General features: G+C 46.9%; 1 protein-coding gene across 1 annotated transcript; it reads left to right on the top strand.

The window, feature by feature from the left end:
- Positions 1–4,975: 4,975 nt before the first annotated feature.
- LOC140722187 (uncharacterized) lies at positions 4,976–45,657 on the top strand. The gene is made up of 9 exons (XM_073036979.1): positions 4,976–5,327; positions 19,004–19,093; positions 27,452–27,568; positions 29,146–29,412; positions 30,053–30,195; positions 30,553–30,617; positions 36,073–36,127; positions 45,117–45,305; positions 45,613–45,657. Exons 1-9 carry the CDS (start codon positions 5,201–5,203, stop codon positions 45,655–45,657), a joined length of 1,098 nt encoding a protein of 365 aa, XP_072893080.1. The 5' UTR covers positions 4,976–5,200.
- Positions 45,658–64,241: the final 18,584 nt, after the last annotated feature.

Below are 64,241 nucleotides of genomic sequence, written 5' to 3'. Positions count from 1 at the left end.
CCTATACTTGTCATACATCTTTCTCTTCTTCTTTATCAGAATTGCAATATCCCTAAAGAACCAAGTCCCCAGATTCTTATTCACTTTTCCTTTAAAGTGACAGGAACACACAAGCTCTGTGCTCTCAATATTTCTCCTTATAAGTCCCCCCACGTACCAACAACATTCTTTCTGCCTCTCTGTATCACAGGCAATTGTGGGGAAGTATGAGGGAGTGATGACGTCTAGTATTACACCTCGCTCCTTCTACTGGATATCTGTGCACAGGATCTGAACTTCTCAACAGCTCTGTATTCACAGGCCGGTCGTGTGGTTCCACACCACTTGCTTCAGCATCTGCAATCTTAACACCCTTTTCGTGGCCTCTTCTCGCCTCGCCTTCTTTGCTCTTCTGTCCTTTCCTGCCTTGCTCTTATCGCAGCGCATTATCCGGTGCACATTATCTGCAACACACACACACCATCTCCGAGAGGCACACTTGCCAACCCATCCTTCTTCCCCACATCCTGGCCGTTAATAAAAATCACGAGTAATAGAGGTCCCAGAACCGATCACTGTGGGACACCACTAGTCACAACCCTCTAATCCGAATGTACTCCGAACGTAAGAGGAATGTAATCCGAATGATTAACACTCCCTGGCTTTTATCATTAGCATGGAAAAGGATAGAATCAGAGAGGACAGGAACATGTTTAATTGGGAAAGAACAAATTATGAAGCCATAAGGATAGAAATTGCGGGTGTGAATTGGGATGACTTTTTGCAGGGAAATGTGCTATGGACATGTGTTCGATGTTTAAGGATCTTTTGCAGGATGGTAGGGATAAATTTGTCCCGGTGAGGAAGATAAAGAATGGTAGGGTGAAGAAACCATGGGTGACAAGTGAAGTAGAAAATCTAGTCAGGTGGAAGAAGGCAGCATACATGGGATTTAGGAAACAAGTATTAGATGGTCCTTTTGAGGAACATCGGGTCGCAAGAATGAAGCTGACGAAGTGGCTGTGCAGAGCAAGAAGGGGGTATGAGAAGGCCTTGGCGAGCAGGGTAAAGGAAAACGCCAAGGCATTCTTCAATTATATGAAGGACAAAAAGATGACAGGAGGTGAACGTAGAACCGATTAGAGATAAAAGTGGGAAGATGTGCCTGGAGGCTGTGGAAGTCAGTGAGGCCCTCAATGAATACTTCTTTTCGGTATTCACCAATGAGAGGGGACTTGATGACGGTGAGGACAATATGAGTGAGGTTGATGTTCTAGAGCATATTGATATTAAGGGAGAGGAGGTGTTGGAGTTGTAAAAATATATTAGGATAAATAGGTCCTAATGGAGTATTCCACAGGCTTGCTCAGGAGGCGAGGGAAGAGATGGCAGAGCCTCGGGCTAGGATCTTTAAGTCCTCGTTGTCCACAGGAATGGTACCGAAGTATTGCATTGAGGCGAATGTTGTCCCTTGTTCAAAAAAGTTAGTAGGGATAGTCCGGGGTAATTATAGACCAGTGAGCCTCACGTCTGCGGTGGGAAAGCTGTTGGAAGATATTCATAGAGATGGGATCTATGAGCATTTAGAGAATCATGGTCTGATCAGGGACAGTCAGCATGGCTTTGTGAAGGGCAAATCGTGCCTAACAAGCCTGATAGAGTTCTTTGAGGAGGTGACCAGGCATACAGATGAGGGTAGTGCAGTGATGTGATCTACATGTCTACATCTACATGTTAGTAAGGCTTTTGACAACGTTCCACACGGTAGGTTTATTCAGAAAATCAGAAGGCATGGGATCCAGGGAAATTTAGCCAGGTTGATTCCGAACTGGCTTGCCTGCAGAAGGCAGAGAGTTGTGGTGGAAGCAGTACATACAGATTGGAGGGCTGACTAGTGGAGTCCCACAAGAATCTGTTCTAGGAGCTCTACTTTCCGTGATTTTTATTAACGACCTAGATGTGGGGGTATAAGGGTGGATTAGCAATTTTGCAGATGACACAAAGCTTGGTGGTGTTGTGGACAGTGTCGAGGATTGTCAGAATTTGCAGAGAGACATTCATAGGAAGCAGAGGTGGGCTGAGAAGTGGCAGATGGAGTTTAATGCGGAGATGTGTGAGGTGGTACACTTCGAAGGACAGACCCCAAGGCAGAGTACAAAGTTATTGGCAGGATAATTGATCGTGCGGAGGAGCAGAGGGATCTGGGTGTACATGTCCACAGATCCCTGAAAGTTACCTCACAGGTAGATAGGGTAGTTAAGAAAGCTTATGGGGTGTTAGCTTTCATAAGTCGAAGAATAGAGTTTAAGAGACCGATGTAATGATGCATCTCTATAAAACTCTAGTTAGGCCACACTTGGAGTACTACGTACAGTTCTGGTGGCCTCATTATAGGAAGTATGTGGATGCATTGGAAAGGGTACAAGGAGATTTACCAGGATGCTGCCTGGTGTAGAGAGTGTGGATTATGATGAGAGATTAAGGGAGCTGCGGGTTTACTCTTTGGAGAGAAGGAGGATGAGAGGAGACATGATCGTGGTCTACAAGTTATTAAGAGGAATAGACAGAGTGGAAAGCCAGCGCCTCTTCCCAGGGCACAACTGCTCAGTGCAAGTGGACATAGCTTTAAGGTAAGGGGATGGAAGTTCAAGGGGGATATTAGAGGAAGGTGTTTTTACTTAGAGAGTTGTTGGTGCGTGAATGCACTGCCTGAGTCGGTGGTGAAGGCAGATAAACTAAAGAAGTTTAAGGAACTACTAGACAGGTATATGGAGGTTTATGGCAGGCAGGGTTTGAGGGTTATCACAACATTGTGGACCGATGGGCCTGTGCTATTCTATGTTCTATGTTCTAAGTACTCCCTCCAAGGACTTTTCAGGACCCCTTCTTATTCATCTCAGTCCCTGCTTAAGCTCCTTTCTTGCTACCTCATATTCCTCATAGACCCATCTGATCCTTGCTTCGTAAACATCATGTATGCTGCATTCTTCTACCTGTCCAGATTTTCCACCTCACTTGTAACCTATGGTTCCATCACCATGCCATTCTTTATCTTCCTCACCAGGACAAATTTATCCCGAACATCCTGCAAGATATCCCTAGACATCCACCATATGTCCAGAGTACATTTCCCTGCAAAACCATCATCCCAATTCACACCCGCAAATTCAGACTTATAACCTGATAATTTGCCCCTCCCCAATTAAAAGTGTTCCTGTCCTCTCTGATTCTATCCTTCTCCATGTTATTGTTAAAGGTCAGGGAGCATTGATCACTGTCCCCAGATGCTCACTCACTGGGAGATCTGTGACCTGACCCGGTTCGTTACCTAAAACTAGATCTAGTTTGGCATTCCCCCTAGTCGGCCTGTCAACATATTGTGACAGGAATCCATCCTGGACACACTTAACAAACTCTGCCCCCATCTAAGCCCTTGCAACTAAACACGTGCCGATCAATATTAGGGAAGTTAAAGTCACTCATGATTTAAACGCTGTTATTTTTGCACCTTTTCAATCTGCCTTCTAATCTGTTCCTCTGTACCTCTGCTGCTACCAGTAGAATAACCCCAGTACAGTAACTGCTCCCTTCCTGTTCCTGACTTCCACCCATACTGACTCAAAGTGGATCCTGCTACATTCCCCACCCTTTTTGTAGCTGAAATAGTATCCTTGACCAGTAATGCCACCCCTCCACCGCTTTCCACCCCGCCCTATACCTTTTAAAGCACTGAAATGCAGGAATATTGAGAATCCATTCCCGCCCTGGTGCCAGACAAGTCTCTGTAATGGCCACAACATCTTAACTCCATGTATGTATCCAAGCTCTCAGTTCATCTCCTTTGTTCCTGATGCTTCTTGCATTGAAGTACACGCACTTTAGCCCTTCTACCTTACTACCTTTATACCCTTTATTCTGCTTCTCTTTCCTCAAAGCCTCTCTATATGTTAGATCTGGCTTTACTCCATGCACTTCTTTCATTGCTCTATCGTGCCGGATCCCACCCCCCTTGCAAATTAGTTTAACCATCCCGAACCATGCTAGCAAACCTACCAGCAAGGATATTGCTCCCACTCGAGTTCAAGTGCAACCCATCCAATATGTAAAGGTTTCAACTGTCCCAGAAGGTATCCCAAGGAACCATAATCTAGAACCCTGCCCCCTGACCAGCTCCTCAGCTACATATTCAACTGCCATCTTATCCAATTCTTACCATCGCTATCACGTAGCACTGGCAGCAATCCTGAGAACGGTACCCTTGTGGTCCTGATCTTTCAGCCTTCTGCCTAGTTCCGGAAACTCACACTTCATGACCTCATCCCTCGCCCTGCCGATGTCGTTGGACCCAACATGTATCACGACTTCTGGTTGTTTTCCATCTCGTACCAGGATGTCATGCACCCGGTCAGAGACATCCCGGACCCTGGCACCCGGGAGGCAACAAACCATGCGGATCTCCTTCTCACGTCCACAAAATCTCCTGTCTGCTCCTCTGACTATAGAGTCTCTAATGACGGCAGTTCTCCTCTTCCCCGTCCCATCCCTCTGCACCACAAGGTCAGAATCAGTGCCAGAGGCCCTTCCACCGTGGCTCACACCTGTTCGGTTATCCTCGCCAACAGTATCCAGGACGGTAAACTTATTACTCAGGGAAATGGCTGCAGGGTTGCTCTGGGCTACCTGTCTACTCACATTCGCTTTCCCCCCTCTCACTGCCACCTAACGACCTGCTTCCGGCAGCCTCGGTGTGATTACCTCCCTGTAGCTCTCATCTATGACTGCCTCATTTTCCCTTATAAGTCGAAGGTCATCCAGCTGCTGCTGCAGATTAGTCACATCCTAAAAAATTCAATCCGGCTTGTACAGCACAACCTGCCCTTAACAAAGCCATTCTGACTTATTCCTAATCATATCATACCTCTCAAAAAGTTCATAAATCCTGCCTCCCAGGATCTTCTCCATCAACTTACCAACCAGCCTTGGGGCTTTCCTTAATCTTGCCCGCCAAGGGCTTCACATGGCCCCTTCTGGCTCTCCTAATTTCCCTCTTAAGCTCCTTCCTGTTCGCCTTATAATCTTCTAGATCTCCAACATTACCAAGCTCTATGAACTTTTCGTAAGCTTTTCTTTCTTCTTGACCGAGATTCGTCATTCGACCGAGACTGGCAGATCCTTTGGGAACAATATCAGGAGATGCAGGAACCGGTGCTAATATCGACTAATGGTCCAGGAGTTGTATTCGTCCCTTGAACGTGACTTCCCGTCTGGACCTCTACCAGACCGCCTGTCTCAAGAATTCTCAAACCATCAACAAAATTCTCTCTGCCAGCTGTTGACCAGCAGGAAAGGTGAGGCAAAATCCCGGGGAAGTTGTAATGAAACGGCGTGGATGGAGCTGCACTCTGTGTCTGACCCCGTCCTTGTGTGACGGGATGGTGTGGAGCGAGATTCTCTCTGTGTCTGACCCCGGGTGTGTGTGATGGGTCGGTGTGGAGCGAGATTCTCTCTGTGTCTGACCCCGGGTGTGTGTGATGGGTCGGTGTGGAGGGAGTTTCACACTGTGTCTGAACCCGGTCGTGTTTGTTCAGACGATCCAGGGGTAATTGATCTGTCTGTGTCTCTCTTTCTCGTTCACTTACACTCTCTTTGTCTACCCCCAACTCTCTGTGTCTCTCTCACCCTTTCCCTCTCTCCCTTTCTACGCAGACTCTCTTCTCGTTTACTCTACCGCCTCCATTTTCACCTCACTCTCTCTGCGCACTCCGACATCCTGTACGTTCGCCCCCCGCTCTCCTACTGCCTCCCTTTCTGTGTCACAGTCAATTGTGGGGAGTATAAGGGAGAGATGACGTCTAGTATTACACCTCGCCCCTTCCGCTGGATATCTATCACCAGGATCTGAGCCTCTCCAGAGCTCTGCATGCAGAAGCCGGTCGTGTGGTTCCACACCACTTGCATCAGTATCTGCAATGTTAACAAGCCTGCCCTCGCTTCCTCTCTCCTCCCTTCCTTACTCTTTCCGAAGCACATTATCTGGTCAAACACACACACATACCATCTCCGAGAGGCACACTCAATTCGAGACTACGGGAACACCGAAAGGCTGGGTATTGGTGAGTGCGGAGATCGGAGGAGGGAGAGGGCTGCGCAGTGTTTCTGACTCCATTAGAGTGTGCTGCGATGGTGCGGGAGCAACTTTACGTGTTTGACCCGGGAGTGCGATGGGATAATATTTAGGGAGATTCGCTGGTTATCTGACCCTGGAACTGTATGGCTGGAGAATCACTCTGTGCCTGATACCGGGAGTGTGTGAGACGGGGCGCTGTAGAGGGAGTTTCGCTCAGCGTCTGATCCTTGGAATGTGTGATGGACAATGTGGAAGGAGCTTCCATCTGTGTCTGACTCCAGGAATGTGTGATGGGAACGACTGGAGGGAGCTGCACACCGTTTCGTACCCCGGCATCCAGGGATTATTGCTCTCTCTCTCTCTCTCTCTCTCTCTCTCTCTCTCTCTCTCTCTCTCTCTCTCTCTCTCTCTCTCTCTCTCTCTCTCTCTCTCTCTCTCTCTCTCTCTCTCTCTCTCTCACACACACACACACACACACACTCGACGCCCACACACAAACTCTCCGTCTAGCCCTAACTCTCTGTGTCTCTCGCCACCCTTTCCCACTCTCTCTTCCCTTTTGTCCTACCCCCTCCATTTCACACAATCTTTGTACCCCTTCTCACATCCTGTACTTTCCCTACGCCGATCTCCATCTCCGTGATATACTCCATCTGCTGAACGCTCCCCATCTACGTCGCCCCAATCGCTCCCTACTTCCCCCCTCTCTGTGTCACAGGCAATTGTGGGGAGTAAAGAGAGAGATGACGTCTAGTACTACACCTCGGCCTTCCACTGGATATCTATCACCAGGATCTGATCTTCTTCACAGCTCTATATGCACAAGCCGGTCGTGTGGTTCCACACCACTTGCATCAGTATCAGCAATCTTAACACGCCTGCCCTCGCTTCCTCTCTCCTCCCCTTCCTATCTCTTCCCGAAGCACATTATCTGGTCTCTCTCACACACACGCACACACCGTCTCCGAGAGGCACACTCAATTCGGCACTGGAACGCCGAAAGTCTGGGTATTGGTGAGTGGGGAGAACGGAGGAGGGAGAGTGTTGTGCAGTTTTTTCTGACTGCATTAGAGTGTGCTGTGATGGTGCCAGAGCTACTTTACATATTAGACCCAGGGAGTGCGATGAGATAATATTTCGGGAGGTTCGCTGTTTATCTGACCCTGGAACTGTGTGATGGGACGGTGTGGAGGGAGTTTCACACTGTGTTTGACCCCGGGTGTGTTTGTTCGGAAGATCCAGGGGTTACTGTTCTGTCTGTCTCTCTTTCTCTCTCGCGTTCACTCTTCACCCACACATACACTCTCTGTCCACCCCCAACTGTTTAAGTCTCTACCTCCCTCTCCCTCTTTCTGTCTTTCTACTCGGACTCTCTTCACCCGTTCTGTGGCTATCCAGTCATCTCCCCTTCCTTGATCTATCGCCTCCATTTCACACAATCTCTCCACCCATTCTCAGATCCTGTAAGCTCCCTACGCCCATCTCCGTTCATGTGGCTCCACAGTACTTGCTTCAGTATCTGTAAACTTAACACCCTTTCTCTCACCTCTTCTCTCCTCCCCATTCTTGCTCCACCCACAGCGCACAATCCGGTCACACACACACACACGACACACACACACACACACACACACACACACACACACACACACACACACATACCATCTCCGAGAGGCACATTCAATTCGAGACTGCGGGAACGCCGAAAGGCTGGGTATTGGTGAGTGGGGAGATCGGAGGAGGGAGAGGGTTGCGCAGTGTTTTTGACTCCACTAGAGTGTGCTGCGATGGTGCCGGAGCTACTTCACATGTCTCACCAAGAGGGTGCGATGGGATAATATTTAGGTAGCTTCGCTGGTTCTCTGACCCAAGGAGTGTGTGATGGGACGTTGTCGATGGACCCAACCTCTGTGTATGATCCCGGAAGTATGAGATGTGACGGTGTGGAGTGAGCATCACTCTGTTTCTGATCTCGGGAGTGTGTGATGGATCATTGCGGAGGGAGCGTTACTCAGTGTACGTGTCCTAGAGTGTGTGATGGGATTGCATTTAGGGAGCCTCGATCTGTCTTAGTCATGGGTCAGTGGTTCGGTGTATTGACAGTCTCCAGTCAGAGATAGGGGTATTAAAATGGTAACTCAAAAGTTTTGCTCCAAAGGCTGCAATCAGAACACCCATTCTGTGGCTTTTCAGTCATCTCCCCTTCTTTCCTCATCCCTCAGCACACTATTCCTCCCCTATGATTCATGAGAGGGTGAGTGAGCAGCCGGAAGGCCTGGTCCATATAGGTACCAATGACATCGGGATGAATATCATTGAAAATAGAGCATAGAATAATACAGCAAAGTACAGACCCTTCGGCCCACAACGTTGTGCCGACTCTCAAACCCTGCTTCCCATATAACCCCCACCTTAAATTCCACCATATACCTGTCTTTTTGTCTCTTCAAATTCACCAGTGTGAATCTAACACCCTATAAGCTTTCGTATCTGCCCTATCTACCTGTGAGGCAACTTTCAGGGATCTGTGGACAAGTACCCCCAGATCCCTCTGCTCTTCCACACTACCATGTATCCTGCCATTTATTTGTTCTCTGCTTTGGAGTTTGTCCTTCCAAAGTGTTCATGAAATTCCTCCATCTGCATTCTTTTTGTCTCTTAAACTTCAACAGTGTATTTGCCTCCACCACGGACTCAGGCAGTGCATTCTACGCACCAACTATTCTCTGTTTAAAAACCCTTTCTCTAGTATCGTCCTTGAAATTCCCACCCCTTACCGTAAAGGCATGTCCTCTTGTATTGAGCAGTGGTGTCCTGGGGAAGAGGGCACGTCCATTCTTCCTATTCCTCTTAATATATTCTGTACCTCTATCATGTCTCCTCTCAACCTCCTTCTATTCAGAGAGTAAAGCCCTAGCTCCCTTAATCTCTGATCCTACACTCTAAACCAGTCAGCATCCTTGCGAATCTCCTCTGTACCTTTTCGAAAGCCTCCACATCCATCCTATAATGAGGCGACCAGAACTGGACACAGTACTTCAAGTGTGTCCTAACCAGAATTTTATAGAGCTGCATCATTACTCCGCGTCTCCTTAAACTGTATCCCTCGACTTCTGAAAGCTAACACCCCATAAACTTTCTTAACAAAGCTATCTACCTGTGGGGCAAATTTCAGCGATTTGGAGACATCTAACCCCAGAACCCTCTTCTCTACCATACTACCAAGTATCCTGCTATATTCTTTGTACTCTGCCTTGGATTCCGTCCTGTCAAAGTGCACCACCTCACACCTCTCATGGTTGAACTCAAACTGCCTCTTCTCAGCCCATTTCTGCATCCTATCAATGTATCTCCGCAATCTTCGACAATCCTCTACAATATCCACAACATCACCAACTTTTGTGTTGTCTGCAGACTTGCCAACCCACCCTTCTTCCCCCACATCCAAGCCGTTAATAAAAATCACTAATATAGGTCCCAGAACCGATCCTTGTGGGATACAACTAGTCACAACCCACTAATCTGAATGTACTCCCTCCACCACACCCTCTGCTCCTTACAATCCTTCCAATTCGAAATTCAACTGACCTAACTTCCACGAGTTCTGACTTTCTGTATACGCCCACAGTGTGGAACGTTGTCAAATGCCTCATGAAAACCAAGTGGATTGCATCCACTGCACCACCCTCGTCTATATGCCTGGTCGTCTCCTCAAATAATTATATCAGGCATGTTTGGCACGATCTGACTTCATAAAACCATGCTGACTGTCCCTGATCAGACCATAATTGTCTAAATGCCCGTAGATCCTATCTCTAAGAATCTTTTCCAACAACATTCCCACCACTGACGTGATGGTCACCGGTCTATAATTAACCGGGCTATCCCTACTAACTTTTTTGAACAAGTGGCCAGCACTCACCTCCCTCCGATCCTCTTGTACCTTTCCCATGGACGACGGGGACTTAATGATCCTAGCCTGATGCTCATCAATCTCTTCCCTCGCTTCGTGGTGCAGCCTGGGGAATATTCCGTCAGGCTCTGTGGACCTATCGGTCCTAATGCATTTTAACAACTCCAGCACCTCCTTACCCTTATTATCAACGTGCTCCAGAACATCAACCTCACTCATATTGTCCTCACCGTCATCAAGTTCCCTCTCATTGGTGAATACCGAAGAACAGTAATGATTGAGGACATCGCTCACTTCCACAGCGTCCGGGCACACCTTCCTTCGTTATCTCTAAGCAGTCCTACCTTCACTCCTGTCATCCTTTTGTTCTTCACATAATTAAATAATGCCTTGGGGTTTTTCTTTGCCCTGCCCTTCCTGCTCTTCTCAGCCCCTTCTTAAGCTCCTTTCTTCCTACCCTATATTCCTCAATAGACCCATCTAATCCGTGCTTCCGAAATATTAGCTATGCTGCCTTCTTCCACCTGACAAGATTTTCTACCTCAGTAGTCAATAGACAACAGACAATAGACAGTAGGTGCAGGAGTAGGCCATTCGGCCCTTCTAGCCAGCACCGCCATTCACTGTGATCATGGCTGATCATAGACAATCAGTGCCCCATTCCTGCCCTCTACCTATATCCCTTGACCCCGCTATCTATAAGAGCTATATCTAACTCGAATGCATCCAGAGACTTGGCCTCCACTGCCTTCTGGGGCAGAGCATTCCACATATCCACCACTCTGGGTGAACAAGTTTTTCCCCATTTCTTTTCTAAATGGCCTACCCCTTATTCTTAAACTGTGGCCTCTTGTTCTGGACTCACCCATCAGCGGGAACATGCTTCCTGCCTCCAGTGTGTCCAATCACGTAATAATCTTATATGTTTCAATCAGATCCCCTCTCATCCTTCTAAATTCCAGTGTATACAAGCCCAGTCGCTCCAATCGTTCAACATATGACAGTCCTGCCATTCCGGGAATTAACCTTGTGAACCTACGCTGCACTCCCTCAATAGCAAGAATGTTCTTCCTCAAATTTAGAGACCAAAACTGCGCACAGTATTCCAGGTGTGGTCTCACCAGGGTCCTGTGCAGCTGCAGAAGGACCTCTTTACTCCTATACTCAATTCCTCTTGTTATAAAACTCAGCATGCCATTTACTGTCTTCACTGCCTGCTGTACCTGCATGCTTGCTTTCATTGACTGATGTGCAAGAACACCTAGATCTCGTTGTACTTCCCCTTTTCCTAACTTGACTCCATTTAGATAGTAATCTGCCTTCCTGTTCTTGCCAACAAAGTGGATAACCACACCTTTATCCACATTAAACTGCATCTGCCAAACATTTGCCCACTCACCCAACCTGTCCAAGTCACCATGCATTCTCATAACATCCTCCTGACATTTTACCCTGCCGCCCAGCTTTTTGTCATCAGCAAATTTGCTAATGTTACTTTTAATCCCTTCATCTAAATCATTAATGTATATTGTAAACTGCTGCGGTCCCAGCACCGAAACTTGCGGTACCCCACTGGTCACAGCCTACCATTCCGAAAGGGTCCCGTTAATCACTACTATTTGTTTCCTGTCACTGGCCAATTTTCAATCCATGTCAGTTCTCTTCCCCCAATACAATGTGCCCTAATTTTGCCCACTAATCTCTTATGTGGGACTTTATCAAAAGCTTTCTGGAAGTCCAGGTACACAACATCCACTGGCTGTCTGTTTTCCATTTTCATAGTTACATCCTCAAAAAACTCCAGAAGGTTAATCAAGCATGATTTCCCCTTCATAAATCCATGCTGACTCGGACTGATCCTTCTACTGCTATCCAAATGTGTCGTAATTTACTCTTTTATAATTGACTCCAGCATCATTCCCACCTCTGACGTCAGACTATCCGGTCTATAATTCCCTGTTTTCTCTCTCCCTCCTTTCTTGAAAAGTGGGATAACATCAGCCACCCTCCAATGAACAGGACCTGTTCCTGAATCTATAGAACATTGGAAAACGATGAGCAATGCGTCCGCGATTTCTAGAGCCACCACCTTAAGTACCCTGGGATGCAGACCATCAGGTCCCGGGGACTTATCAGACTTCAGACTCAACAGTCTATCCAACACCGTTTCTTACCTAATATAAATTTCCTTCAGTTCATCCTTTACCCTAGTTCCTTTAGTCACTATTACATCTGGGAGATTGTTTGTATCTGCCCTAGTGAAGACGGATCCAAAGTACCTGTTCAACTCATCTGCAATTTCCTTATTCCCCATAATAAATTCACCAGTTTCTGTCTTCAATGGCCCAATTTTTGTCTGAATTTCTTTTTGCTATTCACATAGCTAAAGAAATTTACTATCCTCCTTTATGTTCTTGGCTAGTTTACCTTCGAACCTCATTTTTCCTTGGCGTATTGCCTTTTGTGTTATCTTCTGTTGCTCTTTAAAAGCTTCCCAGCCCTCCGGTTTCCCGCTCATCATTGCGATGTTGTACTTCTTCTCTTTTATTTTTATACTGCCCTTTACTTCCCTCGTCAGCCACGGCCGCCCCTTACTACCCTTAGGATCTTTCTTCCGCTTTGGAATGAACCGATCCTGCATCTTCTGCATTATTCCCAGAAATACCTGCCATTGTTGTTCCACTGTCTTCCCTGCTAAGGTATTGTTCCATTGAACTTTGGCCAGCTCCTCCCTCATAGCTCCGTAGTTCCCTTTGTTCAACTGTAATACTGACAACAATTGTGACAAGTCAATACTGACAAGTCAACAATTGTTCCTTCACCCTACCATTCATATCTTCCTCACCGGAACAAATGTATCCCTAACATCCTGCAAGAGATCAGTTAAAATCGACCAACTGTGCATAGTACATTTCCCTGCAAAAACGTCATCACAAGTCACACCCGCAAGTTCTAGTCTCATAGTCTTTTAATTAGCCCTTCCCCAGTTAAAAATGTTCCTATCCTCTCTGATTCTATCCTTTTCCATGACAGTGCTAAATGCCAGGGAGCGGTGGTCACTGTCCTTCAGTTGCTCACCCTCTGAGCGATCTATGACCTGACCCGATTCGTTACGTAATACTAGATCTAGTACGGCATTCCTCCCTAGTTGGCCTGATAACATAATGTGACAGAAATCCGTCCTGGATTCATGTAACAAACTCTAGCCCGCCCATGATCTAATGCTAATGCAAATGCTAATGCTAATGCTAATGCTACATGTTTTAATCATGTAGCAATCAATATTAGGGAAGTTAAAGTCACCCGTGATAAAAAAAAAACTGTTATTTTTACACCTTTCCAAATCTGCATTCCAGTCTACTCCACGGTATCTCTACTGCTACCAGGTTGCCTATAGAATACTCCCAATAGAGTAACTGCTCCCTTCCTGTTCTTGACTTCCACCCATACTGACTCAAAAGAGGATCCTGTGACATTACCTACCCATTCTGTAGCTGTAATAGTATCCCTGACAGTAATGCCACCCCTCCTCCCCTTGCCCCACTCCGTCCCTTTTAAACACTGAAATCCAGGAATATTGAGAATCCATTCCTCCCCTGGTGCCAGCCAAGTCTCTGTCATGGCCTCTACATCATAATTCCATGTATGTATCGAAGCTCTCACTTCGTCATCTTTCTTGCTGATGCTTCTTACATTGAAGTACACGCACTTTAGACCTTCTACCTTACTACCTTTACACCATTTATTCTGCTATTCTTTCCTCAAAGACTCTCGATATGTTAGATCTGACTTTCGTCCATGCACTTCTTCCACTGCTGTATCGCTCCGGATCCCATTCCCTTTGTGATTTAGGTTAAACCCTCCAGGAACATGCTAGCTAACATACCTGCAAGAATATTGCATCCAATCTGTACAGGTCCCACATTCCTCAGAAGAGATCCAAAGGAACCAAAAATCTAAAACCCTGCCCATTGCACCAACTCCACAGCAACGCATTCAACTGGCATCTCCTCCAATTCTTACCATCACTCTCACGTAGCACTTTCTACAATTCTGAGAACGTCACCTCTGAGGTCCTGATCTTCCTGAAAGGTCGTTGGCACCAACATGTTACACGACTTCTGGTTGCTTTGCCGTTCGTACCAGAATGTCGTGCACCCGGTCAGAGACAACCCGGACCCTGGCACCCGGGAATCAACAAAGCATGCGGGTGTTCTTCTCACGTCCACAAAATCTCCTGCCTGCTCCCCTGAGTATAGAGGCTCCAATGACGACAGCTGTCCTCTTCTCCGTCACACAGTTCTTCACCATAGGTTAAGAGTCAGTGTCGGAGGCCCTGCCACCATTGCTCACCCTTGTTTGGGCGTCCTCGCCAACAGTATCCAGGACGGTGCATTTTTCCTCAGGGGAATGGTGACAGGGGTGCTCTGCACCAGCTGTCAGCTCACTGTCGCTTTCTCTCCTCTGACTGTCACACAACGACCGGCTCCGGCAGCCTTGGTATGACTACCTCCCTGTAGCTCTCATCTATGACTGCCTCATTCTCCCTCATGAGCCGAAGGTCATCCAGCTATTGGTCCAGATTCCTTCCACTGTCTTCCATATCGGCCAGCCGCAAGCACTTCTGGCAGATGTGACTGCGGGAGAGGGGAGATCCCCCAATACTGCCACATATCATATGAGAGGCACATCACCGTCTCAGGAAGCATTATCAAGCTTAACTGGGAGCAAGCTCGTCTTCAACTCTTCTCGCCAAAACCTCTGGTGTCAGAGACTCAAACCTCCACTCCTTCACTGCCCTACTGACTCACTGGCCGCTCCGTTTGAGCAACCCCTCTATTTATTTAGAACCATAGAACCATAGAACATTACAGCACAGAAAAAGACCTTTCGGCCCTTCTTGGCTAGCCGAACTATTTGTCTGCCTAGTCCCACTGACCTGTACCTGGACCGAATTCCTCCATAAACCTCTCATTCATTTACCAGACCGAGTGTTTTCTTAAATATTAAAAGCGAGCCCGCATTCACCACTTCATCTGGAAGCTAATTTCACAATCCAACCACTCTCCGTGTGCAAAGGCCCTCCCCTCCCAATGTTCCCTTTAAAATTTCCCCCCATCAACCTTAACCCATGTCTTCTGTTTGTATTTTTTTTCTGCCCTAGGCTCAATGGAAAACGCCCGCTTGCATTCACTTTACCAACACCTATCGTAATTTTATATAGCTCTGTCAAATATCCCCTCATTCTTCTACGCTGCAGCGAATAAAGTCCTAAACTATTCGACTTTTCACTGTAACTCAGTTTCTCAAAGCTAGGCAACATCCTATTCAAACTTCTCTGCATTTTTTCAACCTTATTATTATCCTTCTTGTAATTCCGTGACCAAAACTGCAAACAGTACTCCAAAATCGGTCTCACCAATGTCTTATGCAACCTCATCATAACATTCCAACTTTTACACTCAATACTTTGATTTATAAAGGCCAATGTACCAAAAGCTCTCTTTACGAGCCTGCGTACCTATGAAGCCACGTTAACGGAATATTTTTCTTTTTTTTTATTCCCTGATCCCTCTGTTCTACTGCTCAGTGCCATACCATTTACCTTGTATGTTCTACCTTGACGTTTCCTTCCAAAGAGCAATAGCTCACACTTGTGTGTATTAAACTCTATCTGCCAACGTACAGCCCATTTCTTCAGCTTGTCCAAATCCCCCCGCAAGCTTAGAAAAACGTCCTCACTGTCCACTAAACATCCAATCTTTATATCATCAACAAATTTGCTGATCCAATTTACCACATTATCATCCAGATCATTGATATAGATGACAAATAACGATGGACCCCTCACTGATCCCTGTGGCACACCCCTTGTCACAGAACTCCACTCAGAGATGCCATCTTCCACTATCACTCTCTGACTGCTGCCATTGAGCCAATGTCTAATCGAATTTACTACCTTACCATGTACACCTAGCGACTGAATTTTCCTAACTAAACTCCCATGCTAGACATTGTCAAAGGCCTTACCGAAATTCATGTAGACAACATCCACTGCCTTCCCTTCATGCACTTTCTTGTAACCTCCCCGAGAAAACTCTAATAGATTTGTTAAGCATGATGTACCACGCACAAAGACGTGTTGACCCACCCTAATAAGTCCCTGTCTATCTAAATACCTATAGATCCTATCTCTTAGTACTCCTTCCAATAATTTACATACTACCGACTTCGAACCTACCGACCTGTAATTTCCCGGATGACTTTTAGTGCCTTCTTTAAACAATGGAACAACAAGAGTTATCCACAAATCTTCCGGCACCTCAGCCGTAGATGCCGATATTTTCAATATATCTGCCAGAGCCCTTGCAATTTCAACACACGTCTCCTTCAACGTCCGAGGAAATGCCCTGTCAGGTCCTGGGGTTTTATCTACTCTGATTTGCCTAAACATAGCAAGCAGCTCCACCTCTTCAATCTTCATAGTTTCCATGACCACATTACTTGTTTGTCTTATTTCCATTGACTCCATTCCAGTTTCCTTAGTAAATACAGATGCAAAAAAAAACATTTAATATCACTCCCATTTCTTTTGTTTCCATACACAGCCGACCACTCTGATCTTCAAAAGGACAAATTTTATCCCTTACTATCCTTTTGCTCTTAATATACCTGTAGAATCTCTTTGGATTATCCTTCACCTTGACTGCCAAAGCTACCTCATGTCTTCTTTTAGCCCTCCTGTATTCTTTCTTAAGTTGTTTTCTTTTTCACTTTTATAGTCCTCAAGTAACTTCCTCCCTGTTTCCTATACTTGTCATACATCTTTCTCATCTTCTTTATGAGTTCCAATATCCCTAAAGAACCAAGTTTCCATATTCTAATTCATTTTCTCTTTAATCCTGGCTCGAACATGCAAATCTGTTCTCTCAAAATTTCTCCGTGGAAGGCCTCCCACCTACAAACATTCTTGCTGGAGAACAACCTGTCCCAATCCACGCTTTTTAGTTTTTTTTTCCTCATGTCTTCAAGTTAGCCCTTTTTCCAGTTTAGAACCTCAACCCGAAGACCTGATCTATCTTTATCCATGACCGTTGAAAATAATGGTGTTATGATCACTACACCCAAAGTGTTCCCCTACACACACTCCCGTCACTTGTCATAACTCGTTTCCTGATTGGAGATCTAATATTCCTTAATCTCCAGTCGATACTTCTATATATTGATGTAGAAAACTTTCATGAACATATTTTACAAATTCAGACGTGTCTAGACATTGAACAGTATGGGAGTCCCAATCAATATGTGGAAAATTAAATCCCCTGCGATCACAACTTTATGTTTCCTGCAATTGTTTGCTGTCTCTCTTCAGATTTGCTCCTCCAATGCTCGCTGACTGTTGGTTGGTCTATAATACAACCCTACTGAAAGAGGGAGTGAGTGTGGCAGACGAAAGTAGGAGGGAGAGGGCAAAAAGAAATGAGGAACGATGTGCTGCAAGGGAAGGTGGAGGGTTCGGTGGAATAGTAAGGAAGGGAGGGATGGATAGAGGGCGACAGAGGTTGGAGGGCGGGTAAATGGAAGAAGGGAGAGATTCTGACAGACGGCTAGAAGTCCCGGGCTGAACGCTACCAAATTCCAAAACACCAACTCCACTCCTCGAAAAAGCGGAATGGAGGGGGATAATGCTCGGGTGCTCGGGGGGCAAACTGTGGATGGGCGGGTAGGGGTATCTCCAGTTTGGAGTGACACGGGTGTTGGAGAAAGAGAGCGCGGCAGACAAATGAGGGAGTAGGTTGAAATAATGGGGAAGAATTGAGAGTGGGGGAAGGTGGGACAGAAGGGAAGAATGGTGGAGGCAAAGGGGGTGAGAGAGAAGGGACGGAGAGGCAAAAAGAGAGAGAGAGGAGATAGAGAGTGTGGGCATGTATGTGTGTGTGTGTGAGAGAGAGAGAGAGAGAGAGAGAGAGAGAGAGAGAGAGAGAGAGAGAGAGAGAGAGAGAGAGAGAGAGAGAGAGAGAGAGAGAGAGAGAGAGAGAGAGAGCCATTGGATAAAGAATGGAATATCCATATCCGCAACTGGAAGAGAGAGACGAGTAAACAATGTGAAGGACACGAGTGGAAGGGAGCTGTTCACGTTAATCCGTGGGAGGGGGAGCTCACTAACCTCGGTGGTGTTTGGCTGTTTGTCCTGGGGCCGTGGTTTCTCGCAGACAGAGCGTCTGAAGCCCCGGCGATCAGCAGGAGTAGTGGGAACGTCCTTCGCGCAAACCAGGTAGAAACTGCGGGATGAAAATCCCCAAAACAACAGGGACACTGTTTGAGGGAAACAAATCACTCAGGCATTCCTTCCACCCGCCCTCCTTCTCTACCTCCATCCTTCCATTCCTTTCGTCTCTCTCCCCATTCGACTACTCTCTCTGTCATCGTCGACATTCCTTTTTCCACATCCCTCCCTTTCCTGAACACTTTCTTCTCTGTAACGCTCTCTCTCTCCTTCCTTTCTTCTTCCCCACTCCTCTCATTCTATCTCTCTCCTTCTCTCCCTCCCGTTTACACGCCCCACATTTCTCCCCCTCTCTCCCAAACGCCTCTCCCTCTATTTCTCTCCCGATCTACTTCCGTTTTCTCATGTCCATCGCTCTTATCTTCCCTTCACTCCCACCTCTCTCCCATCACTTCGCTCTACTGCTCCATCCACTCAATCCACTGTCACCCACATTTCTCTCCGCCGACACCCTATCTCCCTCTCTCTCCCTCTCCCCTTTCTCCTCACTCTCACTAATCTGTGCACAAATCTCTCACTATATCTGTGGGCCACCCTCTCGCACACTCTCAGTCCCTCTCCACGGCAGCCCCCCACCCACCCCCTGCTCTTGGTTCCTCTTTAACAGCCGCTTATCTCGTTTTTCTTGGCGTCGGTCTGACTCTCTTGTCAAAACAGGCTTCCTCTGACAACGGTCGCTTCTCCTTCCTGAGCTCAGAGACGCAGAGGATCCTCGACAGGATGGACGACAGCGAGATTTACGTGAATGTCAAATTCACAAAAACGGGCTCCGAGACTCCTTCCCGAGGTGAGTGGGGCAGAGAAATGGAGGGGGGCGGGAGTTTCACTTTGTGTCTGACCCCGGGAGTGTGTGATGGGACGATGCGGAGGGAGCCCACTAAAATATATTTTTAATCCCCTCTCGCCCCTTCGCTCTCCTCTCCCTCCTCTCACTCTACACAAACCTTATCACTTCTCCCTTCTCTCTCCCTTTCCCTCTCACGCTCATTCTTCTGTTTCCCCTCTGTCCTCCCCTCTATCCCTCTTTTCCCATCTCATCCATTCTCCCCTCTCTTGTCCTCACTCTGCCCCTTGTCACTCATCACCCTCTTTCTTTTTCTTTTCCCCATGCTGTTCTCTTACTCTCGCTCCCCTCTAACGCCCCCTCCACTCTTTCTCTCCTTCAACCACAGACTCCTCCCTACCCCCTTTCCCCCTGCCGTCTCTCACGCTATCTCTCCCTCTATTCCCTCTCTCCCACACTCTCTCCCTTTCCCTCCCACATTTCTTCCTCTCTTTCCTCCCTCGCGCGCGCCCCATCTGCCCGCTAGCTAACTATCACCCAGACTCTCTCTACTCCTTCTACACCGAGCTTAACATTAGGAAAGTCGAACGCCTCATCAATACAGAAACAGGTCAGTGATGCAACAAAAACGTCATTCTAGAGGGCTCTCATGTCATACTCCCAAATGTCCAAGTGTATAATGCATTCCTGTCCACCAATTCCGTCAGGTCGTTCCACAGACTGACCACCATCTGGGTAACAAAGGGTTGTCAATCGGCTCAACAGTTGAATCTTTTTCTCCTCTTGCCTTCTCCTGCACCTATTGTCCATCGTCTATTAAATGTTTTTTTATGTATATGAAGGGTAAAAGAGAGTCAAGGGTAGATATTGGACCAATAGAACATGACGCTGGGGATATTGTAATGAGAGACGCAGAGATGGCAGAGGAACTGAATGCATATCTTGTATCAGACCTCACAGTGGAAGACGTCTACAGTATGCCCGACATTTCAATGTGACAGGGAAGTGATGCTAGTGCAGTGAAAATTATGAATGAGAAGCTGCTCAGGAAGCTTCATGGTCGGAGGGTGGATAAATCTCCTGAACATGATGGAATGCACTCCCAGGTTATAAAGGAATTAGCTGGAGAGATTACGGAGGCATTAACAATAATCTGTCAAAAATTGATTGATTCTGGCATTGCACCGGATGACTGGAAAATTGCAAATGATATTCCGCTATTTAGGAAGGGTGAACGTAGCAGAAAGGAAACCACAGACCAGCAGAGGTTGGTAAGTTGTTAGAATCCATTGTTATAGATGATATTACGGAATACCTGGAGGCAAATGATAAGATAAGCGAAAGTCAGCATGGTTTTCTGAAAGGAAAATCCTGCCTGAACAACCTATTGCAATCTTTTGAGGAAACTACAAGCAGGGTAGTCTAACAGGGTGCAGTAGAGATGGTGAACTTGGATATTCAGTAGGCCTTTGGCAAGGTGCCGCACATGAGGTTGCTTAGGAAGATAAGAGACCAGAAAAGTATGCGGGGGGAGGATACTAGAGTGTGTGGAGCATTGACTGATCGGCCGGAAAGGGAGACTGGGAATAAAGGGATCCTATTCTGCCTGACTACCGGTTACCAATGGAGTTCCACAGGGTTCGGTGCTGGAATCGCTGCTTGTTGCGATGGATGCCAATGATTTCCTGATGACACAAATATAGGTGGAGTTGCGAGTCGTGTTGAGGAAACAGAGTTCCTGCAGAAAGACTTAGATAGTTTAAGGGAATGGACAACGAAGTGGCAAATGAAATACATTGTTGGTCATGCATCTTATGGATGAAATAAACGGGCAGACTGTTACTTAGATGGGGAGGGAATTCAAAATGTAGAGATGCAAGAGGACTTGGGAATGCTTGAGCAGGATACATTGAAGGTTAACCTCAGGTTGAGTCGTTGATGAAGAGGGCGAGTGCAATGTTGACATTCATTTCTAGAGATATAGATTATAAGAGCAGAGATGTGATGTTGAGGTGCCATAAGACACTCGCGAGACTACACTTGGAGTATTTTGTGCAGTTTTGGGCTTCGTATTTTAGAAAATGTATACCGACATTGGAGATGATTCAGAGAAGATTCACGAGAATGATTCCAGGAATGAAACGGTTACCGTATGAGGAACTTCCGGCAACTCTTGGACTATATTCCCTATATACAGGAAAATAAGGGTGAATCTCATGGAAAAATTCCGAATGTTAAAAGGCCTGAGAGAATTACATATGGCAAAGTTATTTTCCATGGTAGGGGAGTCTAGTACAAGAGTGCACTTGTCAGGATTGAAGGACGGACTTTTAGAACTGAGATACGGAGTAAGTAGTTTAGTCAAGAGGGTGTATAATCTGTGGTATTCGTTGCCATCAACGGCTGCGGAGGCCAAGTCATTGGGTGCATCTAAGGCAGAAATAGAGAGGTTCTTATTTAGCCAAGTTATCAAAGGGTATGGGGAGAAGGAAGGGGAGTGGGGATTGCTGGAGAATTGGATCACCCAATGATTAAATGGCGAAGCAGACTCGATGAGCCAAATGGCCTACTTTGTTCCTGTATCTTATGGTCTTATGATTTTAGCAGCCACCAATCTCCATCTTCATTCAGATCAATCATTCACATCACAAAAATACGAACACATTTATATGTAAATGATAATCAAACTTGAGAATCATCGTTTTTAAAAATATTGAGATCTGTTTAACTCGGGGTTCCAGTGCTATGAACCACTACGTTACCTACCGCTCTTCCTCTTACAATCAGTCAGGAAAGAAAGGAGCACAATGGAGCGCGAGAAGCCCCACAAAATGTTAATCCCCACAAGCCCGTCATATTTCCAATGTGTGAAAAAATAACAGCGGTTGCAAACAATAATACAACTACGACTAAAATAATAAAACCTTAACCCTCTCTTTCCCCCCTCTCTCTCGCCCATTGTCTCTCCCTCCTTCTGTCCCTCTCTCTCCCTCTGCCACTTTTTTCTCCCCTCGCTCTACCCCTCTCTCCCTGACTCTTTCGATAAAGCTCTCACACTTCTCACTCCCACTTCACTCACAACCTCGCTCCCTCTTCTCCATTCCCACTGTCTGTCGAATTTCACTCTTCGTTCTGTCTCCCATTCTCTCCAATTTTCCCGGCCATCGCCTTCATCTCTCACCCTATTTCCATTCTCCATTCATCCCTCTATCTGCTGCTCAATCTACACGTCTCTCTACACTCACTTCCTCATCTCCATCATATTGTCTCCCTGTCTCTCACTCTGCCCGCCCCACCATCCTCTACCTGTCCCTTGCCCTTCTATTTGTCTCTCTCTCACATTCTCCTCCATTCTCTCCCAGATGATCTGGACCCCATATTCTCACAGGTGAACCTTCGCCGAAATGAACTTCTCATCTCATCTATTGCGTCGGGACCAGTAGACCGGTAGGAATGCCAGTGACTGCACGGGCAGGTCAAAGTTCACATTGATGATGGCATCATGAATAAGACACGTGACATACGCTCACGTGTACAACTGCTACTTCATCGGCATCCACCATTTCCTCTGTAGTTTGTTCCATAGGCGGAGCACCGTCTGCTTAAAAAAAATGTCATTCTGGTCCTCAACTAGATCTCTTTCTGCTATCACCTCAGAACTGTGCGCTCTGATCCTCGGTTCTCCAAGTCTATCGAAAATGACTCTGTGCATTCACCTTGTCTTGTCCCATGTGGTTTTATAAACCTCTGTAAGGTCACCCATGAACTCCAAGGTATAAAATCCTAACCTGCTTGACTTACCTCCATAACTCCGTCCCTCGAGTCTCGGCAGTATCCCCGTAAAGCTCCCTCTGCAATATTTGCTGCTCAGTAGCATTTCTCCTGGAGCAGGTGGACAAAAACTGAACACTATACTCCAGGGTCGGCCTACCCTACATCCGGTACAACCGCAAAGTGACCTGTCGACTCCTGTACTCAGTGCCTTGATTGATGAAGATGCAATCTTCACTGCACTATCTACCCTTAGCCTCAGTTTCTGGGAAACGTTTTCCTATAGCCCTGAGTCCATCATTGCTACACTACCAGGAAGTGATCCGTATCTCTGGATTAATTCGCACCTCTCCTGTCTGTAATGGATGTGAATGGCCCGGATGACAGTTTAGGTGAGTGGTTTGGTACGTTTGCAGATGATACGAGGATGGGTGGTGTTGTGAATCGTGTAGGAGAAGAATCCAGTGGGATATGAATCAGTTACAGGTATGGGTTGGAAAATTGACAGATGGAGTTTCACACGGACTAATGTGACACGTTGCACCTTGTTAGGTCAAATGTCAAGGGACAGCGCACCCTTAAATCCAAGACCCGAAAGAGTATTGATTTGCAGAGGAAGATTGGGGTCCAATGTCATTATCCGTGGTTAAGCGGTCATATACACACTTGACTTTATCACTAGGGGCACTGGCTTCAAACGCCAGGAAGTTATGTTCCAACTTAATAAAAAATTCTGATTAGGCTGCATCCGGCGTATTGTATACAATTCTGGTCACCACATCATAGGAAGGATTAGAAGGCCTTGACCAGCCTCCGGAGATGTTGAACGGGAGATCCGACAGATACTTCAAATATCACAAGAGACACAGACTGAGTAGAAAGACAGTACTTTTTTTTAATCAAAGTTGAAATATCTAATACCCGAGGGAATGCATTGTGGACAACATTATAGGCCTGTTTCTGTACTCCGCTGGGTGGTCTCTGTTCCTCAGGGTCCCTCTCTTCTGCAACACTCTCCACCGTTCCTGACTACCCGTGACTTCAGTTTCAGGGAACCGTGTACCTGTAGCCCTGGATCCCTCCGGGACATATCCCAACATATAACATATGTTAAGATAACATATGATAACATAAGATAACATATCCCAAGTTTCCTCCCGTTGACCGTGTAGGTCCTACCCTATAGTTTGTCCTCCTGAAATACGATAGTTCAAACTAAATTGCATCTGCTCCTGTTCAGCCGAATTCCCAGCCGAATCGAGATCCCACTGTAGGAGATAACTGTCTTCACTGTTTAAAACGCCATCAACGTTAATGTTGTCTGCAAGCTCACCTACCGTGTATTGTATAATCTGCTATAAATGGGCGATATAGTTGAGAAAGATCACTGGTACCACCAACGACCACCCGTGAACAACGCTAGTGACGGGCTTCGGGTCTGAGAAATGATCTGCAACCCTAAACCTTGTCTCCTATCGCCGAGCCATTTGTATACCTAATCCGCCATCCCTCCCTGCGTCGCACACCATCTCGCAGGGTGGTATACCATCTTGGGCCTTGTTAAATACTATGTACATTACATCCAGCACATCTACCTGATCGGTCATCCGCAATCAAATTGGTCGTACAGTTCTCCTCGGGTTCCGCACTATCTCCAGACCAGTCGACCATCTGAGTCATTGTTAATAGTCTTGTTCAAGCCTCTGCCTGGTACATCTACTACCAATTCCTGTTCTGTCCTACACAGTCAAATCCGCCCGACAAATCTCACTGGGTCTCACGCCACCTGTCATCTCATTCTCCCTCCTCTGTTCTACTCTCCCGCCTAGTCTCACCGCTCCATTCATTCTCGGTCTCTCTCTATATTCCTCTCTCCCATCTTCCAGAGTGATCTACCATTTGTGATCTTGATACGGGACTTGAGTATTATATCTATGAATCCGGACAAATCGGTCAATCAAATTCCCCTGGGTACCACACCATCACACTGAGTAGTCTACCAAGGAAAGAAAAATAAATGTTTTATCGCCTTCCCTGTTCAGCATATCTACCACCCTGTTCGCATGGAACTTTCTGGTTCCTCACTAAAAATATTATCACTGCTCCGCAAGAAACTGTAGAGCGTTGTGGAAAGAGCTGAGCCCAGCGCCGAAACCAGCCTCCCCTCCATGAACTCTTTCTACAGGTACTGCTGCTTCGATAAGGCACCCAGTGTCATCAAATAAGATGTACGCTTGACCTCAATTCATTCTCATCGTAGCTCTTCAAACTTATAGTCTCCCTGCGCTGTAATTTTGATACTTTATTCTGCATTCTGTGATTATGTAATCTTGCTCTACTCCAATGAAGTGACCTGTATCAATGGATGTTGGTGGGATCTCTCCTGTCTGTGATGTATATCTGGAGTACATCTAATTATCTGGATAGATAGGGTTTGATTAGGAACAGTCAATATGGATTTGCGCGTGGAATTTTTTAAGAGGTTACTAGGAAAGTTGACGACTGTAAAGCAGTGGATATTGTCTATATCGACTTCAGTAAGCCTTGACAAGGTTCCACAGGGAAGGGTAGTTAGGGAGGTTCAATCGTTAGGTATAAATATTGAAGTAGTAAAATGGATTCAACAGTGTCTGGATGGAAGATGCCAGAGAGTAGTGGTGGATAACTGTTTGTCAGGTTATGGCCGGTGACTAATGCAGTGCCTCAGGGATTGGTAGTGGGTCCAATGTTGTTTGTCATATACATTAATGATCAGGATGATCTGGTGGTAAATTGGATTAGTAAGTATGCAACTGATACTAAGATATGTGGCGTTGTGGGTAATGAAGTAGGTTTTCAAAGATTGCAGAGAGACATAAGCCAGTTGGAAGAGTGGGCTGCAAGTTGGCAGATGGAGTTTAATGCTGATAAGTGTGAGGTGCTACGTTTTGGTAGGAATAATATAAATAGGACATACATGGTAAATGGTAGGACATTGTGGAATGCAGTAGAACAGAGTGATCTGGGAATAATGGTGCATAGTTCCCGGAAGGTGAAATCTCATATGGATAGGGTGGTGAAGAAAGCTTCTGGTATGCTAGCCATATAAATTAGAGCATTGAGTATAGGGGTTGGGATGCAATGTTAAAATTACACAAGGCATTGGTGAGTCCAAATTTGGAGTGTTGTGTACAGTTGTCAAGGCCATTGCTGGCATCCACAGTGATTTAACAGGATGTTGCCTGAATTAATGGCATGGACACGTGGGCTTTTTCCCGTTGTGCGGTTGAAGATGAGGTTCATAAGATCATAAGGTCCCAGTACGGATCCGCGGGTAACACCACCAGTCACAGACGTCAGTCACCCTCTGGGTTCTGTGGACAATCCAGTACGGAAACTCAATCCAAAATACATTGTGAATCCCAGTCATCAAATCCTTGTGAATGGATCTCCCATGAGAGAGACTTTGTCAAAGGCCCGTCTGCAGTCAACTCTTTATCTCTCCATTGAAACGCGTGATCAACCAGAGATCCTTTCTCCGTCAACAGTTATGGATTCTGTCGTTATCTGTCTTCTATACCTTCACATTTAACGCCTCAAAGGAAAATACCTCACACTTAGCTGAGCTAAATTCCGTTTGCCATTTTCCACCCAGATCTACAACTGATCCAAACCCCACCGAATCTATTGGCGATATTCCGCACTGTCCAGAACACCGCCAATCTTTGTGTCGTCTGAGATTTAACAACCGTCCATCTCTATTTTCATCCAGAGCAATCACACCCATCACAAACACAGGATGGTCCGGTTGCATATGTATAACATTTCCCACCATCTTTTTTTCTTTTTACTCAAAATTTATTTTGTTTTATTTTTTATTGAAAAAACATTTCGGAACAGGCACTTCCGGCCATTCAGGCCGCGCTGCTCATCAATTCTCTAATTTATTTCTTTTTTTTTCCAAATCTCTGTTTAATTTACAATAACAAATTAACCGAAAAACCGGTATGTCTTTGGACTGTGGGAGGAAACCAGAGCGCCCGGAGAAAATCCACTCGCTCGTGGGGAGAAATTGGAAACTCCTTGCAGGCAGCGGCGGGAATTGATCCCGTGTCGCTGGTACTGTAAAGCGCTGCGCTACCCATCACGTGCCCGTACCGCCCTTCTCCTTGCCAGCAGCCACAAAACAAAGAAACACAATGGAGTCCTCGAGAATCCCCACAATATGTTAATCCCCACAAGACCGTCATTTATCTCATCCGTGAAAAAGGAACAAAACGGGCGAGCAATAATACAGCTATGAAAAATAATAAAACCGTGACAAACTCTCATTCCGCTCTTTCGCACCCCTCTCTCTCGCTCCTTTTGTCTCTTCCCCATCTCTCTCCCACTTTTCTACCGTCACTCCCCCTCTCTTCTCCACATTTCCGCTGTCTCTCGCACATCCCACTCACCCTTCACTCAAAACATCGCCTCCTCTTCTCACGGGGCCATTCCCTGTCTACGTTCTCTTCTCGTTTTCTCTCCCCATTATCTCACATTTTCCCCCATGGCTCCCCTCACACCTTCTCCTGACTTCTCTTTCTGTTTATCTGAATGGTCTCTCCACAGGTCCGCGTAAACAGGAGCCGAACGAGAACATCGGAAATAGACCGGAACGTAAGATCTGCCTTATCTGCCTAGTTACGTTCGTCCTCTTCGTGACGGTGGTCGGGCTCTCGATCCATGGTGAGTCGAACGGACTCCGGTTGGAGTCAGACCGTAAACTAGCAGAGTGGAATGAAACATGAGTGTAAAACCTCACAGTGACATGTACTCGCTGTTCAACGTGCATCTCACCACGTACTTCAACTTGACACTGTCACTACCGCGCCGTGACACGGACACGTACCTCAGCGTGATTGTGACACGACCCTCACGGTGAAACTGACACTGCCCTCACCTTGACAGGGACACAACACCCACCGTGACACCATTACGTCCACACCGTGACACCGACCCCATACTTACCGTGACGCCGAAAAATAATAAACTCTGAATCCAGACGGCCAATTCCCCGTGGACCCCCTGTATCATAATCCTCCGGAAAAACCTCCCCTGAGGGATCTAGTCCAACACCTACGGCTCCAACTTAATCGATCACTTTCGGGAGACGTGACAAAAAACTCTGGAATCAGAGAGACGCTTGTCAGCCGTGGGAATTCAAGGGATTTGGACAATCAGCGATGAGGCTCAATGTCACTGAGATTGAGAGAGGGAGGGGCGATCGTGGCGGAAGGAGAGACCGCGGCTGATGTGTGGAAGGGAGTCCCAGTGGGGGACGCTGCTGAATTCACCCACACAGTGAAAAAGAACATCGGAAATATATCGAACCGTAAGATCTGCCTACTCCGCCTCGTTACTTCCGCCATTATCGTGATTGTTTCCGTGCTCTCGACCCATGGTGAGTCGAACGGGCTCCGAATGGAGGCAGGTTGTAAATAAATTGTTATTGTAAAATACCACAGGTATAACGACACGCCCTGCACCGTGACACTGAGAGGCCACTCACTGTGACACCTACAGGCTCCTCAACGTGTCCCGTCCGCCTCCGCACCATGACAAATACTCACACGTCACTGTAACACCCCTTACCGAGACGGTATCTCCCCTCAACATAACGCCGATGCACCCCTCACTGAGGCAATTAGCCACACCTCACCCTGACACAGGTAAACCCTTCACCGCGATAGCGACTCCGAAATTGACAGCGAACCCTACGGAGTACACCCCGTGACGTCGGCGCATACCGCAGCGTGACACTGTCACACCTACCGTAGCCATGACATGCCTCTCACCGTGATACAGCCACACCCCTCTCTTTGAGACCAGCGCAGCACAGACCATGACACAGATACTCCACCCACCGTGACGTCAACACGCCCCTCACTCAGGTATTTCCCTCGCCGTGACATCGAGATACACTTCACTGTGACCCGGCACACCTCTCGGCGGGGCACAGAAACACCTATCACAGTGACTCCGATACGTCCCTCTCAGCAAATCGGACATGCTCCGCCCTGAGACTGGGAATCAATCATCACCACGAAAGTGACACAGACCCCACTCTAACAACAAAAAAAAACACATCACGTTAATATAACCATCTACGTTATAAGATACGCCCCTGAAGGTGGCTCCGACGCCTCTCACTGTGACACCCTTCACCGAGACACTGACACAACACTCTCTGTGACTCGTTCGGTAGCGTGACGCTGACTCACGTGTCCCTGTGAACGGTAAACATCCATCACCATCTCTCTCAGTATCACAGATTCGTCAGTCTCAGGTCACATCCGAATGGAACTGTCATGAGTCAAACTCAACCCGTCAATCCACGATATCCGAGAATTCCCACCTGGATCTCTCCCAGAGAACCTGTCTCAACAATCTCTCTGCGCTCAACTCTAATCTGTCCGATCTTAAGCGAAGGCACAGCGATCTCCGTCACCAGTTCACTGAGATGGAAACGAAGTACAGATCTGTCAACGAAACCAAGGCTCAAATCTGTGAATTGTTGACCAGCAGAAGAGGTGAGGAATCACCCCCCTCTTTCACCCGCTCCTCATCACAGGGCAGGCATGGAGAGAGGAAGGGTCACTCTCTGCTTGACCTGGGGAGTGTGTGACGTGACGGTGTGGATGGTGCTTCACTCTGGGTCTGACCACAGGAGTGAGTGATCGGACAGTGTAGAGAGAGCTTCATTCTGTTTCTGTCAACAGGAGTGTGTAATGGGACGGTGTGGAGGGAGCTTCACTCTGTTTCTAGCAACTGGATTGTGTGTTGAGACAGTCTGGTGGGAGTATCAATCTGTGTCCAAGACATGGATAGTGTGACTGGACGATGTGGAGGGAGATCCACTCTGTGTCTGACCCCGGGAGTGTGTGATGGGATGGTGTGGGGAGAGATTCACTCTGTGTCCGACCCCGGGAGTGTGTGATTGGACAGTGTGGAGGGATCCCTATTCTATATCTGTGTCCCGGCGGATGTAGGACATTTACTGTTACTTGTTCGGAGTTTTCAAGGGATCAATGAGAAGGGTGTTTCATTCTGTTTTTGACCAATTCTGTATGATGGGTCGGTGAGGAGGAATCCTCTTTCTGTGACTGACACACCGCGGGTGTAATGGATGGTACGCAGGGAGATTCACTATTCCTTGTTCCGAATTTGCAGACCAAGCGTTTTCCCAGGAATGGATCAGAAATGAAGACCGGTGTTATTTTATATCCACGTTTAACTATTCCTACGATGATGCGAAACAGTATTGTTTGAACACTGATTCTAAACTTCTTGAAATAAATTCTGCAGAAGAACAGGTACGTGTCAAGTCGACGGAAGATATATCCACACCAGAGTAAAGCTCCCTCCGCACCGTTTGATCTCACACTTCCGGGGTCAGACACAGAGTGAATCTCCCTCCTTTTAGTCCCTGCACACCCTCCCGGTGTCAGAAACGGAATGAATCTCCTCCACAACGCCCCATCACACACTTCCGGGGTCATACAAAGAGCGAGGCTCCCTCCACACCGTGCCATCACATTCTCCTGTGGTGAGACACAGAATTAAGCTCCTTCAACACCATCTCTTCACACTCTCCTGGGGTCAGACGTAAAGGGATGCTCCTTAAGTTTTGCTCGAATTCAATCATTAATGATAGCAATTTCATTTCACAGAATTTTTTTAGCAAAACTATCCACGTCCAAGACATTTCATATTGGATTGGAAAATGCAAAGACAGGTGAGATTTAGGATCGTGTATGTTTCTGAGAAGAAAGTGGGTCGGCGGATTGTTACAGGCTGCGAGAAGCGAGTGGGCAGTGGATTTATTTTGGGGACTGGCACAGGCTCCGGGAAGGTTGTGTGCAGTGGGATTAGTTTGTGGTCAGACACGGGTTGCTAAAGGGAGTGGAAATTGGTATGAGTTTGCGGACTGACTAGAGCTGTGGGGAGAGAGTGGGCAGTCGGCTAATATTGGGCATAGAGAAAGTTCTGCGGTGAGAGAAAGGGCAATTGGATTTGTTTGGGGATCGACACGGGCTGTTTGTAGAGAGTGAACAGTAAGATTAATATCACCATATAACAATTACAGCACGGAAACAGGCCATCCCGACCACTCTAGTCAGTGCCCAAAGCTTACTCTCACCTAGACCCACCGACCTGCACTCAGCCCATAACCCTACATTCCAAACAAACCTGCCTCTGCTGCTTCTACTGGAAACTCGTTCCACACAGCTACCACTCTCTGAGTAAAGAAGTTCCCCCTCGTGTTGCCCATAAACTTTTGCCTATTATCTCTCAACTCATGTCGTCTTTTTTGAATCTCCCCTACTCTCAGTGGAAAAAAAGCCTATCTGCGTCAAATCTATCTATTCCCCTCATCATCTTAAATATCTCTATCAATTCCCCCCTCAACATTCTACGCAAGAAAGAATAAAGACCTAACTTGCTCAACCTTTCTCTGGAACATAGGTGCTGAAACCCAGATAACATTCTAATAAATCTCCTCTGTACTTTATTAATTTGCTGACATCTTTCCTATAATTCGGTGTCAGAACTGTAGACAAAACTCCAAATTTGGCATCACCAATGCCTTGAACAATTTTGACATTGCAACCCAACTCCCATACTCATTGCTCTGATTTATAAAGGCCTGCATAACTAAAGCTTTCTTCACCACCCTATCCACATGAGATTCCACCTTCAGGGAACTATGCACCATTATTCCTAGATCACTCTGTTCTACAACATTCCTTAATGCCCTACCATTTACCATGTATGTCCTATTTTGATGAATCCTACCAAAATGTCGCTCCTCACTCATATCAGCATTAAACTCCATCTGCCATCTTCCAGCACCCTCATCCAGCTGGCCTGAATCAGTCTGCAAACTTTGAAAGCCGACATCATTATCCACAACGGCACCTATCTAAGCATCAGCTGCATATTTACTAATCCAATTTACCACCCCACCATCCAGAACGTTAATGGATATGAAGAACACCACGGGACCCAGTACAGATCCCTGATGGACAACACTAATCACCGGCCTCCCACCTGTCATCCAGTTATCCACTACTGATCTCTGGCATCTCCCATCCAGCCACTGTTAAATCCATTTTACTACTTCAATTGAACCTTCCTAACTAACATTCTGTGCGGAACCTTGTCAAAGGCCTTACTGAAGTTCATATAGACAATATCCACTGCTTTAACCTCGTCAATTTCGTAGTAACCTCTTCAAAAAACGCAATAGGATTTGTCAAACATGACCTTACACGCACAAATCCATGTTGACTGCTCCTAATCAGACCCTGTCTATACAGATAATTATATATACCATCTCGAAGACTACTTTCCATTAGTTTACTCACCACTGACGTCAAACCTGCACGCTGATAATTGCTAGGTTTACTCTTAAATTCCTTTTTAAACAATGGAACCACATGAGCCTAACGCCAATCGCCCGGCACCATCCTCGTTTCTAATGACATTTGAAATATTTCTGTCAGAGCCCCTGCTATTTCTAGACGAACTTCCCTCAAGGTCCGAGAGAATATCTTATCAGGACTCGGAGAATTATCCACATTTTTATTCTTTAAAAGCTCCAGTCATTCCGCCTCTTTAATCATCATAGTTTCCGTAACTACCCTACTTGTTTGCCTTAACTTAAACAATTCAATACCCTTCTCCTTAGTGAATACCGATGAAAGGAAATTGTTCAAATTCTCCCCCATCTCGTTTGGCTCCACAAATAGCTTTCCACTCTGATTCTGTAAGGGGCCAATTTTATCCTTCACTATCCTTTTGCTATTAATATAACTGTAGAAACCCTTCGGATTTATTTTCAGCTTACTTGCCAAAGCAATCTCATATCTTCTTTTTGCTTTTCTAATTAGCTTACTAATTTCTTTCTTAAGATTCTTTTTACTTTATTTGTGCTCCTCGAGTACGTCATTTACTCTATCCTGCCTATATTTATTGTAGATCTCTCTCTTTTTCCGAACTAATTTTCCAAGATCCCTTGAAATCCACGGCTCTCTCAAATGTTTAACATTTCCTTTCAACATAACAGGAACATAAATCTTCTGTACCCTCAAATTTCAACTTCAAATGACCTCCATTTCTCTATTACATCCTTCCAATAAAATAAACTGTCCCAATCTACTCCTAAATCCTTTCGCATCTCCTCAAAGTTAGCCTTTTCCAATCAAAAATCTCCACTCTGGGTCCAATCCTATCCTTCTGCATAATTAAATTTAAACTAATGGTATTGTGATATTTGTACCCGAAGTGATCCCCAAATCATAGATCCGTCACCTGACCTATCTCATCCCTAACGGCAGATCCAACACTGCCCTTTCCCTGGTTGGTACATCTAGGTTTTGCTGCAAAAAAAAAAAATATTCTGCATACATTCTACAACTCCAATCCACCCAGCCCTTTTACAGAAAGGGCTTCCCAGTCAATGTGTGGAAAATTAAAAATCTCCTCCAAACACAACCTTGTGCTTACTACAAGTATCTGCTATCTCCTTACAAATTTGCTCCTCTAATTCTCGCTCCCCATTATGTGGACTATAATTGTTACTAACCCTTTCCTATTCCTCAGATTCACCCAGTTAGTCTCCCTGGACGAGCCCTCTAATCTATCCTGCCTAACCACCACTGTAATATTTTCTCTGACAAGCAATGCAACACCTCCGATTCAATCACACCTGAAGCAGCGAAATCCACGATTATTTAGTTGCCAATCACACCCCTCCTGCAACAATGCTTCACTAATAGCTACAACATCATATTTACAGGTATCAATCCATGCTCTAAGCTCATCCACCTTTCCTACAATGCTCCTAGCATTAAAATGGATGCATTTAAAAAATTCTTCACCTCTTCCTCTCTGTTTATCCCCAACGGTGCAAACAACATTATTATCTTCTTTTTTCTTCTCCCCTACATCTTCGGTCTGAGCTCAACCTGTCTCTATCACCTGCCTATTGTCCCTCACACAGTGTCTGCTACCTTTCACTATTTGTGAAACTCCTCTCTCCTAGTCTCTTCAAATTGATTCGCACCCTCAACCATTCTAGTTTAAAAACTCCCCAGTTACCTTAACAAATCTCCCCGCCAGGAATTTGTCCTCCGAAGATTCAAGAGTAACCCGTCCTTTTTGTACAGGTCACACCTGCCCCCCAAAAGTTCCCAATGATCCAGAATGCTGAATCCCTGCCCCCTGTTCCAATCCTTCAACCACGCATTTATCCTCCACCTCATTCCATTCCTACTCTCACTGTCGCGTGGCACAGGCAGTAATTCCGAGATTACTACCTTTGCGGTCCTTCTTCTCAAGTCCCTTCCTAGCTCCCTATATAATCCATTCAGGAACTCTTCCCTTTTCCTACCTATCTCATTGTTACTTATATGTACCACGACATCTGGCTCCTCACACTCCCAATCCTGGATATCATGGACGCGATCAGAAACATCCCCGACCCTGGCGTCAGGGAGGCACACTAACATCCCGGTCTCCTGACTGCGTCCACAGAATCGCCTGTCTGAACCCTTAACCATCGAGTCCCCTATTACTGCTACCTTCCTCTCCCTTTCCCTAACCTTCAGAGCTACAGAGCCGTACTCATTGTGCCGTTCTCTTTCCCCCAGGTAGGTTGCCCCCCCCCCAACTGTACACAATCAGAAGTACTTATTGTCAAGGGGTACAGCCACTGGTGTACTCTCTAGTACTTGACTCCTCCCCTTCCCTCTCCAAACCATGGCCCACCTGTCTGCCTCCCGTGGCTCTGGAGTGACCACCTGCCTGTAACTCATCTCTATCACCTCCTCCCTCTCCCTGACCAGACGAAGGTTATGAATCACCGGTTCCAGTTCCCTAACACGGTCCCCTAGGAGCTCCAGCTCTGCGCACCTGCCGCAGATGTGCACGTCCGGTAGACTAGGAGACTCCAGGACCTCCCACATCCGACACCGATAACAATAAGCTGCTCCCACACTCATAATTCCTCCTTTCATTAAATAACAGGAAAAATTAAAAGCTAAACCTACCTTGCCTCGCCAGTTTCCACCTAGACCCGTTGAGCCAAAGCCCTTAAGCCTTCACTCTGCTCCCGGCTCACTCCGCTGCCCGCAAAACGACGCTGGCCGCTGCATAAGGCTGTGTTCCTTTTAAATCTTCCCCACTTCACTGCCCAACGTCACACGCCTGTGCAGTCCCGCCTCTCTTAACGCCGATGAGGAGAAGACAAAATCAAAATGGCTCCCGCCGCACTCCCGTTCGGATCCTCAGACATCCTTCTCCAAATGTGGAAACTGACATGGGCTGTGGGAAAAGAGTGCGGTGTGGGAATCTTCAGGTGGTTGACACAGATCTTTAGGAAGAAGGCTAGGCATTGGGATTATTTTGGGGACTCGCACGGGAATTTGAGGTGAAAGTAGGAAGTGCAAGTATTTGGGGGACTACCACGGGACGGTGGGGAGAGAGTGCTGCTATGGAGCTCTTTTGGAAACTGACCCAGGTTGTGGGAGAGAGTGAGGCAGTGGGAGCACTTTGGGGCCTGGCACATGTCTGCGGGGAGAGAATGAGGGAGGGTTGTACTTTGGGGACAGACACAGATCTGTGGCGAGAGAATGGTTCAGTGGGAGTACTCTGGGGACTGAGACACGTCCGTGGGGAGAGCATGGGAAGCGGGAGATGTTTTGGTGATTGACACAGGTCTCTAAGAACAGTGTTGAGCAGTGGGATTATTTCGGGGTCCTGCACGGGGCTGTGGGGAGAGAGTCAGGCAGTGGGTGTAGATTGGACTGACACTGATCTGTGGGGTGGGAGTGGTGAGTGTGAGTACTTAGGCAGAAAACACAGACTTGTGGGGAGACAGTAAAGATGTGGGACCATTTTGAGGACTGACATGGGGCCTTGGGAGACACTGGCGCTGTGAGAATATTTTGGGGACTGATACGGGCCTGTGAGGAGAAGTTTGGGTACTGTTATTATTCTGGTCTCTGACACCGATGACACAGTGTTGCAGGGAGACAGTGTGTCAGTGGGAGTATTCTGGAGACTGCTGGGAAAGTGGGGCTGTGCGAGTTGTTGGGGTGCCACAGGTCAATGGCGAGGGAGGCTATCAGTGGTTTTGGGGACTGACTGCTGGAGGTGCGTTGAAATGTTTTACCCCTCTTTGATAGGAAAGTGGCTTCGAATGTCATGTTCCGGCTGAGCGGTGGAGACCCCGAGTGCGCTGTATGTACATGGTACAGTGAGAGTAAATCTTGCGATCAGGTTCGTACGCTCTTCATCTGTGAGAAGTCTCCTCCTTTGTGCCCAGATATTTCTGAAAAGATCCAGGATCTCTGTCAACATCCAGTGGGACCGACTTGAATATAATGATAAAACCCTCTTTCTCCCCTATTTCTCTGAACCACTCACACTACCCCTTCCTCGCCGCTGCCCCTCACCCTTACCCTATTCTCCACTTTTCTTCTATCGCAATCTTACTCACCATCTTGCCCTCTCTGTACTCTCGTCCCTTTAAAGTCTTTCTCTCATCCCTCTCCACCCCCGCCTCTGTTTCATCCCCATTTTCTTCAGCCCGCTTTCTTGCCTCCCTTTCCCCCAATTCCCCCTTCTGCTCCCGGTCTCTCCCTCGATTCCCTACACTGTATCGACCAACTCTCCGCATCTCACTGTCTTCCTTTAATCTAAACCAACTCGCTCCCCGCTTCTGTCTTTAGCTACTCTCACCTCAATCATGTGCGTTAATGTTCTCGATACCCCAGTCCTGGGGAAATAGAGTGCACGAATCGCCTGATCTGTGTCCCTCGTAGGTTTGTACTCCTCTGTAAGATCACCGAAAAATGTCTCAGAATTCCCAACCTCGCTCCATAACTCTATCCCCCTGTACCGCAGCATCCTCGGAAATCTCCCTCTGCAATCTTTCCAGTTCGTTGAGATTTTTCTTAGAGCAAGGCAAGCAGAACTGAACTCCATACTCCAAGTGCGGCCTGACCGACGTCATCTGCAACTGCAACGTGACCTCCGACCCCGTACTCAGTGTCCTGACTGATGAAGGCCAGCGTGTCAAATGTCCTGTCCACCTGTATCACATCTTTTCTACCGGATTCACGGTCTGTTTTATTATCTGTGACGTAGACTACCGGATATTTGTTCTTTTGAAGAAGCAGTAGGGCGCAAATATGTAAAATTAATGTCAAATGCAAAAAGCTAATAAATGCAGCGAAAATGTGGCGGTGTTGCTGATGCGTTCAAGAATATGCTGACGGAGGGGAAGAAGGTGTTCCTGTTTCATTGAGTTTTCAGTCTCCTGTTCGTCATCAACCCTCCTTCCCAGCCGACCATCCTCGTCACCGTCATCCATGACTTCCTCTATAGCCCTTCCCGTTTCCGCCAGCGCCATCTTCTTCTACATACCCTGACTCCATCACCTCTCCTTCCCCTACACTCCGTGCCTTCTCCGTTATCTTGTCCTTCCCCAACTCCTCTCCCCGTCTTCCTGTACCGTTCCATCCACTAAAGGTCCTCCACGGTACCATTAACCCTCTCCCTTATCTACACGCGTCCCTCTCTCTCTGTTTATATGGAAAGGGCAAGAGGTAACGTATGTTTTTACACCAACCAGCCTCTTTCCACCGGATATCGATCTATCGGTTCTGATCTTCTGCCTTGTTCTCTGTGAACAGGCCGATCGTTTGTTTCGACAACATTTCATCCCAGTGACTGATATTTCACCACCATATCCGTGCTGCCACCAAAACCATCCCCTCTTCCAATTCTCGCCTGTTCCCTGCACATCCCCTGAACAGAAACACTCGCACATTCTCCGACCTGGCACACAATTTGAAACTTCTCGAACGGCGGTGTTCTGGGGATTGGTGAGAAGGAACGAGCTTCGGAACATCGGAGTTTCTGAACGGACCCGGGGGAGTAAGCTTCAGTTTGTGTCTGAACTCGGGTGTGTGCGATAGGACGGTCCGGAGAAAGCGTCACCCAGTGTCTAAATTCAGGAGTGCGTGACGGCACGGTGTGGAGAGATTTTCACTCAGTGTTTGAATCTGTGTGTGCGTGTGTGTGTGTTTGTGATGAGCCGGACTCGAGGGAAAGATTGGCGGGAATTGGATGTGAGTGGAAATCAGAGAGTTTATCTCTTTGAATCTTCAAAGAGGAGAGCCTTGGGTGAGGGAAGGCACATAAGTGTTGGTTGACTTGTTTTCAGTTTAATTATTGGTTTTTTTTATCATTATAATCGCGTCAGAACAGTAGCATTGTCTGGCAGGAGCGTTAAATACTTCTTTACGAGATGTGTGACGGCATGGGGACCTCCAGAACCGCTGAGAACTTCACCTGTCAGAAGGTCATCCAGCTGCAACTTCTATCACTCTGCGTTAGAGAGTTGGAACTGGAAATAACCATATAACCATATAACAATCACAGCACGGAAACAGGCCATTCCGGCCCTCCTAGTCCGTGCCGAACACTTAATCTCACCTAGTCCCACCTTCCCGCACTCAGCGCATAACCCTCCACTCCTTTCCTGTCCATATACCTATCCAATTTTACCTTAAATGACACAACTGAACTGGCCTCTACTACTTCTACAGGAAGCTCATTCCACACAGCTATCACTCTCTGAGTAAAGAAATACCCCCTTGTGTTTCCCTTAAACTTTTGCCCCCTAACTCTCAAATCATGTCCTCTCGTTTGAATCTCCCCTACTCTCAATGGAAACAGCCTATTCACGTCAACTCTATCTATCCCTCTCAACATTTTAAATACATCAATCAAATCCCCCCTCAACCTTCTACGCTCCAATGAATAGAGACCTAACTTGTTCAACCTTTCTCTGTAACTTAAATGCTGAAACCCAGGTAACATCCTAGTAAATCGTCTCTGCACTGTCTCTAATTTATTGATATCTTTCCTATAATTCGGTGACCAGAACTGTACACAATATTCCAAATTTGGCCTTACCAATGCCTTGTACAATTTTAACATTACATCCCAACTTCTGTACTCAATGCTCTGATTTATAAAGGCCAGCGTTCCAAAAGCCTTCTTCACCACCCTATCTACATGAGACTCCTAGATCTCTCTGTTCCACTGCATTCCTCAATGCCCTACCATTTACCCTGTATGTTCTATTTGGATTATTCCTGCCAAAATGTAGAATCTCACACTTCTCAGCAGTAAACTCCATCTGCCAACGTTCAGCCCATTCTTCTAACCAGCATAAATCTCCCTGCAAGCTTTGAAAACCCACCTCATTATCCACAACACCTCCTACCTTAGTATCATCAGCATACTTACTAATCCAGTTTACCACCCCATCATCCAGATCATTTATGTATATTACAAACAACATTGGGCCCAAAACAGATCCCTGAGGCACCCCGCTAGTCTCCGGCCTCCATCCCGATAAACAATTATCCACCACTACTCTCTGGCATCTCCCATCTAGCCACAGTTGAATCCATTTTATTACTCCAGCATTAATACCTAACGACTGAACCTTCTTAACTAACCTTCCATGTGGAACTTTGTCAAAGGCCTTGCTGAAGTCCATATAGACTACATCCACTGCCTTACCCTCGTCAACATTCCTCGTAACTACTTCAAAACATTCAATAAGGTTTGTCAAACATGACCTTCCACGCACAAATCCATGCTGGCTACTCCTAATCAGATCCTGTCTATCCAGATAATTATAAATACTATCTCTAAGAATACTTTCCATTAATCTACCCACCACTGATGTCAAACTGACAGGTCTATAATTGCCAGGCTTACTTCTAGAACCCTTTGTAAACAATGGAACCACATGAGCAATACCCCAATCCTCCGGCACACTCCCCGTTTCTAATGACATCTGAAAGATCTCCGTCAGAGCTCTTGCTATCTCTACACAAACTTCCCTCAAGGTCCTGGGGAATATTCGGTCAGAACCCGGAGATTTATCCACTTTTAAATTTCTTAAAAGCGCCAGTACTTCCACCTCTTTAATTGTCATAGGTTCCATAACTTCCTTACTTGTTTCCCACACTTTACACCATTCAATATCCTTCTCCTTAGTGAATACCGAAGAGAAGAAATCGTTCAAAATCTCTCCCATCTCCCTCGGCTCCACACATAGCTGACCACCCTGATTCTCTAAGGGACCAATTTTATCCCTTACTATCCTCTTGCTTTTAATATAACTGTAGAAGCCTTTCGGATTTACTTCCACCTTATTTGCCAAACCAAACTCGTAACTTCTTTTAGCTTTTCTAATCTCTTTCTTAATTTTCCTTTTACATTCTTTATATTCCTCGAGCAATTCCTTTACTCCATGCTGCCTATATCTATTGTAGACATCCCTCTTTTTTCGAACCAAGTTTCTAATATCCCTTGAAAACCATGGCGCTTTCAAACTTTTAACCTTTCCCTTCAACCGAACAGGAACATAAAGATTCTGTACCCTCATAATTTCACCCTTAAATGACCTCTATTTCTCTATTACATCCTTCCCATAAAACAACTTGACCCAATCCACTCTCTCTAAATCCCTGCGCATTTCCTCAAAGTTAGCCTTTCTCCAATCAAAAATCTCAGCTCTAGGTCCAGTCCTGTCCTTCTCCATAATTATATTGAAGCTAATGCTATTGTGATCACTGGACCCGAAGTGCTCCCCAACACATACATCTGTCAGCTGACCTATCGCATTCCCTAACAGGAGATCCAACACTGCCCCATCTCTAGTCGGTACTTCTATGTATTGTTGCAAAAAGCTATCCTGCACACATTTCACAAACTCTAAACCATCCAGCCCTTTTACAGAATGAGCTTCCCAATCTATGTGTGGAAAATTAAAATCTCCCACAATCACCAGCTTGTGTTTTCTACAAATATCTGCTATCTCCTTACACATTTGCTCTTCCAACTCACGCTCCCCATTAGGTTGCCTATAATACACTCCTATCAGTGTTACTACACCTTTCCCATTCCTCAATTCCACCCAAATAGACTCCCTAGAGGAGCTCTGTAATCTATCCTTCCAAAGCACCACCATAAGATTTTCTCGGACAAGCAATGCAACACCTCCTCCTCTGGCCCCTCCTAATCTATCACACCTATGAAATGAATGGATGAACTCCGGATCATTCGGGAAGCCAAGCGGAGATAAGGAGGACATATAGAGAGGCATTTACATGCAATGTGCAGGACACAGGAAACTGGGTGACAGACAGGAAGGTGAAAGGTGTTAATCAGCCCGACCCAGTGCAGAGACCCCTTGTGGCGAACCCGCTGAATAACAGGTAGACCACTTTGGATACTTCTGGATGGGAGGAGAGAGGTGCAAATAACCAAGCAGGGGAAAGTCTCACCGGTCAGGTCTCTCGAACAGACTATGGTTCTGTGGCTGAGCAGGAAATGTGGCCAGCTGTATCGATAGGGTTCTCTTTGTTAGGGGAACGGGAAAAAAATGGTACTGTGGACGAGAACGAGATTCCTCGATGGTATGCGGTCGTTATCGTCGCCAGTATTTAGGTAAGAAATGGGAGCGGGTTCTTCAAACTTATGTATGTGCAAGTGTGGCCAAACTTAGAAAGAACATTCAAATTAAAATGTGGCTAAAGAGTTAGGGTTGGAACGAGGACTTCAGATAAGTGTATCACTGGGCTCTCTTCCTCGGAAAGTGCGGCCTCTACAGACGAGACGGTTTTATTTCATTTCAAGGCAATTGAATTTAAGTTTAATTTCAATTCCATCACACATGAATGCCCATGAATACAGCCAGGACCAAGCTGCAAAATACAACACCAACTGTCACACGAGGCACGGAGCACACATAATATTTATAAAATTTAAAGATAGTAGGATACCAGTAAAATACTTCAAAGCATTTGGTACACACGCGCGCGCGCGGGCACGCGTATATATATAAGTAGCTTGAGGTCCTAGCACTATAAAAGCAACCGAAATCTACAAACTACAACAACCGAGCTTGTCTTCTGCCGGGCGAAAACCGGGGATTGCACAAAGTCCTGCCGGGAGGCTGCGCCACACCGCCCCACGTTGTGCAGCTCCTTCATTTTCTCCGCCATCGAGCAACTCTCTCAGTTGACACCTGAACTAATGCCCCAGCGGGAAGGCTTGCCATTAAAAAGGGGTCGTTGTGGTTGTTTAAGCTAGAGTTGCAGGGGGATGATAACCAGAATGTTTGAACAGATAGTGGAATCCTTGTTGGGGCAGATGTTGCCAAGACCTCAGACAAAGTCAGCAAGCAAATGTTTGAGCCTGCTGGGATTCATGTTCTGAGTTGCGTACGTTTCAATGCAGGAAGTATTGTACGAAAGGCAGATGTGCTCAGGGTCGTGGCCAACGACCGGAAGCATGATAGTTTAGCCATTAGTAAGATTTGGTTGCAGGAGGGGATAATCTGTTAGCTCAACCTTCCAGTTTTCCGCTGTTTTATTCGTGCTAATGCATATATAATTTAGGCTGAGGAGAGGCTTTAAAGGTGGAAGTGGGGAATAAGAAAGGTATGAACTCGTTCATGGGGCTACATTATCGACCACCGAACAGTCCTGTGGATTTATAGGAACAGATCGGTGGAGAGTTCGGTGTCTGTTTTAAAAGACATCAGTTTGTGACATTGGGTGATTTTAACATTCTTGGTATTGACTGTGAGCCTCAGACTGTGAAAGGACCGCTAGGATAGTCTTCTTAATCAGTAAAGAAAGTTTCCTGAATCGGTGGATAGAAAGTCCCAATGAGAGAGTGCAATACCTGATCTCATCCTATCGAATAGGACACGTCAGGAGTTTGTGTCGGGGATCACTTTGCATCTGGTGATGGTAGTGCCATTAGATACAATGTAATTATGGAAAAGGATGGGTGCAATCTCGAGTTAAATTTCTTTTTGAGGGTTATAACAATACGAGACGCAAGTAGACCAGATAGCTTGTATCTGTTACCCCCAGGGTGGAAATGTATAATATCACAGAACCTGCATTCACGTGAGAAGAGGTAGGTTCAAAGGAGATGATGGTGGCAAGTTTTTGTTGTCACAGAGATTGGGGGGAGATTGGAACGTGCTGGCAGCGCTGGCGGGGCGGTGGGGGGGAGATCCATAGAGTTGTTTAAGTGGCTCTTTAACAGGCACGTTGGTGTGCAGGGAATGGAGGGAGACGTATGTTTTGTCGGCAGAAGGAATTCAGTTTAATTGGTATATCACAACTCTTGGACCGAAGGGTCTGCTCTGTTGTGTGATTTACGTTCTCTGCTCTGTAGAAAGAGCCGAGTCATTTGAGCGCATCGGGTGGGAATTGCTGGGGGTTGGGTAGAACAAGGAATTTGACGATTTGTCTACAATCAGAAGGAACCATCAATTCACAGACGGCATAGGCCGTGAAAAAGTCACACACCGACACCATCTTCAAAGGGACACTGAAAAACCCCTTACAGTGTTTCTGTGTCACCGACACAACCCTCGTCGTGTTACCAACACGCCCCTCATCGTGACTCCCACACACTGACAGACCCTGCACTGCCACAAGGAAACTTCCTCGCTGTGTGCATAACACATATACACTTCACAAAACCTCTCCCCGAATCCGTAAAACACTCCCTCTCCTACACTACTCCTCGACCCCGTCACACATTCCCTCCACTACATCACTCCCGTCTCCATCACCCGTCCTCCCTTACGAGCTGCCCCGTCTCCGTGACACAGTCTCTACACTGCACACATTCTCCGTCTGGATCATCCCCAACATTCACTACACTCCTCCCCGTCCGCCTGACTCACCCCATCACTTAAACCCCAACCCGTCTTCGTCACCCTCTCCTTCACCTGCACTACTCCCTGTCTCTGTCACACGCTCCTTACACAAAACCGATTCACTTTCAGTCAGCTCTCCCTCCCTTACAGGCTACCCCGTCTCCGTGAACCATTCCTTTTCCTGCATACGTCCCCTCTCCGTTATCCCCTAACTTCCTTGGGCACCTTCCACGTCTTCGTTCGTTCCTCAATCCCCTAAAACTATCCCTATCTCTGTCACCCACCCATTCGCCTCCCTTACTGCGTTCACAGGCAATTATGGTGACTATGAGAGAGAAATAGCGTCTGTTCCTACACTTCCCGCCTTCAACTGGATATCTATCATCAGGTCCAGAGCGTATCCACAACTATGCCTGCACAGGCTGCCTTGTAGTTCCAACACCACTTGAATCAGTGACTGAAATCTCACCTCACTTACCCTGACCTCCCCTCTCCTCCCCTTCTTTCCTCTTCCATCAGCACTCCATCCAGTCACACACACACCACCTCCGAGAGTCACACATAATTCGGGAGTACTGGACCACCGAAGATCCGGGTTTTGGAGAGAGAGGAGACCGGGGTTTGGGGGGGGGAGGGGATGGAGGGAGCTTCGCAGTCGTCTCCAGCAACCCTCCGTCCCCTACAGACCATGCCATCTCCGTTATCTCCTCCTTCCCCATCTCCTCCCCCCATCTCCCTGACCCGCTCCATCCCCTACAATCTCCACGTTTCAATCAACCCTGTGGCTCCTCTACACACCTCGGTTCATCTGGAATTCTAGGGAGGAAGGGGGAGAGGTGATGTCTGGTGTTACAACACCCAACCCCCTCCTCCGGATGTCGATTTCTCGGTTCTGATCCCGTTCACTGCTCTGTGTGGACAGGCCAGTCTTGCGGTTCCACACCACTTTCTCCCATTGACCACTGTCTCAGCTCCACGTCCCTACTCCCTTCCCCTCAACCTCTTCCACTTCTCTGTTCTTCCCTGCTGACCATCTGAACTCAAACACACGCAGAGTCTCCGAGACAGACACATATTGAAGGAAACTAGAACGGCAGAGTGCTGGGGTTGGGGAGAGGAAAACAGCTTCTGATCCCCGGAGTATGTGAAGGGACCGGAGGGAGGGAGCTTCAGTCTGTGCCTGACCCCGGGTCTGGGTGATGGGACGGTGTGTGTTGAATTTCATTCATTGTTTGAATCTGTATCCGTGTGATGAACCGGAGCAGAGGAGGCATACCTCGGAGTAAAGAGGTGGGCAATCGCAGCAGCCATTGTTAGAGTAAACAGTATTTGACGTGAAAGATGGAGGGCTTATCAATTTGATGCTGTAAGGAGGAGAGTCCCCGGTAAGAGAAGGCACAAAACTGTTGGCAAATGTGTTTTTCATTTTATTAATTGTTTCGTTTATAATTGCAGTTAGAAAGAGCAGTAAGCATGCCTGACAGGAGAGTTGACTGCTTGCCGTACGGGTTGTGGGAGGGCATGGAGACCTCCAGAGTCCCCGACAACTTCACCTGTAAGAAGGTCATCCAGCTGCACCTTCTATCACTGGGCGTTACAGAGTTCGAACTGGACCTGGATGAACTCGGGATCATTCGGGAAACTGTGAGGGTGATAGGGAGGACATATAGAGAGGTATTTACAGTCAAGGTGTAGGATGCAGGAGTCTAGGTGACAGACAGGAAGGTGAAAGGGGTTACACAGCCAAATCCAGTGCAGAGACCCCTTGTGGCCAAACCGATCAATAACAGGTAGACCACTTTAGATACTTCAGGATGGGAGGAGAGAGGTGCAAATGACCAAGCAGGGGAAAGTCTCACCGGTCAGGTCTCTGGCGCTGAACGTGGTTCTGAGGCTTCGAAAGGAGGGGGTGAAATGTGTTGAGCTGTATCGATACGGTTGTCTTTGTTAGTGGAAGAGAAAGGAAGGTTCTGTGGACGAGAAAGAGATTCCTTGATGGTATGCGGTCAAGACAGATATTAGTAAGACTAGATTGCAATTGGGACAGTACCGTTTGCATAAGCTATGAAAGAGACACACAACCCTCACTGTGACACGGAGATGTTCTTCGGGACACTCAAAGGGTTTCGGTTCGCTGCCACAACCCACATCTGACATGAACAAGCCCCTCATCGTGACACTGACACACTTCGTATTCGTAACACGAATACAGTCCTCCCTGTATGGATAACACCCTCCCTCTCCAAATCCACACCCCGACTCCATCACCCTCCTCCTACACGATTCTCAGTCACTGTCACACAGACTGCATTACACCACTCCCGTCTCCGTCACCCATCCCTCGTCTACAAGCAACACCTTCTCAGTGACCCGCATCCACTCCTGCACAACACACACGAAGTGCTGGTGGAACACAGCAGGCCAGGCAGCGTCGGTAAGGAGAAGCACTGTCGACGTTTCGGGCCGAGATCCTTCGTCAGGACTAACTGAAAGGAAAGATAGTAAGAGATTTGAAAGTAGTGGGGGGGGGGTGGTGTGGAGAGGGGGAAATACGAAACGATAGGAGAAGACCAGAGGGGTTGGGATGTAGCTAAGAGCTGGAAAGGTGATTGGCGAAAGTGATACAGAGCTGGAGAAGGGAAAAGATCATGCGACGGGAGGCCAAGGGAGAAAGAAAGTGGGAGGGGAGAACGAGTGGGAGATGGAGAACAGGCGAAGAGTGATGGGCAGAGAGAGAGAAAAACACAAACAACCAAATATGTCAAGGATGTGGTAAGAAGGGGAGGAGGGGCATTAACGGAAGTTAGAATAGTCAATGTTTATGCCGCCAGGTTGGAGGCCACCCAGCCGGTATATAAGGTGTTGTTCCTCCAACCTGAGTGTGGCTTCATCTTGACAGTAGAGGAGGCCGTCGATAGACATATCAGAATGGGAATGGGACGTGGAATTAAAATGTGTGGCCACTGGGAGATCCTGCTTTCTCTGCCGGACCGAGTGCAGGTGTTCAGTGAAACGGTCACCCAGTCTGCGTCGGGTCTCACCAACATATAGAAGGCAACACCGGGAGCACCGGACGAAGTATACCACACCAGCCGACTCACAGGTGAAGTGTCGCCTCACCTGCAGGTTAGTCCTGAACAAAGGTCTCGACCGGAAACGTCCACAGTGCTTCTCCTTAGAGATGCTGCCTGGCCTGCTGTGTTCCACCAGCATTTTGTGTGTGTTGTGCAGGAGTGGATGTTGTTTGAATTTCCAGCATCTGCAGCTTTCCTCCTGTTTGGTCCGTGGGTAAGTTAGGGACATGTTCAGCACAGATCTATGTTGCCTATGTTATAGACACCAGTATATAGGAACGAAGAGTGAGCCATTTCTGCAAACTTATGTGTATGTGCTGGTGTGGCCAAAAATAAAAACTTTCAGTTTAACATTAGGGTTGGAATGAGAACTTCAGATATGTGTATCACTAGATTCTCTTCCACTGAAGGTGCGAAATCTACAGACGGAACAGTTTCATTTCATTTCAATTAATTTCAATTTAAGTTTCATTGTAATTCCATCACACGGGACTGCCCATGAATACAGTCAGGACCTGCTGTTAATTACAATACCAACAGTCCCACATGGCACAAAGCACACACAATATGTATAAAATAGAAAAATAGCAAGCATATGTAGGATATCAAGAAAACTCTTTCACGCATTACGTACACGCGCGCGCGCGCACACACACACACACTCACGCACACATACACACATACACACGCACACACACACGCACACACATACACACACACACACACACACGTACGTACACACACACACACACACACACACACGCACACACGTACACACACACACACACACACACACACACACACACACACACACACACACACACACACACACACACACACACACACACACACATTTATGCAGCTTGAAGCCCCTGGGCAATTTGAATACACTGTGATCTACAATTGTTCACAAAGAGATTGTCTTCTGCCGAGCGAACAGTAGGGGGCAGCATAGACTCCTGCCTAAGGGCAGCGCCTCACCGCCTCCATCTTGCGCAGCTCCTTCATTTACTCTCCCATGAGCAACCCTCTCACTTTACACCCGAACTTTATTGGAACTAATGTACGAAAGACCGATGAGTTTAGGGCAGGGATCGATGGTTGGAATTATGATATTGTAGACATTAGTAAGACGTCTTTGCAGGGCGGGCAGGAGCGTCAGCTCAACATTCCCGGTTTCGGTTGTATTTGTCGTGATGAAGCGGGAAGCATTCAAATTTGAGGGCCGTCTTTACTAGTCACATGGGATTCATTGACAAACTCAGAGAGAGAGGGGTTCATATGCCTCTTTGACAGGGACGTTAAAGTGCAGGGAATACAGATAGATGGTTGTTGTGCAGTGAGAAGTGATTTAGCTCAATTGACATATCACAACATTGTGGGCCGAAGGGTCTGGTCTGTTCGGTAATTTACGTTCACTGCTCTGCAGGAGAGGCAAAAAGACAGATTTAAACTCATCGAGTGGGCAGATAAGTGGGTGAGGTAGATCAAGGACTTTGACGATAGATTGCGAAACACAGAGAACAACCACTTCACAGACAGCATAGGCAGTGAGCGAGAGACACAGCTGTCACTGTGACACCTACACACCTCTCACCATGACATGGACAGAACCCCGACCGGACGCTAAACGACCCCATACCGTGACACCCACACGCATCTCGCCGTGACACTCTGCGGAACAGCGTTGGAACTTGAACTGAATGAACTCGGGATCGTTCGGGAAGCTGAGGGGGTGGTAGGGAAGACATATAGAAAGGCATTTGCACCCACCGCGTGGGGTACAGGAAACTGGGTGACGGATAGGAAGAGGTTAAACAGACAGAAGCAGTGCAGTGACCCCTTGAGGCCAACCCGCTCAATAACAGGTAGACCTCTTTGGATATTTCTGGATGGGAGGAGAGAGGTGCAAATGACCAAGCAGGGGTAAGTCTCACCGCTCGGGTCTCTGGCACTGACTATGATTCTATGGCTCAGCAGGGAGTAAGGGGTGAAATCTGGCGAGTTGTAGCAATAGGGTTGTCTTTGTTAGGGGAGCGGAAAAGAGGTACTGTGGACGAGAACGAGATTCCTCGATGGCATGCTGTCGTTACCGTCACCAGTATATAGGTAGAGAAAAGGAGCCGACTCTCCAAACTTATTTACCTGCAGGTGTGGAAAAAATTAGAAAACAGACATTCAGTTTATAATGTGGCTAAAGTGTTGTGGGTGGAGCGTACATAATATGTATAAAATATCAAGATAGAAAGCATATGCAGGATATCATTCACGCATTATTCACACACACACACACACACACACACACACACACACACACACACACACACACACACACACACACACACACACACACACACACACACATCACATCACATTTATGCAGCTTGATGCCACTGGGCATTTTGAATGCCACGGTAATCTACAATTGTTCACAATAGAGACTGTCCTCTGCCGAGCGAACACTAGGGGGCAGCACAGACTCCTGCCTGGAGGCCGCGTCACAACACCTTCACCTTGCTCAGCTCCTTCATCTCCTCTGCCATGAGCAACTCTCTCAGTTTACACCTGAACTGGACTCGAACTAATATCCCAGCGGTAATGTTTGCCATTAGAAGGGGAGAGTGGTGGTATAAACTAGAGTTACAGTGACATGTAAACAAGAACGCCATTGCAGATAGTTGAGTGGTTGTTCTGACAGGTATTACTAAGACTTCTGAAAAAGTCAGGAAGCAAATGTTTGAGCCTGCTGGGACTCATGTTCTGAACTGCGTACGTTTCAATGCAGGAAGTATTGTTTGAAGGGCAGATGCGCTCAGGTCAGGGGTCAACGCCTCTAAGCCTGACACGGCAGATATTAGTGAGACTTGATTGCAGGCGGGACAGCACCGTTTGCATAAGCTATGAACGAGACACACAACCCTCACTGTGACACGGAGATGTTCTTCAATGGGACACTGAAAGTGTTTCGGTGTCACTGCCACAATCCACATCTGACATGAACACGCCCCTCATCGTGACACTGCCAGGCTCTGCACCACAGCAGGATCTCACCACCAAGCGATACAAACACAGAATCAGACTCTGTATTGTAAATCGAATACAGTCCTCCATAACATACAGTTATGTCCTCCATAACTATACATTTATATACATTCCTCCATAACAGTCCTCATGCATAACACCCTCCCTCTCCAAAACCACACCTCCACTCCGTCGCCCTCCTCCTACACGATTCCCAGTCACTGTCACACAGATTGCATTACACCACTCCCGTCTCCGTCACCCATCCCTCGCCTACAAGCAACCCCGTCTCCGTGATCCACAACCTCTCCTGCACAACACACACAAAATGCTGGTGGAACACAGCAGGCCAGGCAGCATCTATAAGCAGAAGCACTGTCGACGTTTCGGGCCAAAACCCTTCGTCAGGACTAACTGAAAGGAAAGTTTGTAAGAGATTTGAAAGTAAGTGGGGGAGGGGGAAATGCGAAATGATAGGAGAAGACCAGAGGTGGTGGGATGGAGCTAGGAGCCGGGAAGGTGATTGGCGAAAGTGATACAGAGCTGGAGAAGGGAAAGGATGTTGGGACGGGAGGCCTCGGGAGAAAGAAAGGGAGAGGTGGGGGAGCGCCAGAGGGAGATGGAAAACAGGCAGTGTGATGCGCAGACAGAGAAAAAAAACAAACAACTAAATATGTCAGGGATGGGGTAAGAAGGGGAGGAGGGGCATTAACGGAAGTTAGAGTAGTCAATATTTATGCCATCAGGTTGGAGGCTACCCAGCCGTTAATGCCCCTCCCCTGCTTACTCCATCCCTGATACATTTAGTTGTTAATTTTCTCTCTCTGTATTACACCTCCCCCCGTTCCACCGGATATCGATCGCCAGGATCTGAGCCTCTCCACAACTCTGCATGCACAGGCCGGTCACGTGCTTCCACACCATTTGCATCAGTGTTTGCATTCTCACCACCCTTTCCTTGGCCTCCTCTCTCCTCCCCTTCCTTCCTCTAACGGCAGCACACGATCCTCTCACAGACACACACCATCTCCGAGAGACACAACACGATTCAAGACTACAGGAATGCCGAAAGGCTGGGTATCGGTGAGTGGGGAGAGCGGAGGAGGGAGAGGGTTTCGTACTTTTGCTGACTCCGGTAGGGTGTGTTGCTGTGGTGCGGGAGGTACTTCACATGTCTGAGTCCGGGAGTGTGATGGGATAATATTTAGGGAGCTTCGCTGGTTATCAGACCCAGGAACTGCGTGTTTGGACGGTGTGGACGGAGCTTCACTCTGTGTCTGATACCGGAGTGTGTGTTGAAACAATATGGAGGGATTTGCACTCTGTATATGATCCCGGGGGTGTGTGATAGATCGTTGCGGAGGGAGCGTTACTCAGTGTATGTTTCCAGGAGTGTGTGATGGGATTGTATGGAGGGATTCTCGCTCTGTCTGTGACTCCTGGCCATGGGTCTGTGGATTTCGGCGTTTAAACAGACTCCATTCAGAGATAGGGAGCAAAAAAATGGTGCCTGACACGTTCTGCTCCAACGGCTGCAAACTGAACACCCTTTCTGTGGCCCCACTCTCCTCCCCTTCCTTCCTCTTTTCACTGCACACCGTCCCTTCTCTATGATTCTTTTTAATAATATATTTTACTGAAAGAACGGCACAATATAGAATACATAATGTATTATATTTTCCTCCAGTTTGCTTTTGTATCTTACCCCTAAACAAACCTCCCCTCACCCGCCCTCCCCGAACATACAATGACAGCTAATGTATTTACAATACAACACTTCACAAATACAAGTACGGACATTTCACAACCATACCCCCACACTACTTCAAGACGAAGTCCCACACACATCTACAACATCTCAGATGATCCACAATACTCTCATATTACAATTCATCAACCACCCTGTGAGGTAAACCATATGCGTGTTAAAAGGGAAGCAAATTTCCAAGTACAATCACATGCCCTCAACTAGTAGGTTATTCCTACAGACTCCCAAAATGTGACAAGAAAGACTCCCATTTCGAATAGAACTTTCTCACAGACTCCCTCAGAGTCAATTTAATCTTTTCTAATTTCAGAATAAAACATTACGACCTCTAACCAAGCAGCAGCAGATGGGGGAGTGGCAGATTTCCAGACCAGCAAGATTCTCCTACGGGCCAAAAGCGATGTAAGTGAAATGATATCCGACTGGTTTGCATTTAAACCCACAACATCACCTGCCACACCAAATAAAGCTATAAGCGGGCAAGGTCTCAGTATCACCCCAAAACCTCACTGATAATTTAAACAAAACCTGTGCCCAGTAGCCATCAAGATGAGGGCAAGACCAAAATGCATGCACTAAACCAGCCGGAGAGAAGGAACACCTGTCACAGCCAGCGTCTGTCCCAGGATATATGTCAGCACACCTGGCTTCACTTAAATGTACCGTGTAAAACTTCAAATTGTATGAGCCCCAGTCTGGCACATGATGACGAGGAATGAACCCTATTCAGTGCTTTTGCCCAATATCCCTCAGTCCGATCCACACCAATGTCATCCTCCCAGCTAGTCGTAGTTTTGTTTAGATGCTGAACACCCAAAGACATCAGCTGCGAGTATAGCACAGAGATCAGCCCTTTATTATAAAAGCTAAGAGTGAGTTTGTCCCACAACATAGCAGGTGCTAGATCAGGAAATGAGGGAATTTTTTCCTTGACAAAGTGGAGAATCTTCAGGTATTGAAAAAAAATGATGATGCGGAAGGCCATATTTACTGCACAGGTTATCAAAACTTTTAAAAATATTATCAGTGCACAAATCCTTAATGCGCATAAGACCGTTCAAACCTCATTGTCTAAAAACTGAATCGAGTGCAGAGGGAAGAAATAGAAGCGGTCTCTGATTGGGACCCAAAACTGAACTGATGAGAACGTACAGTGACAGTGAAATTGATATAAAATTTTGAGGGTAGAGAGCACAACAGTGTTAGACGTGAATGGAAAGGCTATCAATGGGAATGTTCTGTGACCCCTCTCCTAACACCTTGAAATAATGTAGTTGACTTAAGTGCAATAGAAAGAGGCTCAACTGCAATTGCAAACATATTCTGTGATTCTTAAGTGGGTGAGTGAGCAGCTGGACTCCCTGGTCCATGTATGTTCCAATGAAATCGATATGTATGGGGACGTGGTTCTGCAGAGTGAGGTCAGGGATTTAGCTATTAAATTAAAGGACAGGACCACCACCCGTCCCAGTGTGCCCAGACCGAGGAAGACCATATAGTTTAGCACGTGGCTCAAGCTACGGTGCAGGTGGGAGGGGTTCAATATTCATTGTGTTTATTCCAAGGAACGTCAACAGAAGAGATGGAAGACGATTTACACATAAACTGGAGGGGAACAGATATCCTAGCGGGAAGGTTTGTCAGTAATGTGCATGAGGGTTTTTGGGAGAGTAGTTGAACTCGATTTGCAGGGAGATGGGATTCAGAGTTGGAGAGCAGATAGCGGAGTCAAAATGGAGACAGATGTTGTTCAGACCTCAGAAAAAGTCAGGAATCAAAAGGTTGTGCATCAAGCGACTGGTGCCCTGAGCTCCGTATATTTCAATGCAGGAAGCTTCTAAGAAGCGCAGTTGAGCTCAGGGTATAAATCAACACACTGAATTGCAGTCATTATTGAGAACAGGGTGTAGGAGGAGCAAGCAGGACAGCACGAATTTTCGGGTTTCCCTATTTTTAGCCGCTAGAAAGCGGAATGATTACAGGAGGAGGGTTGACATTACAGGGCTGAGCAAATGTCACCGCAGAGCACAGTCAGAACAGAGAAGAGAACTCGTCTAAGTGAGGCTTTGTGGGTAGAAACATAGAAACATGGAAAACCTACAACACCATTCAGACCCTTCGGCCCTCAAACTTGTGCTGAACATGACCCTACCTTACACATTACTAGGCTTACACATAGTTCTCTATTTTTCTAAACTCCAGGTACCTATCCAAAAGACTCTTCAAAGAGCCTATTGTATCGCCTGCACCACCGTTGCCGGCAGCCCATTCCACACACTCACCACTCTCTGCGTAAAACACTTACCCTTGACATCTCCTCTGTACCTACTCCCCAGCACCTTAAACCTGTGTCCACTTGTGGCAGCTATTGAAGCCCTTGGAAAAAGCCTCTGACGATCCACACGATCAATACTGCCCATCATCTTATACACCTTTATCAGGGCACCTCTCGTCCTCATTCGTCCCAAGGAGAAAAAGGCCGAGTTAATTCAACATGTTTTCATAAAGCATGCTCCCCAATCCAGGCAAATTCTTTGTGAATCTCCTCTGTACCCTTTCTTTTTTATATTTTTTATTGAAGTTCATCATCAAACAAACATGTCCATAGGATGTATTTCAGATATTGTACATATATGCCGCATAGTCATATATGCCACAAATCTCCGGAAAATATTTATCTGTGGAAAACACTTATAGAAAAGAGATGAAAGAAAGAACAAGCGAAAGGAAGAAACGATGTGCAAGTAGGGAGTGATCTTTTTTTTTACAACATATTCATTGTTTTCTGAGAATAAAATCAGGCCTATGGGGTGTTATGCAGTTAAACCATTTTTCCCAGTATGAATCAAATTGTTCCAACTTAGAATTAACAGATGCTGGTATCTTCTCCATTTTGTAATGTCCATTCTAATTTCCATCCATGCAGTTAAGCGTGGGCTCTGATCTGATAAACATTTCCCTGTAAGAATCTTTTAAACCAGCAACCAGCAGTATATTCATTAAATATTTATCTCTTTTCAACCATTCGATATACATACCATATATTCTGAACCCTTTTATTGGCTCCCAAAACCTTCCTGTAGTGAGGCGACCAAAACTGAGCAAGTACTCCAAGTGGGGTCTGACCAGGGTCCTATATTGCTGCAACATTACCTCTTGGCTACTAAACTCAATCCCACTGTCAATGAAGACCAATACACCGGATGCCCTCTTAACCGCAGAGTCAACCCGTGCAGCTGCTTTGAGCTTCCTATGTACTCGGACCCAAAATTCCTATGGTCCTCCACACTGCTCAGAGTCTTGCCATTAATATTATATTCTGCCATAACATTTGACCTACCAAAATGAACCGCTTCACTCTTATCTGGGTTGAACTCCATCTGCTGTTTCTCAGTCCAGTTTTGCATCTAACAATGTTCCGCTGTTTCTAACAGCCCGCCACTCTATCCACAACACCTCCAACCTTTGTGGTATCAGCAGTCTTAATAATCCATCCCTTCACTTCCTCACCCAGGACATTTATAAAAATCAGGAAGATTGAATGTCCCAGAACAGATCCCTGAGGCACGCCGCTGATCTCCGACCTCCGTGCAGAATATGATCCGTCTACAGCCACGATGGACAACCACTTCTATGGGCAAGCCCGTTCTGGATCCACAAAGTAAGTCCACTTAGATCCCATGCCTCCTTACTTTCTCAATAAGCCTTGCATGGAGTACTTTAACAAATGTCTTCCTGAAATCCATATACACTACATCTACTGCTCTTCCTTCATCAATGAGAATGAGAAAATGAGGAATAAGAAATGTATCGCCATGACTTTGGAGCTACATTGTAGACGAGTGAACCGTCTTCTGGATTAGGAGGAACATATCTATAGAGATATCGCAGTCTGTTAGAACCATAGAACATTGCAGCAGAGAAACAGGCCTCTCGGCCCTTCCTGGCTGTGCCGAAACATTTTTCTGCCTAGTCCCACCTCTCATCCATGTAAATATTAAATGTGAGCTCACATTTACCACTTTATCTGGTAGCTCATTCCACATGTCCAACACTCTCTGTGTGAAGGAGAATCCCCCCCCCCCATGTTCCCTTTAAACTTTCTCCACTTCATTACCCCATGTACTCTGGCTTTCTTCTCCCTAGGCTTCTGTGTAAAAAAGCCTGCTTGCATTCACTCTATGTATACCCATCATAATTTTATATACCGCTATCAAATCTCCTCTCATCCTTCTACGTTCCAGGGAATAAAGTCCTAACTTATTCAACCTTTCTCGGCAACATCCTTGTAAACCTTCTCTGCACTCTTTCAACCTTATGAATATCTTTCCTGTAATTAGGTGACCAAAACTTCACTCAATACTCCAAATTCGGCCTCATCAATGCCTTATACAACCTCCCCATAACATTCGAACTCTTATACTCAATATTTGATTTATAAAGGCCAAAGTACCAAAAGCTCTCTTTACGACCCTGTCTACCTTTGAAGCCTCTGTATCTGAAAAACTCCAATAGATTAGTCAAGCATGATTTGCCCTTTTAAAATCCATGCTGGCTCGGCCCAATCCTATCACTGATATCTAGATATGCCACTATTTCATCTTTAATAATGGACTCCAGCATCTTCCCCAATACTGATGTTAGGCTGACAGGACGATAGTTCTCTGTTTTCTCCCTCCCTCCTTTCTTAAAAAAGCGGGATAACATAAGCCATTCTCCAATCCTCAGGAACTGATCCTGAATCTAAGGAACATTGGAAAATGATTACCAATGCATCCGCAGTTTCCAGAGCCTCCTCCTTTATTACACTAGGATGCAGACCATCTGGACCTGGGGATTTGTCAGCCTTCAGTCCCATCAGTCTACTTATCACCGTTTCCTTCCTAATGTTAATCTGTTTCATTACCCTATGTCTTTGTCCCATCCATACATCTGGGAGATTGCTTGTGTCTTCCCTAGTGAAGACAGATCTGAAGTACTTATTAAATTCTTCTGCCATTTCTCTGTTTTCCGTAACAATTTGACTCAATTAATTCTTTAAGGGCCCAACATTGTTCTTAACTATCTTCTTTCTCTTCACACACCTAAAAAATATTTTGCTATCCTCCTTTATATTCCTGGCTATCTTCCGTTCGTACCTCATTTTTGCTCCCCATATTGACTTTTTAGTTAAGTTCTGTTGTTCCTTAAAAACTTCCCAATCATCTGTCCTCCCACTCACCTTAGATCTGTCATCCTTCCTTTTTTTTTTAATGCTATGCAATCTCTGCCTTCCTTTGTCAACCACAGTGGCCCCTTTCCCCGCTTTGAATCCTTCCTTCTCCGGGGGATGAACTGATTTTGCACCTTGTGTATTTTCTGCTAGGATATCCGTCCAGTTACCTTTGGCCAGTTCCTCCCTCATGGTTCCATAGTTTCCCCTGTTCAACTGCAACACTGACACCTCCGATCTGCCCTTATCCTTCTTAAAGTTAGATAGAGGAACAGTGCCAGGCCGTTTGCTCCATCTTGTCCGCTGCGCCATTTCACCATGGCGGATACAATTCCCTCACTGCCCAAATCTCCAGCCTTTTCCGCGTGTTTCTTCATGCCCTTAATAATCAGGAATCTATCAATCTCTGACTTCAATATACCCGAAGGCGGCCTCCACAGCAGCCTGTTGAAATAAACTCCCCCCCCCCACCCAATCTCCGTTCTGAAAGGAGGGCCCTCTGTTCTGATGTGGACCCTGTTGTCTCAGACTCTCCCACCACGGGGAACATTCTCTCCGCATCTGCTATATCGAGGCTTTGAAAGATACCATCAGTTTCGGCAACACCCCCCACCCCCACACCCCTCCCCAGTCTTCAGAGTTTCAGCCACCAAACGCTCCTGTTTTGATATGCGTTTCAATGCCGGAATCATCTTCGTGAACTTCATTTCAAAAATTTCCAAAGCAAGCACACCTGGCCGGTTTAGATAACGGACCCAGAACTGTCCCCAATCTTCCGTGAGGCCTCGGCAGTGCATTATAAAGTCTCAACTTTGCATCCTTGATTTATATTCGAATCCCCTTCACATGAATGCTACATTGCACTTGGCCTCCTCGCCACCGACTCCACCTCTAAACTAACTTTGAGGGAATCTGCCCAAGTTCTCCCAATTACCTTTGCGACGCAAATATCTTGTCTTTTTTCAGCATTTAGGAAGTAGTATATGTTTCTTCTACCAAAGTGCATGGCCATGCATAAACACATCCGCCACTTCTTTGCCCATTCTCTCAATCTCTCTGAACCATTTGGTAACCTCTCTGCTTCCTCAACACCATCTGTAGATCGGTGACGTCACTGCCCATCCGCACTGACTGGCGTTTCCGGACGAGGATGTCCATCTTCCAGTTAGAAGGAGGTACACGGGCCCAGGATGTGGAGGGAACTTCACTCTGTGTCTGGATTTTCTCTTCCCGGGCCAGTTTGCCTCGCGTAAGTTTCCAAGATCAGCTTTCTAAACTCAGCAGCTGCCATTTATAACTCTTTAAGCCATTTGGATTATTGTTTTTAAATTACCTTTGTTTAGTTGTTGGTCGTAGACGGGAGCCTGTCTTCTGTTCTGAAAACAGAAACGGTATGCAGTAATCAGGATCAAGTTAAAAACAAAGGTCTGAAAACAAGCTCTATCGATGAATCAGTCTGCCAGCCCACATCACCCGACTTCCTGCTGCTCAAGAGTTGCAGTATAAGACAATGGGTTAATTAATTTGTCTTGTATGTCCACGATATAAAAAAAACACATCTCCGTGTTGTATGTGGTGACATATATCTATTCTGATATCAGATCTTATTTCGCACGGTTAACTTTGACATTGGTTTGAATACTAAGTTGCAGAGTAGATGGGCGCAAACAGTGAGCATATTAACTAACTGATCAATTCATATTGAAAATTTTATGTACTCGAGGAAATTAGCTTGACGGCGTTAACGGTGGATAGCTTGGGAACGTGTGTACCCAAATCGCAATGATTCCCAAATCGCAACCATCTTGTGAAAAAAAAAGTATGGTTGCTGGTTAAAATCTTTCTCTGTACCAGGCGGTGTGCGCCCTAAGGCTCCTGTAAATGTTTCCTGATCATTGAGGGGTAATAACGGTCCCCGAAACTGGTGGTGTGAGTACCTAAGCTCCTGGACCCCCTTCCTGATGTTTGAGGGGTATTCGCAGTTCATGAACCTGGTCGTGCGAGTCCTGAGGCTTCTGTACCTGCTTCTAAATAGTTGAGGGATAGTGACTGCTCCGGTAGGTGCGGGTGGCGTCAGGGACCCCTTGGACATATTTCCTTATGACTGAGGGGTAATAACTGTTCCCAAACCAGGTGTGTGAGTCCAGACACTCCTGAACTTTCTTCCTGAGGTTTGAGGGGCAAGAGCAGTCCCTGAACCTGGTTGTGTGGGTCCAGATGCTCCTATACCTCCTTCCCGATGGCTGAGGGGAAATATCAGTTCCGGAACTTGGGATGTGAGACTTGAGGTCAGATAACTACAGTGAACGATTCTGCAAAAAAAAAGGTCGTTGCAGGGGAACCTCACTTTAGTGAGTTTACACGTGACTATTTAAATCAGCAACGACATGGTGTCTCTCTGTGGGTTGAGAATTTCTCGATCAGAAAACACAATACCGTCACTCACTGTTCGCTGTTCCCCATTTTCAGAAAAAAACTTGATGACAGGGATGGATCAACAGGAAAGGCGCTTTTTATTTCATATCAACGTGGCAAACCTCACGATGGGGCGAAGAATGAATGTTCCAACAATGCCTCAAAGATGCTGGGAATGTGCTCAATCGAGGAAGTGGTTTGTGCCAGACCATTGAGGATAACTCCACTCCTGGCAAGTGAAGCTCCCGAAACACCGTCCCATCACACACTCCCATGTCAGACAGTGATCGCAGCTCGCTCCACAAGGTCCAAACACGGGCTTTAGTGGTCATACAAAGCGAAGCTCTCACCACGCAGTCCAATCACAAATCCCGGAACGTGACAGAGAATGAAACTTCCTCCACACCGACTCTACAGCCACACCCGGGCTCAGACACAAAAGGAATCTCCCTCCACACCACCCCATCACACAATCAGGGGATCAGACACAAAGTGAAGCTCTTTGCACACCGTCCCATAACAAGCTCCAGCCGGCAGACGCAGAGCGAATCTCCCTCCAAACAGTCCCGTTATCACACACTCCGGCATCAGACACAGAGAAAATCTCTCTCCACACCATCCCAACACACAACCAGGGGATCAGACAGAAAGTGAAGCTCCTTCCACACTGCCCCATCACAATCTGGGGTGTCAGACAGAGAGTGAAGCTCCCTCCACACCTTTGCATTACACACTCCTGTGGTCAGATAGTTAGCGAAGCTCCCTCCACACCGTCCGACCACACACTCCCATGGTCAGAAAGAGGGCGAAGCTCCCTCCACACCATCCACGCACTAAATCTGTGGATCATACCGAGTGAACCTTCTACCGCACCGTCCCATTCACAAAATCCCGGGATCAGACACAATGTGAAACCTCCTCCATAGATCCCCATCAGAAACAGTGGTCAAACATTTAGCGAAGGTTCCTGCACATCGTCCCATCACATACTCCCGGGTCAGAAACAGAGTGAATAACCTTCCACACCGTCCAATCACACACTCCCGGAATCAGACACAGAGTGAATCTCCCTACACACCGTTCCATTCACACATTCCCGGAGTCAGACACAGAGTGAATCTCCCCCCCCCCACCCCCACACCGTGCCATCACACACTCCCGGGGTCTGACAGAGAGTGAATCTCCCTCCAAACCGTCCCATCAAACACACTCTCGGGTTCAGACACAGCGTGAATCTCCCTCCAAACTGTCCCATCACACACTCCCGGGGTCTGACACAGAGTGTATCTCCCCCAACACCCTCCCATCACACACTCCCGGTGTCGGACACAGAGTGAATCTCCCTTCACACCGTCCCATCACACACAGCCGGGGTCAGACACTGAGTGAATCTCCCTCCACACCGTCCCATCACACACTCCCAGTGTCTGACAGAGAGTGAATCTCCCTCCAAACCGTCCCATCACACACTCTCGGGGTCTGACACAGAGTGAATCTCCCCCAATACCGCCCAATTACACACTCCCGGAATCGGACACAGAGTGAATCTCCCTCCACACCGTCCCATCACACAATCCCGCGGTCAGACACATCGTGAATCTCCCTCCACACCATTCCATTCACACATTCCCGGGGTCAGACACAAAGTGAATCTCCCTCCACACCGTTCCATTCACACATTCCCGGGGTCAGACACAGAGTCAATCTCCCCCCACACCGTCCCATCACACACTCCCGGGGTCAGACACAGAGTGAATCTCCCTCCACACCGTCCCATCGCACACACCCGGGGTCAGACACTGAGTGAATCTCCCTCCACACCGTCCCATCACACACTCCCGGGGTCAGACACAGAGTGAATCTCCCTCCACACCGTCCCATCACACACTCCCGGGGTCAGACATAGAGTGAATCTCCCTCCACACCGTCCCATCACACACTCCCGGGGTCAGACACAGAGTGAATCTCCCTCCACACCGTCCCATCGCACACTCCAGGGGTCAGACACGGAGTGAAACTCCCTCCACTCGGTCTCATCACACACACACTTGGTTAGACAGTGGGTGAAGCTCCTTCTACACCGGCCCATTACACAGCTCCGGGTTCAGGCACAAGTAAATCTCCCTCCACACCGTCCCATCACACAATCTCGTTTCAGACTCGGCAATGAAACTCCCGACACACCGTCAAATCAAATATTCTGCGGACAGAAATAGAGTAAAACGCCCTCTAGAGTTCCGGGATTCAGTCACAGAGTGAAGCTCCCTCCATACTTTCCATTCAGAAACTGCCGAAAGCAGTCATATAGTGAAGATCGCTCCACACTTTCCCACCACCTACTCCCAGAGTCAGACACAGAGTGAGTTTCTCCCTACAACGTTCCTTCACCCTCTCCGGGATCAGAAATAGAGTTAAGCTTCCTTCGCATTGGAAAATGAGACTCTTCAAGGGTCGGACACAAAGTGTAGTTCCCTACACACTATCACACTCACACACTCCTGGAGTCAGACACAGAGAGACGGTCCCTCCACACCGGCCCATCACAAACACCCGGGGTCAGACACAGAGACTGTCCCTCCACACCGGCCCATCACAAACACCCGGGGTCAGACACAGAGTGAAACTCACTGACACACCGTCCTTTCAGACACTCCCCGGGTCAGGGAGTAAACGAGGCTCCCTCCAAAACGTTCTGTTACATATTCCCGGGGTCAGACACAGAATGAATCTCCCTCCACATTCTCCCATCACACATTCCCGGGATCAGACACAAAATGAATCTCCCTTCACATCGTCTCGTCACACTCTCCTGAGATCAGACACAGAGTGAATCTCCCTCCACACCGTCCCATCACACACTCCCGGGGTCAGACACAGAGTGAATCTCCCTCCACATCGTCCCATCACACACTCCCGGGGTCAGACACAGAGTGAATCTCCCTCCACACCGTCCCATCACACACTCCCGGGGTCAGACACAGAGTGAATCTCCCTCCACACCATCTCATCACACACTCCTTGGGTTTGACACAAAGTGAATCTCCATCCACACCGTCCCATCAAACACTCCCGTGGTCAGACACAGAGTGAATCTCCCTCCACACGGTCCCATCTCACACTACCGGTGTCAGACACAGAGTGAATCTCCCTCCACACCGTCCCATCACACACTCCCGGTGCCAGACACAGTGAAAAGCTCTCTTAACACAGTCACAATACTTAACCCGGTGGCCAGACGCAGAGACACTCTCACTCTACACCGACGCATTACACACAACCAGGGTCAGACTTAAGCTCCTTCTACATAGTTCCATCACGGACTCACGGTTTCAGTCACAGAGAGAAGGTTCCTCCACACCGTCCCATCACAATCTCCCGGGGTCAGACATAGAGTGATGCTCCCTCCCCACCGTCCCATAGCATACTCCCATGTTCAGAGAGTGAGCGAATCTACCCTCACAGCGTCCCATCACACACCCCTGGAGTCAGACACAGAGAGGAGCAACCTTACACTGTCCAAACACATAATGCCTGGGTCAGAGACAGAACCACCCTCCCTACACACGATCCCATCAAACTCGCCGGGAGTCAGACACAGAGTGAATCTTTCACCACACCGTCTCATCACACAATTACGGGAACAGACGCAATGTGAATTTCCCTCCACACCGTCCCATCACACACTCCCGGAATTAGACACAGAGTGAATCTCACTCCAAACCGTCCCTTCACTAAACTAGAGTGCTTCGGGGGTGGGAACTGAACTGAAGGATTGGGGAAGAGGAGGTTAGCTCACAAATGGAGAAAGCTTGTAGACAGTGCGAGAGGGAGGTTAGGCAGATGATAGAGTTGGGTTGCGCTTAAACCGCAGGCTTGAGATGAGTCTGTATTAACGCAAGGGTGCTTTGAATAAAGCGGATAATCTTAGAGAGTGGATCACTATTGGAGATATGAAGTGGTGACCCATGACAGAGATATGGATGGCTCAGGGACAGGAATGGTTACTTCAAGTGCCAGGTTTTAGATGTCTCAGAAAGGACAGAGAGGGAGGCAATTGCGGTGGGGGCGTGGCAATGTTGATCATTGATAGCGTCACCGCTGCAGGAATGGTGGACGCCATGGAGGGATTCTCTATGGATTCTCTGTGAGTGGAGGTTAGGAATAGGAAGGGGTCGATAACTTTACTTGTTTTTTTATATAGGCCGCCTAATAGTAACAGGAATATCGAGGATGCAGATTTCGAAACAGATACTGGAAATGTGTAATAATAGAGTTGTCGTGATGGCAGTTTTTAAATTCCAAAATATGAATTGGAATCTCCCTAGAGCATGTGGTTTAGATGGGGTAAAGTTTGTTATGTGTCTTCAGGAAGGTTTCTTGACAGATAGGCCTACAACAGGAGAGGCTGTACTTGATTTGGTTTTGAAAAATGTACCTAGTCAGGTGTCAGATCTCTCAGTGGGAGAACATTTTGAAGATAGTGATCATAATTCTATCTCCTTTACAACAGCATTGGAGAGAGATAGGAACAGACGATTTAGAAAAGCGTTTAATTGGATTTAAATGAATTATGATACTATCAGGCAGGACACTGGAGGTTTAAGTTGGAACCAGATGTTCTCAGGAAAAAGTACGTAAGAAATGTGGCAAATGTTCAGGGGATAATTGTGTAGATTTCTGTATAGGCACGTTCCACTGAGACAGGGAGGTTATGGTAGGATAGAGGAAGCGTGGTGTAAAAAGGCTGTAATAAATCCAATCAAGAAGAGAAGTTTACAAAAGGTTCAGAGAGCTAGGTAATTTTAGAGATCTAGAAAATTATAAGGCTACTAGGAAGGAGCGTAGAAGGAAATTTGCATAGCAGAACGGGATATGAGAAGGCCTTCGCGGACAGAATTAAGGAAACCCCCAACACATTTTACAGCTTTGTGAAGAACAAGAGGATAAGAAGTGAAAGAATAGGACCTATCAAGTGTGACAGTGGGAAAGTGTAATGGAACCGGAGGAAATAGCAGAGGTACTTCATGAACACTTCACTTCAGTATTCACTGTGGAAAGAGGGACTTAGTGATTGAAGTGATGGCTTGCAA

Source organism: Hemitrygon akajei, unplaced genomic scaffold, assembly GCF_048418815.1.
Source record: "Hemitrygon akajei unplaced genomic scaffold, sHemAka1.3 Scf000071, whole genome shotgun sequence".
In the NCBI taxonomy this organism is placed as follows: domain Eukaryota; kingdom Metazoa; phylum Chordata; class Chondrichthyes; order Myliobatiformes; family Dasyatidae; genus Hemitrygon; species Hemitrygon akajei.
Note: the sequence above shows the minus strand (reverse complement) of the source record. Positions and strands in the feature narration are given on the sequence as shown.

Coding starts and splice junctions, on each gene's coding strand:
- LOC140722187 (XM_073036979.1), top strand. CDS start 5,201: ATGGTCCAGGAGTTGTATTCGTCCCTTGAACGTGACTTCCCGTCTGGA. Junction 27,569..29,145: donor GGTCGGGCTCTCGATCCATG/GTGAGTCGAACG, acceptor CATCTCTCTCAG/TATCACAGATTCGTCAGTCT. Junction 45,306..45,612: donor TCGGGATCATTCGGGAAACT/GTGAGGGTGATA, acceptor TGTCTTTGTTAG/TGGAAGAGAAAGGAAGGTTC.